Below are 70,045 nucleotides of genomic sequence, written 5' to 3'. Positions count from 1 at the left end.
ACCTTCTATTTATTCCGTCTTGCTGTCCCCACGTGACCTTTTGACAACCAATCTAAAGGCCCTTTTTACACGTACCTCTAAACAGGTGGTTCGAATAGAGAAGGTCACGAACAACGAAACAAAAAAAAAAAAAAAAAAAAAAAGAAAACCCGATACAATAATAAAAGTAACGCGAAGCTATATACAATGATATATACAATACATACACATACAAAACCGAACAACCAATAAGCGGCGGAGCACTACAAGATTGCTTAGTTGTTTTATTTATTTTTCTAGTATTATTGATTCAATATCAGTTGAAATGTTGAAAGCTGTTGATATCAAATGTAAGATATATCAACGTGGATCACATTTAAAGTCATTTGACATTAATATCGAAATTCCTCAGTGTAACTCTGTAAATTTTATTTTATTTTATACTGATGATCTCCTTAAACTATTGTCCCTTCTTATAATCAAGAATCAATCATGGCTATCAATAGAGATGACATTAACAGTCTTCATTTTGCAGATGATACAGCCATTTTCTTCTATACCCCCGCTGATTTACACAATACTTTAAATAAAGTGCAAGTTTATAGCGATTGTAATGATTTAAAAATAAATCTTATCGTAACAAAATTTCTCATATTCAGAATGATAGCTAAGCCGAAAAGATCATAAATGGTTCTTTCAACGTAATAAGTTGAAATAGTAAACGAAATTAAATATATGAATTGAACTGATGAGCTAAAACAATGTAACAAAAGGGACGGCCGGATGGCCGAGCGGTCAAGGTGGCAGCCTACTGTCCCGGGAGACCCGGCATCGAATCCGAACGGGTCGAATAATCCCCAGGAATTTTTCGGGGGGGTGGTCCGTTCGGATATGTCGGGCTCCGTCCCTCACCACCTGGTCGCCCCATTGTGGGCCTGGCCGAACCCATAATGGGCCTACTAAAAGAGGCCCTCTTAGTGCCCACAGGGCGCAGAGAGTTTAAAAAAAAGGGAACAAAAGGAATCCATATTTGTGTGTCAGATACGTGAAGAAACCCGAAAAATCCCACCCGACCAACCTCCAACGCTCACAGATTTTATCCACTCTCGTCCAATCCCTTTAGACTAGAGATAAACTGAACTGAGTAACTGGAGAACGTATTAATGACCTAACAGATTGTCTCGAAATTTAAATTTCCAACTAAGATCAGAATTATAATTTAAAATATATAATAAAATAATTTGTGTAATTAAAAAATTATATAACAATATTCGTACACACAAATTAATTAATATTTTTTTAAACCTGGTTTGAGTACTGGCAATTCAGAAATTTTTAAATAGATTGATCCGGAATGTGTCTCGTACCCCTCGAAGTGGCGAAAAATGTCCTCTTAGTAAAGAAAACAATAAAAAATAAACAAATGAATCTTAGCTTTTAAACTATTAGCTTGTATAGTATATTATACGCAGTGGTGATATTCAGCCGGTTCGCACAGGTTCGGCCGAACCCGTTGTTAAAAATTTCAGTTTTCCGAACCTTGTTAAACACACGGAACATTTCTTAGTGGTTTTGTTTTTTTTTAAAAATATATTAAAATATACGTATTATACTCTGTAATACTACTAAACTAGAGCCTTATACCCTGTTCGCACTGAGCATTTCAATCTACATTGTGAGCAAGGTCGGGGACTATGTCTTGGTGCGATCTCTCTCGACCGAAACGAGGTTTAATCGCGATCGATTCAAGAGAGTTCTCGAAACTAGATCCAGTCATAAAAGAGATCTCACAATTTCACGCGCGCGAGATAATACAAGATGGCTGTGGAACACGTGTCGGGCTATGGACAGCGAAATAAAAAGGATATTGTATTTCGAGAAGTGATGACATCTGAATATACTATTGTTACCTGGTCTTCGCCCAGGGCTCGTTATGTTCCAAATACGCCACTGATTATTAGATATATCGCAAGAAAAGGTATTGTATTTATTTCTAGCCAAAACTTCCATTTCGTTTGTTGGTGATTGTCAGGGAAAAATTTTCTGCTAGCGACCCCTTTGTTAACTATTTCGAATAACACCACTGATTATACGGATTTTCAATAAAGGATTTCGGAACGAACCATGTATACTCGTTTACGGTTACGGATGAAAGGAGAAGAAAAAAAAATCTAATTCAAGATGGGTAGAGGATGAATGACACGTACAGTACACGGATTCCGTGGATTCTTCGCCGTGGACCGTACTAAGTCATTGGATTAGACCAGCCCCACGGCTGTATTTTGGGTTGGCTTTAGCAGAAAAAAGTAAAGTCAGAGAGTGTCAGTAGCACCACACATACAAAAATAGAACGAATTTGTTATGATGGATGACACATCGGAATCGGAAATAAGGGCAGAACGGATCTATGCGTGAGGACAGGAAATAGCGCTAAAAAGAAAAAAAAAATGTAAGATTTGTTAAGGTGACCGTAGGAAACACGTTACATAAGTGTCGAGTCGGCGACACTTATATAACGTATAAAATTCCAATGTGTCTTTACTAGGGCGTCAATTACAAAATTCGTTTCTAGAGTAATCTTATTGAAAATAAGTACTAAGAAAATAATGTTGTTAATGGAAAAGTAGTTTTGAAAAATTATTCTCTCTTGAAGTCATACTCACAACTTTAATTTTGTTTTTATGGATTCGTCTTTGGTCTGTGTGATGGCGCATTGTCGTGGTGGTCTAAATTTCAACTCTACAACCTGATTTTAATACCCGCGCGGGCAGTTACAAATGATTTCACATATATAATTTGCATTCAAACAAGATTTAAATTTCATTTAATAATGTAAATCAGCAAGATATTTATTTTATTAATTCGGGCTGTCACTGCTACTGTCGAGAGTTTCGAGAAAAATAAACTCCGAATTACATTGTAACAACGTATTATCATCATTATTAATTCTATTATTATTTATTCATTATTTCTTAGCAAAATATAATTTAATTATCGACAAATAATTTATTGAAAATTGACATCGTTCGAAAAAACGAAAATCGAACAAATTCAAAATTCTTCTTCTCGAATTCAAATAAAGTTCAGAAAATCGTTATTTTGGGTTGAAGCAACGTTGTTTTCTAGCAATGATGTCAGAAACATTGCCCGAGATTACCCAGTGGGGTTATTTAAAAACAGAAAACTGGTGTTACGTCGGTATAGACACTCTTCAGGAACAAACTCTGAAGAAATCCCTGAAGAGAGGATACGAATTCAACATTCTCGTCGTTGGAAGGTCGGGTTTGGGTAAGTCTACGTTGCTTAACACACTTTTTAAAGCATTTGTTAGCCGTAAAAGCTGTTCGAAAGACGAGAGAGATAAAGGAGTCGATGGGTATCGCAAAACTACGGAAATTAAATCGGTCACCCATCTTCTGGAAGAGAAAGGTGTAAAGTTACACCTGACCATTACCGATACACCGGGTTTCGGTGATAATATAAATAACGAAAACTGCTGGCTTCCTATAGAAGAATACATATACGAACAATACGAGAAGTATTTGGAAGAAGAGGAATGCGTAGATCGTAAAAAGTTCATAAAAGATACCAGAGTTCATTGCTGCGTGTACTTCATCTCTCCGTCTGGTCGCTGGTTGACCCCTCTGGATATAGAATTTATGAAGAGACTGGGAAAAATCGTCAACCTCGTCCCCGTCATAGCGAAGAGCGACACCATGACAATAAACGAAAGATTAGCCTTCAAGCAAGTTATCAGAAATTGTTTAGAAGAAAACGGAATTGCCGTTTACCCCATGAAACAGATGGAAGAAAATCCAGACGATCAGGTGCTGAACGATAAAATAAGAGCTAAAATACCCTTTGCCGTAGTGGGAAGCGAGAAGCTGCACGAAGTCGGTAGTAAGAAACTCTACGGTCGGATGATTGGTTGGGGGTTCGTGGACCTCGAAAATAAAGAACATTGTGAATATTCGGACTTCAGAGACATGCTGATAAAGACTCATATGATCGATATGATCGAAGTTACGAGATCATACTTTTACGAACGATTTCGTCGCGACACCCTTAACGCCAGAAAAATGAAAGAAGTGGACGGACAACAGGCGGAAGAAAAGAAAACTTTGGATCGGAATCTTAGCGAAAAACCGAGTTATTTTAGTAAGAGATTGATTCGAACGAGCACCGATAAGAGCATCGAACTTAATCGAACGAGATCACACCGTGGAAGCGATTCTGTTGCAAATATTAACAAAGAAGAAAGCATCGCTAAACAACCAGAAGCCACGGAATCTTTAATTAAAGAATCGACCGTCGACACTACTGCTTCGGAAATTGGAAGCAAAGTTTCCGAAAATGTGATCGATGCAGCCAAAAACACTGCTGAAGAGGGAACTTCTGAGGAATATGAATTTTGAATTTTCTGAACAATTTGGATTTTGAACATTTCAAAATTTGATGTAATGTTTTGAGGGATAAAAATTATATAATTTGAACATTTATATAACGTTTGTTTTCTATGTATTCAACGACAATACTTAACTTTTCAAAATTGCTAATTGTCTTACGTTTCGCTATTTACGAAAAAATAAAATTAATATTTCAAATAAATTCAAAATTAAAGTAATTTATTGTTAAATAAGTAAATCTAAAAAATTCTAATAAGGTTTCCTATTTTTAAATTGAATTTTTATGCTGTTATGTTAGAAAAATCTATACAAAAGGAGATAAATTACATTAGTCTCAGAATCTTTAGTATTGTATTTGTGATAGAAGGCAATGTAAAACATTGGTAATTAGCCAAGGAGTTGTTTCGCAAGAGTACTTTTGTAGGAAACTAGTTTTTATCTAGATATTGCACAAGAAAACCATTAAACGTAATGTTTCTTCTTGCCAATTTAAACGGAGGAAAGCGAAAGGTTATCAATGACCCGAACCCTCGCCTACGGTCACCGTTCGATCAGGACCCTGCCTCCGGCACCCATGTCGCCTCCTCGCTGTTTTGCTCCCTAGATTTATTCACTAGCCTAATTGGCCGTACTGCCCACTTTCAGAACCACTGGACTAGACGGTTTCTCGAAATTGTCCAGATCAACAAGTCTAGGCAGTTCCGGAATGAAATCAACGAATATATAAGATTATTCCTTCGTATATGGAAACAAAATAGCTGAAATGAAACGTAAATTACTCCAAGAATGTAGTAATAAACTAAACGTTTTTGGCGCAATATAGTAAGCATCAAAATCTTCCCAAAGATCGCAGAAGACTATTTTAAAGAACTGGAAAATGTAAAACACATTTAGTACGATATAAGTATGCAAATAAACAAAGTTTATGTTTACGTATATAATTATAACATAATTATCTGAACAACGTAATTATTTTATTAATAGTAGTAACATACACAAGAATATATGCATTAGGGGATTTTGATGCAGACAAAAATCTATATCATATTTGTGGAAAATGTGCAAAGGAAGCACATCTACGAGACTGGGTGGGAAGACAGTGACCAGTATGCAGTATTGCCAACTTTTTCAAGTTACAATGCCACCTGTTATAACTCAGCCTCATACCGTATAAGCACACCCGTGTTTCGAAATCATTCGTTCATTCAAATTCAATGTCGGAAATTGTAATTGAAGCAGAATTTTATAAATCCTCGCTTGTTTTCTAAATTAATAGAAGGTTTATTATATATATATATATGCCAGTCGAGTCCGCATAAGTCGACACCATCGGTTAAGTAGTCACTTTTATGGCCGACTTACATAGGCGTTAATGTTGAAAAAACTCTGGTTTACGCGACACCACTGGATAAGTCGACACCCCCTCCCGAAAAAATGAATTCACTCCGCACGTGTGGTGCGAACTCATTTTTCTTTTTCAGGAGGGGAACTCAATTTATTTAATAATATAATAATATATTATTATTATTAATATACTAGCAGATAGGCCCGGCGTTGCTCGGGCAAAAGTAATGAGAGCGAAGATTAAGATTATTACGTTATAGTCACAAAAGAAAAAGAGTAATTTCATCAACAAACTAAATATTTCTAAAGAAAGGTCGAATTTGAAAATCGAATATTGTAATATTGTTCGATTTTCACGACGTGTTCTGATTATATCGTTCGATTTTCATCGAATGTTCTAAAGAAGAAAAGTCGAGAAAAACCGAATCAATCTGTTTAAATTTGAAAATCAAATATGTTCTAACATATTACTTTTTTTTTCTTCTTCCTCCAGCGCCCGTGAATCTTGCACGTCGCTTTCTCTTGTTCTCCATTGTTACTTAACACTTCTATTGATACTTAACACTTCCATCAACAATGGAAGTGTTAAGCCTTAATCCTGTCCCTCTCCCCGTGGGGAGAAATTTCGAAAAATCCCTTCTTAGTGTGCGTTTTCGTGACGTACCCTAACTGTGTACCAAATTTCAACTTTCAACTCCTAACCGTTTGGGCTCTGCGCTGATTATTATTATTATTATTATTATTATTATTATTATCAACTCGTCTCGATTATATATATAGATATACATAAAATGTTAAGGAATTTTTATTTATATGTATTTTCATGTATAAAATAATAACAGATAAACAAAAAGAAAATATACAGTCTACATCAACGTCCCACCAGAATCCAATTTTGCATTTTCTCGTGCCAGAGGCATTAAGAATCCTTAGACGCTACTTGCCAATAATTGACAATTGCGAAGACTATGTTTTTGAGGCGTTCGTGATCGTTGGAAAAGAAAGTCGAGACAGTTAAGTGCTCAAAAGAAAAACACTACTAAACGAATTTTTCAGTTTTTCATCTACAGAGTAATTGTAAATGGAAGACACAATGTATTGTAAGCTTATACTACTGTATAACGCACTACTGTATTTTCCTAATTGTACTTTTGCGGTTTTTTTTCCAACTTCGCTTTAGTAGTCACATCGGATAACTCGACACATTTCACTTCCCTTTGGGGTGACGACTTATGCGGAGTCGACTGTATATATATATAATTTTTTTTCATTCACGTCAGTTGGAAATTTTTTTTTTTTTTCGAAATAAAGGACATTTGGCATCTTTTCTAAACTCCAAAAAAGGACAAGGACAGGAGAGCTGAATAAAGGACGGTTGACAACCAGAACCGTAGACAATTCGAATTTGTAAATTCTAAACGATTCAAAATTTAAAATAAAACTGAATCTACGACACTATTGCATTAATTGTTGTTTATTCAAATCGATTTAGCAACTCTTTACCAATTAAAAAAAATGGGGGAGCTACGTAAAGAGCCGGTTGGTTACAAGATTACAAGAATTTAGCAACTCCATTTCCTTTCTGCTGCGACTTCTAAGAGATCCTGGATCTTCCTCTACTTTTATTCATTCCGCTTCTTCGATATTCTAAGAAAACGTAGAGGAAGCAGATTTCGTATCTTTTCATATCTTTCTGATAGAAGACATCCTTTAAACTCAGCAGCACCTTCCGATTAAAATTCGATTTTTTTCACTTGAGAGGAATCTTCTAGTAGAGGGACTAAGATGACGTTATTTTCCCTTTCTAGGTGATCGTTCATAACCTTCTTATTAGGAACAAGAGACAAAATAACAAAATTCGAACGATATTTAAAGAAACGATTCTGTACTACGTCAATCGAATTTCAAAATTCAAATTTTTTAAACGTATTTACAAATTGTTTTCCTTCTTCAAGAGGCTTATAATTCCATTATTATTTTCAATGTTTACCACAGTAGGTTTATTGAGATATTAAAAAATTAAGTTTTCATAGTTTACACATTAAAAGCACCGAGTAACACCAATGTGGTGTAATATTCTTATTTTGAATCAATAACAAATGCTTGTCCTACAGCCATTGTTTAACATCGTCACATTTTCTAACATGCTAATACTTCAGGCACGTCAATTCGTATCAAACAAGAGTTCGGCTTACTGTCGTTTTCTAACTTTATAATTGAAATTAATACGAAATTTAAGGCCATTCCCCTGAACGACTAAAATCTTCTACTAAAAAATCTTGTCGATGCAACACGATGGCAATTTGCCAAGGTTTTTCCGTCCTAGGGCACTAAGAGGGTGTCTTTTAGCAAGTCCGTTACGGATTCGGCCGGGCCCGCAATGGGGCAGCCGGGTGGGAAAGGACGGGGCCCGACATATTTGGTCGGACCGTCCCCCAATAAATTCCTGGGGATTTTTTTTGACCTGTCCGGATTCCCGGGTCCCCCGAAGCGGCAGACTGCCACTTTGATCGCTTGGCCGCCCGACCGTCGTTTGCCGACTTTGCGACCTCTCGGGATGACTTTCTCTAACAAATTAATCTCTGTTTGGGTGTGAGACACGCGAAGAAAACTCTAAGTAGCCATCTTGTTGGTCAGGCGCAAACCTACATCCAAGTAGTACATGTGATTTTATCCAATTTTCACTGGTGAGCTGTTTCGCTACTATACAGTCATTGTATGTATTAATATTTGACTAATTATGATCCACAATGATTCATTGTTTATGACTGTTCCTTTGACGTGCAATCTTATGTCCATTTGACATCTCCAATTTTACAAGATGTCAAATTTACATGTTTATGTATATCACAACTGATCCAACAAACTTTATCACTATCCAAAGATGCAGATACAACCATTAAATAGCCATATCCTAGAAATAAACTTGCCTATCATGGCTTTCTCCTGTCAACATGGGAAATGAAATTTGATGTATCATTTCAATGTTTAAATATTGATCCTTGTATCAAAAGACCTATTAGGAATATGCAATATAGCAATGCATTTTTAAAAAAAATTATAATCCTAAATAAGGATAACTTGTTAATAAACTAAATTTCAGTTGACTTTACAGGGTGATTTGAGTCTTCCAACATATGATTGCATTAAGTTAAAGCATTGACTAAGTCAAAGAATATCATATGAAGAGCATTTAGCAGTACTGTATTCTCTGAGATAAAGGCTCTTTGCTTGGCCCGTTTGTATGGCGACTTCAGAGGAAAGTAAGGCAAAAAATAATAAATATGCATAATTTTCCATTTAAATAAAACTGCAATTTGTAAGTGTTTAAAATAAAATGAAGGAAAATATAATTCTTGTGATAAAGCTTGATTTGTTACTAAAGAAAATTACTGATAAAATTGAGCTTCATTTGAAAATTTCTAAACAAGTTTAAAGAATTATAAATGTTAAACACCAATCACTCTTGAACCTTTACCAGAAAAAAAAAACTGTTTAATATCTAGGCTGAAAACTTTAAATTTAAAAGTTAAACAAGAATTTTTGTTGGTAAAAGTTTGAATGGTTAAAGTCAGAACAAGTTTATGTAATACACTAGCTTCCTATGTAAAATATACCTTTGTAATTAAATTCTAAGGTAAACTCCCTCCAAAATTAAAAACAATTTTTTTTGGGAGGGGGAGAGAAGAAACTTGATATCACAAATCACACATACCTAATGCCTCAGTATCTGAATCAACTTTTACACATAACCCCGTGAAGATGAGCATCTCTGCTTTATATTTTTGCACTATATTTTTTTTTTACCCTGTGAAGATGAGCATCTCTACTCATCTTCACAAGGTAAAAAATAAAAATATAGTGTTACACTTGCATAGATCTATTCAAAGAAGAGGGAGGAATGCACACCTCTTTAACCAAAAATTTAAAAAAAATGCATAAAATTGTAAATACCTAGTGATCATGTATTCCAAAAGTTGATCAAATGATCTATCTTTGTCTTAATTTTATAGACAAAGCTATTATTCTTAGTGCCCTCTTGCAATCAGATTTAGACACAGCTATATCCAATGATAATTAAATGTGTGTAAGTAAAATGATCTTTTTATAGATTACATCACAAGTCAGGAAACTCAGTATTTATTTGTTGAGTGAATCTTATTCTACAAAGAATATATGAGAGCATTTATAATCAAGTGTTACTAGAAGCATTAAGCATTGAAATCTAAAAAAAAATTATCTAACAAATTTGACTGCATTTAGAGTTAATTACTTTGCTCTACAGCAAAATTTTACTTTTCTGACTTAATGTATCTTTTCATAGATTCCATCATAAATACAACAAAAAATCAAATCTGGATTTGGCTGTCAAAGAATATCAACCCTTTCAATGGTAACTTTGTTGTAGATGTTCTAACATTCATTCAGAACTCCAAATTTTTTAATTAATTGAAATTATGATTACATAGTTTTTGTTTAAATATAGTAACTCTAAATTGTTTTGAATCTAAGTAGTATTCTTACATTTCTTGTGAAACATTGATTTGAACTTAGAATATCTAAACTTGAATTACAGTGTATCTGTAGTTTACAGCCTTAAAATGCTAATTTGTGTGTATATTTGAAAATCCAGTTGTGGTTAGTCCCAATTATTCTGGATTTTTCTTGCTTCACTGTATATACATACATCTGACAAGCTGAAATGCTCCAAATCCTTGTTTGTTGTGTATGATTTGTAATATTAATTTTAATTGTTTTATTTCAATCATTCTGTCAATTGACAGTAGAGGCAACAATGTCCTATTTACAGAATATTTTAAATATTTTGTTTAGAAACTGTTGTTGTTTTTCAGAAAATTACTCTAAAAGAGCAGCAAAGATCTGAAATTATTTTCAAATGCTATTTTAATATATTAATTGGCTTTAAATAAACACTTTTTAAACATATTTAGGTATCAATTAATAGTTTCAAATTTAAGTTTTGTGATTTTAATTTCTGAACATTTAAGTATCTTAAAACTTTTATTTAATTAGACTTTGTATTAATGTAATTTCAATTTATTCTATATGTATAATTACATATAGTAAATCAATTATAAAATCAAAATATCAAGAGGAAACGTACCACACATCTCGTTAATCAGAAACTTATACCTGAAAAATAAAATATTTGTACTCAATTCTCTTGGAAAACCTATTTTGAGGATGAAAAATATCTTTCTGGGGAAACCAAATTATAAACAACAACAACAACAACACAATTTTTCCAAGGTTCAGGTGGTTCTATTATATACATCAGGCAGATACAGTAATCAAAACTATTACTTATCATACACGTTACAGACTGTACTATTCACTAACCTTTGCATTTAACATTCACATAACTTATGAAAGCAAAAAAAAAAAAATCACAAACAAAAAAAAAAATCAAATTATTACTTACTGCAATCCATTTCCGGACGAATTACCTTTTAATTTTTTTTTTATCACCGTGTACAAATCATTAATTTATAATTTTGGATATCCAATCACAGACAAAACAAAAAAATAAAAAAAGGCACTTTTGCTGCATGTTGTGTGATTCGTATATAAATGTTTCTCCTCCTCTTTTTTTTCCTTTAAATTAAACAACAAAATCTGCCTCTAACTAAAACGAACAGTAACATGCTCGGTGTAAAATTAAGGTCCCAGAATATAACCCTATTCGTGTGTGAAATGCATGCTTATGAATTAAAGTTATATTAATTTACATTAAACAACAAGCTGAACTGAAATTCTAATTACAGAAATTAAAGGGAAAAAAACTTTGTAGTTAAAATACATGTTAGTATTTACAATATATATATATATATATATAGTTTGTTTTTTGCAACTGAGAATGATGCACTTGAATACATATGCAGTTTGACTTTTATCCTCTTTTTTAAATATTATATTGTAGCCCTTGACAATGAGAAATTCTATCTATCTTACAAGTTATGTAGGCGTTCAAACAAACTTTGTGTCACGTTTTCTCAAAAATCACAATACTATACTATTCACAGCAATCAGCTATACAAATGAGCTGTGGGTTTTTTTGTACAATTTCTTTATATATTTAGTTAAATACAAGAAAAGAAAATAAAACTGATAATCTATACAAGAGAATCCCTAGATTTAAGGATTAAGAATTCTTGTTTTGTCAAATTTTTAAAGCAGCAAAATTCTGCAAATATAGAAATTTATACGATTATTCTTTTATATATATATATATTTTTTCTTCTTTTGAAATTATAAAATTTTTGGGGTTTTTTACATAATCTTGTTTGTTTAAAATTAATATTAAATTTTTTTAAATAATATATATATATATATGTGTGTGGCAGATTAAAAATATGTTTTTCCCCTAAATTTCCACTGCCAAATTTCTCTCTCTCTCTCTTTTTTTTAAATTTATGACAATCATCGATCGAAATGACAATAGGATAATTTGTGCAATATACATAAAAATGGAATATGAACTGTGATGGCAAAGGCATCCAAACAGTAGACATCTTGCTAAAAAATTAAAGGTATGAGATCAAATAAAAGTTACAGTTTAATTATAGACGTAAACCTTTTGTTCATTTATATTGCCCTTTCTGCAGCCATTAAGGTTGTTAGCATGAACGATTTAAATCACTGATATAAATGAGCCTTCCTGCTTGATTAATGTAAATTCAATAGTGATGACAACTGCTGGAGACTTGCCAGAAACAATTTCTTTTTTTTTTTTCTTTTTTAAACAATAATGCCTTTTTTTTTGTTGTTGTTGTTGAAAGTATTATATTATAGACTTCTTGTTGATCACGCTACAGCCATTTCGCTACCTTCCCTAACCGAATTTTCTACCATTCCTTTACTGGATAAATGGGATCGAGATGACTTTTCATTGCAAAATAGTGCAGATGATTCGCTGGATTCATTAGATATGGTATCACTCATTTCCTGAGCTTGTTGAACCGACTTATCATCTTTTCCTTTTGTCTCTTTACTGTGTTCATCGTCATCTGCATCTTCTGTTTCTGAAGTCGAAGAGTCAGATCCATGTGGCGGAACCTCATCTATCGGATGTGGGAGTGGTGGACAAGCACACTTTGCAGCGAGTTCTTCGTAAGTCATTCCTTGCAGTAGACAAACCAGTACAACAGTCATGTTGTCACAACCTAGTCCTCCCATTTGACAATCTGGAGCTAAGCACAAATTCATCAATTCCTCACAGATCTATAATCAAAACAATTTTTTTTAAGTACAGCTGAACTTTTCATTTACAAATAATTATTAAAATATATGTAAGCTTGTATATAAGGAAAACTTATTAAAAATAATAAACAATAAAGCACCCAGTATGCCAATGAGTGAGCCCTAGTACAAATTTCAAGTTTATTTATGCAGACAGTGCAGTCTCAAAGGAAACATGTCTATGTTGTTCAAATATACAAGACATAAGAAACTAGCAAATATCTTATTCACCATGAAAGAACTACAACATGGTAAACAATTCTACAATTTTATCTTCAAGGAAGAGGAAAGCTAGATATTTGTAATCTGTTAAAAATCTGAAAATGTTACATGAAGTTTAATCTCTATCTACCACTTGTACTTCTGTGGAGAAAACAACAGCACTGAGGACCATCTAAAAAGTGCAAATCAGCAATAAAAGGACAGAGATGCTTACGACTTTAAAAAATTAAGTCATGAGGTATCCTCATCAGAGCCATGCTGACCAGGCTGATTCATTGTTGACATTTTTTGCAGTAGTGTAGACAAGAAGTGTAGAATGTTACCACCACCAATAAGAAAATTATAATAGAAAAAAATTTAACCAGCAAAACCATTCAGGTTTTATGATGGTTTGGATTGGTGTCAGTTGGCTAGGCAAGACAGAATTTTGTGTCTGAGATGTAAACACGCAAATCTATTTATTCTCTTGCATTATATAAAGGATCTTTGATTAGTTTTTTTTTTGTTGTAAACAGTTCGTGTAATGCCTTCAGCAAACTATTCAATGCAACTAATGGAATCAGACAGTTTTGCAGGTACATCTTGTTGAGAAAGTGAGGAGGTCCTCTCACTTTGGTTTGATTATTAAGTTACAGCAACTTCGGTGATCTGCCTAGGTGGAATGCCTTCTGGAAGGTCTTTTTAAGAGTAATTGGCATTATAGATGTGGAGAAAACCCAAAAAACTCCACATGGCCAGTCCATCCTGGCAAGGCGTGAACCCACAACCGAACTGCTAGTGTTCAGGGAACAGAACCACTCGGCCACTGATGGGCCTCCTCTTGCTTTACGCTGGAATGTTGTCTGCAAATAGGTGTTAGACAATAGATATAAGTAACTGTCTAAAATTATAAAAATACAATAATTAGAATCACTTTGGATAGAATACATATAAAAATTTGAGTCTGGAAAGTTGAAAGTAACAAATCAATGTCAGAAGACCATGAAATCCTTCAACTTGGAGAAAATTTGGAGTTGGAGATTCAAGTTGGAGATGTTAAATCTCTATATTATTCCATTGAGACTTACCAAATGCTCCATTTTCTTCAAGTTAAAGAAATATTCAAGTTAGAGATGATGTGAGTTTTATATATATATATACACAGAAAAACTTTTCTATCTTGTTGTAAAGGTGAAATTTAGATATTTTGAAAAAAAGAAAAACTTTATTGACAATTAACAACAATTACAGTTCAGTCTTGTAGGTAATTACCATCAATCACATCTCATTACTTTTTTTGCAAACTTTTAATCCCACAAAGCATAGAATAACTGAAGTGTGTAACAATGGTTGGACTTCACACCGATCATTGAATAAGCAAGAAACAACAAAATTATCACACGGGCGTTACACCACACGGGCGTTACACAACATACAAATATCGCTATAATTACTAGTGCTTTCGACAAAACTATTTCCGTCTTTGTCAGGCAAATAAAAACAGTTAAAATCCTTTAAAGTTTTTATCTGCCTGCTGAAGACAGAAATAGTTTTGTCGAAAGCGCTAGTGATTATAGCGATATTTGTATGTTGTGTAACGCCCCTGTGACAATTTTCTCGTTTCTTGCTAACTGAAGTTTTTCTTCAAAGAAAGTCTCAAGCATCTTTATCACATAAATTTTGTCCATGCCAGCCCAAACTGGCCAGCTTCTGTAAGGTTATCTTTGATCTATGTTATGTGCTGATGAATTGTGCGGTATCAGACTGTCAATTTTTGGAGTGTATGGGAACATTCAAGTGTTATGCTAATTCTCTGGAAGTCAACCATGGATTGTAATCTATCAGTTGAAGGAAAACATTGTTATCAATGGTGAAATCACTGCCTGAATAGGGTTCACCTTAAAACAAGAAATTTCCATCCTTGAATTTCTTGAATCAATTGTAGCAGGTCTGTCTGTTGATTGTGTCCTCGCCAAAATGCCTTGCAGATAAGATAATGAGTCTTTGTGGTATTGTAACCACTTTTGAAGTGACAGAGCAACAGCACACAAATGTGTTCTCAAATAGAACCAGGAAATTCCTGATTTCATAGTGGGCCAGTCAACCACTGACCTGAACTTACTGGCATACTGGGTAATGATTCTTTTGTATTTGCATTAAAACAAACCACATTTATACTCCATTATATGACAGCCATTAAATAAACAATAATGATTAAAAATTAACTGTTAAAATATACTTTTGTAAATTTTTTAAAATATGAGGTCAGATGGGATAAGTGCATTCTCAATTTTGAAATTCAAAAGGTTCCACTAGTCAGGCAGAACAAAGGCTACCTGACTTCAAAAACCACTTGCTGGAATAACTTGCTTGGTTCTATAGCAAGAGGAGATGAATATCACATCTCAAGTGAGTATTATTTGTTGAAAGAGAATATGTTTAAAATAATGCGAAAGGATGCACTTACCCTTATAATAAAGGTATGTGCACCCACTGCTATAATAGCTAAGAAGATTTAAAAAAATCAAATGCCAGCCTAAGTGTGGCAAAGCATTTATTTACAGATTTCAATATGCTCCATTGCAAGTATGACTATAGTAAACCAGTTAAATAATGCTGCATCAGCGTGTAGTCGAAACAAAGCTGCTCGCACCTTTATTTCTTAGATTATGAGGGAAAAAGAATCATTCGTTCTCAACAATAATTTGATTTCTATTGGATCATTTAAAGGTACAAATATAAGATCAAAATAAGCCATTAATTAATTGCTATACCAACATTTCACGAAATTCTGGCTATCACTATGGGCCTTGGACTTACAGATTGACTCATAACAATCTTTATTGTAACTCTTTAAAAATACTGAGTCAGTTATTTTTTCACTCGACTCAATGTAACATGGATGAGACCGATAGCTGTCTCTTTTTCTCCTATATCTATTTTGATATTTGGAAGAGATAATCCCTGTGATTTATGTATAGTTATCGAGTATGCTAAGGTAAGGGGAAACTGTCTACGAGACCGCAATATACTGCCATCGTTCAAAGAGCGTGTTATGGGGATTATTGGAAACAGACTACCATAGATGAATTCCACTAAAATAAACAGAGAAAGAGCTGGAGGGCAAGCATTAGGAGCATATATAATGTAGCGCATAGTTCCTAGTGAACCATTGACGAGACATCCTTGCACCCATAAGTTGACTCTCGGCATGATTCTGGCATTAACTGTGAGATTCAAATACTTGGAGAGACCAAGAGCTAAGTCATCTTTGGATGAAGGCGGGGCAATATCTGGAGTGTTTTCAGATGCTATATAAACAACAGGGTACCCAGTTCACTGCAAGTAGTCTTCGTTGCTTTGTTTAACTTGCTCGTTTGTTAGATATAGCCGTTTGAAACTGATCAAGTTCATCTCTGGATAAATAGGCTCCATTTCTTGTCGTCAGAGTGTTCAGATCTGTATCAGAGAAATCACCCGAAGCTAGATGTTGTAAAACACCTGTAAAGGAATTATCTGCGCTATTTTGTCTATAAGAATTACTAAGTTCAATGAACTTCTCAAAAGAATCAAATGCAAATGTAATGTAATGTCCCAACAAGGTAGGGACCTTGTTGGGACATTACATCGTAAAAAACACTCAAGGAGAGAGGAGTATCTTTAACAGGAGAAAGCTGACGAAAAATCACCAAACAAATAGACAAAGAATCCACCAAACGGCTCATCTTTCTCGGGGCTTATCTCCCTCAATCTTCTCTCGATCATGTAAAGCATTCTTGCACCAATCATTGACATTTCATGATGATGAATTTGAGCAACTTCATCTCAATCTGGAATTTCTATGCAGCTTCTTCATTTATAGATCGAAATTTTGTACTAACAATAGGAAGACGAAGGAGAGAATGGATCGTAAAGCCATCAATATTGATCACTGCTGCTCCATGTTATAGAATAATAAGTTAAAAAAAGTTTTCTTTTTTAACTTATTATTCTATAAAGATTCTTTATATTTGTTGTGTATCTAGTTCGTGATAACATTTATCTTTCAAAATTACCGTTTTAATGCTTGTCATATTTTCTGACCACTAGATGACGCTTCTACACGTGCGTGCAGGAAGCTACTAACACTTGACTTCGTGCATTCCTTGTTGACATTATAACTCTAGAATGAGTTGTCCGATCTTGATGAAATTTTCTACGATGACTCATCATCACTCAAGGATGAACTTATTAAAATTTCAACTCTCAAAAATGATCCATACTGAAGAAAAACCCCTATCTCCAGTTCTACAAAAACGGATCATTTTTGAAAGTTGAAATTTTAATAAGTTCATCCTTGAGTGATGATGAGTCGTCCCAGAAAATTTCATCAAGATCGGACAACTCATTCCAGAGTTATTTTGTTGACAAGGAATGCACAAAGTCAAGTGTTAGTCGTCACTACGTTCTGACAATGAAGCAATGATGGCACAGTAAAAAAAAAAAAGTAAAATTGATGTTATTTGTTTTTAATTTAGGTCCCTAATTACAATAGAAATGTAAAGTGATTTAAAAAACAAGATTAAATTGCTTGAGAATAACTCTTGAAAAGAACATTTTGTACAACTTTTGAAGCACCTTATTCCAAATAATAATGTAACTTCAAATTGCAAAAGAAACTAATTAATCATCATCTTCCAACATGTCATGTTTTGTCAAGAGACTTGACAATGTCTTGGAGAAGAATGCCTGCATAAGCTTCTACAAATAGCCAATGGAAAAGAAAAGTGTTCCATAAATTTCTTCTTGACAAGGTGCATAAACTTTACTGTGTTCATCAAAATTGATACTGAAAACTTGTCCAACAATGTCAAACACTTACTTTTTTGGAAACTTCATGATGATGAAATAATCAATCACTAATGTAGTGTTTTCTTCTGCCACACATTTATCTCAAGGAATGTGTGTATATATAGCATAATATTCCCCCACAACTGAACTATTGAAATTTTATGGAATAAATGCATCCAGACTTATCACAAGAAAACAAAACACAGGGACAAAAAACTTCACCAACAGTACTTGCACCTATCATTCTACAGTAGTGGTTCCCAACTTATTTTTATCACAGAACCTTTATCAACATAGTAAAAAATGTTGGAACCCTGACAATTTTTTATAGATAAAATGGCAAATAGAAACACCAAACGCAATATATTGAAAAAAAAAAAAAAAAAAAACAGATTAATAGAATAATGGAAAGCAAATATTACTTAATTTAAACTGGTCATTAATGTGAAGGGTTTTTCAATATTTTAAACAGCACTAACAACTGAATTTGTACTTTCATTTGTATCAACCTTTCCAGTCTCCTTGTCACTAGTAACATTTGAAGTATCAATACTTGCAAGTTTCCTTCAAAACTCTTCTCTCAGCCAATACTCCACGACTTTTAATTTGGGTATACGCAATACTAAAAGCACTATAAATTTACACAATTTCCACTACATTTTTATATGAAAAATACTTAAAATATCACAGAACAATTGCAGTGCAGAAGTAATCATCTTTGACTGATATGTCTGCTTGTAAGCTGTACTGTTGCACTACAACACACTATATATGATGGGACATTAACCCTTTGACTAGATGTGACACTAGTCTGACATGAGTGTCCCATCTAGTGTATATAGGGTAGATGTACCAGTTCTGGCCAGAAAACAAATTTAACTTAAAAATATAATCACAAATGAAACAAACTTTTCATTGGACAGATTTGAATATGTGGTGATTATATTTTTAAGTTAAATTTGTTTTCTGGCCAAAACTGGTACATCTACCCTACATACTAGTATTGTAGTGTGTACAGTACCATTGAGCATCTGACTGGCCATTCCCTTCATTAAATTCAATAGTCTTGTGCTGCTGATATTGATGAATTAATACAATTGTTAAATATGCATTATTATTTATAAGTTGGATACTTTTAAGGTTATTTTTTTAATGATTCCCTAGCTTTAGGTTAAGTTTTACTATTTTTATGATTTTAATTATCTTGTCAAATATTATATCATGATTTCAGTTTGTTCTGTTACGATAAATCAGTCCTGACTATTTATGAAGATATAAATACTTCTAGCATATGTATAGCATATCATAAAGGACTGGATCTGAGACTACAACAATTACACCTCACATCCCAAATCTGCATTGGCACATTCATACATCTGTATATTACTAGAAAACAGATTTTATTGTGGAACTCCAAATTTTATTGGCAGAACCCTAGGGTTCCATGGAACACAAGTTGGGAACTTGTTCTACAGTATTCATATAAATATTCTCTCTCAAAATTACAATTACTAGATTTTAAATTAAAAAAAATTATTACTTGACAGGTTGCAAGTAAATAAGATCAACCTTATCCAGACTTCTCACTGTTGCAACCATGGAAATAGCCATGTATAAAACCAGCTCAAATACTATCAATATTTGTACTTACAAGATACCATTGATGTATTGATAGCAGCTTAATTTTGACTGGCTGGTGAGATATTACAAAAAAGGTGCAGTTATTCAATGAGTACACTTATCCCACCTAGTCTTAATTTGTATAGTAAAATTAATTAATATATTAAATAAATCATATACTTGAGTAAAAATATTTTAGCAGCATTATGTAAACAACTTTTTATTAAAAGCAGCAATAATTTATTTTTAAAACTGGTATTACAGGTTTTAAATGAAAAAACAAAAGTAATGAAGACTAATAGTATTACAGTAACAAATACAATTAACTCAGTAATTACTTTAAATATCAAATGAACAACCAGATTCCTTTTTTGGGCTATTTAAGGCCTTATATAAATTAATTAGCTTTAAGCAGCCAAATAAAGGAATTCAGCTGTTCATTTAATATTATAGTGTAATATAAACACTTAATTTTTTAAATAATTATGAAAAACTGCAAATAATTCGTGTAAATAAATTATTTTGAAATAAATCCTAATATGTATAATTATAATCTAACAATTTAAAGCATTTACTTGTTCAGGTTCCATTTTAGCAGCTACTCTAGAACGGATGAAATCAACAACATCTTCATTTGATAGTACATCCCAAATACCATCACATGCAAGGACAATAAATTCATGGTCTGGAGTGACTTCTCTAACTACTACATCAGGATAAGCTAAAAAAAAATTATTTTAAATTAATTATTATTTAAACAAATGATGACAATTCTAACAAATTTTAAAATAATTCTAACCAGTGACTATCTGTTCTTCAGGAGGCTTTTTATCATTCTTCTTAAATACAAAATCTCCAAGTGCACGTGAAAGTGCTAGATTACCTATAAATAATTTAATATTTAAAAATATAAAACTATTATAAATATTATAACATTTGTATTAAAAAAGTAAAATCATTTTTAATATACAACACACTTTACTAAGGACTAAAAATGTTAGACTATGTAAATTTATGAGAAAAAAAAAAAAAATCATTTCTCTACTATTCAGTGCTTTTTTCATTAGAAATTTAGAACACTCCCAATAATGAGTATTTATCTCAGGAAGTAAATATTCATCATTGGGAGCATTGAATTGATCCAAAAAATTGTTTTATTCAATCCTTGTCATATTTTATTACTACCACCAATTATTATTATTATTGTTCTTGTTTTAGTTTCATTTCCACCTTTTATGTTTACCGAGGTGTTTTATATCTTTCACAAAAAATCTCTCATTAAATAATGTTTCAGATTTGTTTGAATAGATATTGACCAATAAAAACTTTACATACTCTAAAAATTTGCACTCCTGGAGCATTAATTTGAATGATGAGAAAGTAGAAAATTTGAATAATAAAGTACGGTTATTACATTATTGAAATATTAACTGTGCTTACTGCATCTGATATTGTAATGATGCAAACAAATATACACCTGACAAGGAAATGCAAACAAATGATTACCTAACTTTTAAGTATTCCATGTTTTTAATAAAAGTGTGTGTGAAATTAAACCTATACATAATACTCAAAAATCCTCAACTATAAGCATTTTTAAGAAAAAAAACCAATTTTAAGTTATTGAATTTATACGTTGTTGCACAAATATGTTTTTAACAATTGTACGAGTGCCTGGCATAGTAGTTACATTTACTATTTAATTATTGTTACAAAATACGAATAAAAAAACTCACCATTTACTCTATTAAATTCTACCCATCCTCCTGCTGCAATTATACGTTTTGTCTCACTTTCATTGCTTGGTTTATGGTCAAAAGAAAGTTGCTGTACCCTACCACCAACTGATGCTACTGCTCTGGAATCACCTACATTCCCCTAAAAGATACAGTAAAAAATTAAATTTATATGTTATAATTCAAATTATTGTATATTATGAAACAATTAAAATGATTAATATGTTCACTTTGATTTTCATTGTCAGAATTTGTCATCATTATAGTAATGTAAATGTGATATTTAATTGAAATCAGTACTAAGTTCTAAGCTAAGATAAACTCAAGAAGATAACTACTAATCAATTTTGTTTTACTGTGTTTGTGTGCCATTCGTGTATATACAGGTATACCTCACCTTACATTGGTAATTGGTTCCAGGAGAGGCGACGTAACTTGAATTTACTTGTGTAGTTATGACGTAAGTCGAAACTACGGTGGAAAACGCCAATAATGAGCACTTAAAGACCGCTAAATAAGACTACAACACAGAAACACAGATGTTTTCATGTTTTGTTCTCTAGGATTTATGATGATTATATTAACATTTGCTGTAAATGTACATATTTTAATATGATTTTGTGTGTTTTTAACACTTTTCTAGTGATATTACTACTTCAATATTTATGGTGGATGGATGTAAAGTCGAATAAAATGACTTAAACTTGATTTTTATTTTTTCATATACTTTTTTGACAAACGATGTATAATCGAGAACGACGTAACTCAAGGTATACCTGTAATTGTATTACAAGAAATACTATATGATATTTATTTAATATTGCTACATTCTGTAATGTGAGGTAAATGTTATTAAAAACTAATGATTCTAGTATTGTGTAATGCTGTGATCGTTTGTTTTAATTTGTATTTTGTCTTTGCAATAATTTTTCAGCATTTTTGAATAAATTAATTACATTACAAAAATGTTTATTATGGGTTAAGTTGTTATAGTTTAGTTACAAGGTTCAGTTAACAAAATCAAAGTATTCAACAAAATGTGTGTAGTATTCTAAGTATGTGTGTGTATTTTAATCAAATATATTTTAGTAAAGCAATATTTTAAAAAGGCAAATGAAAAAGTTGTGTTCAGTTTATTTGAAGACCAGTAATACTTGACAAAATACAATGATAAAAATATTTGGTAAACTGATTCAAATTTATACACAATTTAATGAGAATTGAAAATATATCAAATATTAAATTGAGATTATTTAATAGTAATACAAGTTTAAAATTTTATCTATAAATAAATTATAATTCTCTGTATTTATTTATAATAATTATTCAGGATTAATTTTCAGACAGAATGCACAAGTGGCAGATAGCACAGAAGTATCTATATCCAGTATGTAGTGCTAGCAGTTGTTAATTTAAAAAATTCTACATGTTCAGTCACCACATACATGAACTGTAGCAGCAATGATTTTTTTTAGGAAAGAAAAGCATTGGTTTCATTATTGATTATCTATATTCCTTCCAATTGTCAAAAATGAATAACAAAATTATTATTTAATAAAGTCATGAAAATATTTAATAACTTTTATTCACACACAAACATTTTATTACTGATCTGCTCAATGACAAGAAAATTCAAAGTTTAAAAGTTGAAATTTTCTTCCAACAAAGTAAAAAAAAAACTGCTTCTTTAGGTAACTATACCATTTATTTAACCAGAAACATTTTTGGGCTACCTTATAATCAACTTGGGATGCTTCTGTTGCAGGTGTCAGCCAATTTTCAGTTTGCACTGAAAATTGTCTGACACTTGCAACAGAAGCATCCCAAATGTGTTCTTAGATTCAACAACCATGCTAACAATATAAATATCAACAATGTATCTTACAGACCCATCAGATACTTTTTAAATAAATTGAAATGTAATAAATACTTTTATTATAAAAATTTTTTATAATTTCTAATTTATTATTCCAATATATTTCTAATAATATTTAAATTAACTTACACAAAATATCTTGTTATTTTTCAACAACACAACAACTGCTGTTGTTCCTGCAAGTTCATCTCTCATATTTTCATCTATAAAAATTTTAAAAATTTATTAGAATATAAAAATATTTTTCTTATAGATACAATAATCACATTTACATTTACTTATTTATGAACATTGATAAACAAGCAAGTTGGAGATTCTGTCAAATGTTAAAAAGTTCCCTACAAAAGTATTGGTGCATTGAATGAATTGTTTATGACTACGTACTGACCACTTTAAGCCCCAAAGAACTGCTAAATTTGAGAAAAACCAAGAGACTGCCTTTTGACTATTGTTAGTACAAACATTTATTTCCCACCAATTAGACCTAAGCCCAAAGTAAGATGCTTACTGAAGAAGATATTAGAGTGCTTACAATCACATAACTTAAAGAAAAGTGGCCCAAAATGTGAATTGTGATGTCTGTTAGAAGTGACTAGGATGGAAAGCATGACTGTTGAGGAAATCAAAACCAAGGAAGACATGTTGGCTTCTAACTTCACTATAAATACTAGCATTACTTGTGATCAATCCAAGCAAAGTCAAAGTGAAAGCAGAACAAATGCCAAGTAATAATAATACCAATTGTTCAATTCATGATGATAAAGAAGTTCAGACATATTCATCATTGGAAGTTGCCATGCACAGAATGTATAAATTAATAAAAATGATTATGCAGCAAAAAACAAAAAAGCAGCAGCAAACAAACAATACTGTTATAGAAATACAAACTGTAACAGATCTGACCCAATCATTATCAGAGTTTAATGATTATACGACAGAAAGTCAGGAAGACTGGATACAACATTTAGAAATTATGAAAAAAAACCAACAAAAGTTATTAGAGAGTCAAATATTGCTGTTGGCAATCAGTAAGCTGAAAGGATCTGCTTTAGATTGGCAATATGCAATGATTGAATGATCAAGGACTGGAAAAAATGGAAACACCGCCTTTGTCAAAAGTTTGGAAAGAGAATTACATTGCATTTATGGTGTAAGAGTCGAGGGCAAGAACACGGCAACTTAATGAATCACTCACTCACTTTTATTCAAAGTTAAGATTGTTAAGAATCAACTGCCCTGCAATGGTTTGTGAGGAAGATGAGATTGATTATTTTATACATGGCATAGAAAACAGGAAACATGTAATTGCCATGCATAAAGTATCAACAGTTGCAAAACTATAGGAACCTGCCAGAACAATTGATCAATAGGAAGCAAAGACAATAGGAATTCATTCATTCATTTTTATTAATCTCTAAAAAAATCTGTTTGATTCTGCATTAGCATTATCAAACATCTGAATATACTTATTACAACCATAGATACATCTCACTATTACATTGATAATCCCAAAAATGAAAATGTTATAAAAAGACTATGTTACAGTTGAACTTACATACTAAAATACAGAAAACAACAATAAAACACAATTACAGGCATAAGATTTGGCAATTTCTTGCCGCAACACGAAATGAAATGCGGCTAACATAAAATGCCAATGTAGCTGCAAGAATACAAAATAAATAAAATACACAAACAAACCAACCCTTATAGCCATTTGCTGCAAAAGTTCTTGATAACCTAAGTTATCCATAGGAACAGACCCGACATATCATTGTTAGCTAGAAAAACAGAACAAAATAAAAGTTTTCCCCAGAAAAGGATATTAACTCAGAAGGGAACTATTTTGAAGATCATACTTGATTTTCTCAACTTACTAAATAAAAAGAGAGATAGGCACAGTCTTCTTTGTGTGTGTCACACCTCAAAGAAATATCATTTGTGGTAAATAAAGTAATAAAAACAAATTTTTTAAATAATAAAAAATCAAAATTGAAGTTACAACTGAGCAGTTTATTAACCATAATGTAAATTAAAACAAGTTAGAAGCAAATGCATTGCATCATTTGTCCTTGTGTTGCATGCAACGGTTTCAATCAATAATACCATAACTTATGAATAACAAAATAAAAAGCAATAGTATCAATTTATAATTTTCAATTTGTTTTTTATATTCACAGCTGAATTATTCAAAGTTTGAGATACTAAAGAATAATCATAAAAATATATTTTTTAAACCAATTCATAATATATAGAATTGATATGCATGAATTTCACTTACAGTTTAAATTAATAGAAATAGAAAAAAAAATATGAACTAAGCAAATGTTTAAATTAAAAAATAAAGGATATTAATCACTTTAGATAAAAATGAGTTTGTGAGAATTTGAGCTAAAAGTAACATAAAATAGTAGTATATATGAAAAGAATTGTAGAAAATAATTGTTTCACTATTAAAGAAGCTTAAAACTGTTAAGAACTGTTCTAGAAAAACAGTTAAGGATATCAACTCAAAACTTCTCGACAGTTATAATAATGAGAGAGAGAGAGAGAGAGAACAATACATGCTTGCTTTATAGATCAATATTTTCTAATGATTTTCAAGGAGTACAATGCACTGTCTACCACTGTTGAAGTCAAATTATAGTAAGCTTGTAATTTCACATACTAATTTTTTCCAATCAAATAATGCCATGTATATTAAAAAATATTTTAAAAATTTATGTTTTCCAACAGTATTCAATCCATATATCCCAAAGTAAATAATTGTTATTGATATTTTTTACTCAATTCTTTTTATGTACCAGTACAGGTACTCCTCACTTTACGACCGAGTTCCGTTCCAACGACTACGCCGTTAAGCAAATTGGTCGATAAGCAAGGAGCTTGCGCCGGGAGTATAAGATCATTGTAAAATTATCCAAATTATGTAACAAACTTCAAATTTATTCATAAAAGGACTATTATAGTACACTATTAGCCTATAATAGTACTATAAGACTATTATAGTACACTTAGTGCGCATTACCATTCGCCACTGGCCGACACTCCAGCTGAGAAAGGGGATTCCCCGAATTGCAGGTCGAAACTCTATTGGTCATTAAGCAGATAGGTCGTAAAGTGAGGAGTACCTGTACTTACAAATTTAAAAAGTTCTCTCTCATTAGTTCTTGCAAACTTTATTTTTTTATTTTATTTGTGTGTGTGTGTGTGTGCAAATGCACATAAAATAATAAAGTTTACAAGAAAACTAACCAGAAATCACTACATCTGTCAATTGTAACACTACAAAACTTGGTCACATTACATAATATTTTGAGTAATTTACTTTCAAATATAGTAAGTGTATTAGTATTTATTATTCATGAAACTTTAAATGCACAGCATTAAGTGCTATACCCAAAACACAAACAAGTTTCTGGATTGTCTGAGATTTTGTTTATCCTAAAAACCCTCTTGGGTTCTACTAGCTTGGATAATCTATGTACAAACATACAATTTTTAATTAAATAAAACCAATCAGAGAGTTAATAAATTAGAGTTTTTTTTTATTTACTTTTATTAAACATTTATCAATAATCTAAAATCTATTCCAATTAAACAGCATCTTTTCATAGTGAAAAGATATTTCAAATATATGTATTCAGTCTAATTTATAAACCATCACTAGGAATCTTCATTAACAGAATTAGATTAATTAAATTATTCTATTAAGATTCCTGATAATGGTCTATAAGTTAGTTACCCACCTTATAACCAGCAAAAATTTAAGTAAAAATATTTTCGATCTAATTTAAACCAACTTCAGGTTCTTTGTCTTTCAAATAACGAACTCATTCCATCATGGAATAAATATTTGAAAGTGCTTTCTAACATACTAATGCATCAAATAATTAAATTAAATGCATTTTACATTTTTAAATTTTGTTTCTTACATATTGAAACACTTTCGAATATTCACTCCATGATGCAGCAAATTCTTCATTTGAGAGATTGAAAACCTGTAGATAGTCTAAAATACTTTTTAATAGATTTTTGCTAGATATAAAGTGGTTAGTATTTATTTGGTCATTTAAACCAGAAGATTAATTACATAACATCTTCAAACAGGATTAAATAAAAACTTTGTACCAATTCACTAGTTCAAGCTCCAACTTACATTAGTAAGGATAAATCATAAACTGACTATAGTGTTTTAAAGTTGTGCAAATTAAAAAGAAAATTTGTAAACTATGATTAAATACTATTAATTAAATTTTAAAAATGTCAATTACCTTTTAACATGTCAGAATCAATTTCCAAAAATCCTTGCTTGATGGCATCAACTACATCCCCTTTTTCTAAAAATTTGCAAATATAAAATTAATCATCAAATTTTTATATTCGTCTTTAATTTTCTGTTTTTCTCATCACTTAAGCTCCTAAAAATAAGCTGTTTATAACAGTTTAAAAAAGAAAAACACACATTATTTCAAAACTATCAAGACATTCATCATGTTTTATATCCTCATAGATTATCATCTTGGAAAAATATATATCTGAACAATAGTGTACTGTAGCTATTTGACTACTTGAAAATGGTAAGATTTTGATAAATTTAATATATACTGCAAAAAAATTACACAAAATTTGATCAAAAAGCTCTAAGACATAGCCAGCTTTTGTTAAAAGTAAAACACAACATGATTTTCCTCCTTGAAAAGTAATCTCTCTAGATATTAAGTAATAGTTGCAAGATTTCTACTACTACCAGAGGAAATGCTAGAAATCAACTGAAATATAATGCATTTATGCTTTCTTAAACATTAAAACCACAAACTTTATTACAAACTCTACTTTTTTTCTTCATAGAGAGAAAATGAAAGCTAAGTAAAAGTCAAATATTTCAATCTGTTGTATTCTAAATTGGCAAATTACAATCAAACAAATAGAAGTGGAAAAAATTAAACTTAGAAAGGTATAATTAATTCAAGATATTGAATTTAGGTGTATGTTGAGTTAACTGTAGTAGTACATCCAGTTTTTTGCAGTAATTAATGCTTATAAAGGTATTTATAATTTTTCTTAGTTTGTAATATTTCATTAACAAAAAGAATTACAATCCTTAAGGCAAAATTTTTTCCAAAAGCAATGATTATTAAAGTGAAACACTTACAAAAATAAGCAATTAATAGATTAACAGGAAAGAGACTTTTTTGAAGGTTATAGACTGGTCTACAAGCAAAAATTTACTATATGCTTACATATAATGGATTTTTGTTTATAGGCTATATCACTGAATAAAAACCATTTGAAAAAAGACTTAGCTTATAAAATAAAAATAAATTTGGGAAACAAAAGAATAGATTTATACAATTTCAGAAGAGCTGTGAACACTTGAAAATTACTTATATAAAATAACTATTATATAAAAACTTCCATAATATTTATTATTATATTCAAAAGAAAAAATACCACACCTTTATTTTTAATAATAATGTCAAATAATAATATAAAATTAATAAAATGCATAAAATTTGTTCTCTCACTATATGAAGGATGTCCAACTATCTTTTTGTGAACATGATTTCCAGCATATTGAGCAACTTTTGCTCCTCCATGACCATCATATACTGCAAAAAATGCTGCATCTTTATCTTCAGAAAGAGATAACAGATGAGTATGTGCATCTTCCATATCTAGTTGTTAGTTAAAGATTAAATTATCAAAATTTTCTTTTATATATATTGAGAGATTATTATAGATGATAAAATTTATTTAAAACACAAAAAAAAATTAATAAGCAATTATACCTGAATGCATAATGTTACTATAGAAAACAGTTTTTAACATAAAAAAAAATACAGCCATAAATTATAAGAACAATGCACCCTGTCACAAGCATGGAAGTACTTCTTAAAAAAACTTTTTATGTAATTTCAAATTGTAAACAGCTGAATTGATGCTCACTGATTGAATCAGATCTTTTTAAATGAATGTTCAAATTCTTGTTCTTTTTTTTTTTATATATGACATGCTGATAACTTAAAAACATTTGAAAACAGCTATTTGTTAAAATGTTCCCAAATCTTTTTGATTTTTGTGTGTGTTTACAAACAAATTTACATTTTTAATTTAACTGAGTATTATATCAATTTCACATTATAAGATATTCTGAAATGACAACTAAAACCTGTTTAACAATACAGGACTTCAGTTTTCAGTACCTTTGATAGTACTTAAAGATAGCAGATGATAAGCAGTATATATATCCATGCAACAGCATACTGTATGTTTAACGGTGCCCTTACGTTTAAATCATATGATATAATATACAAACATATCAAAATAGTTTAAAAAATGATTTATAAATTCCAGTGTAATTTGACAATACATAGGGAGAACTATTATAGTTTTAATTAAAACAGCACAAATTTATTATAATTTTATAATGATATCGTATTTATATAAATAGAGTTTGAAACAAACTTTAAATGGAGGTGTCTGAAATATGCATATCTTCAATTAGCAGGAAAACCATGTTTTACAACTAGTTCATGAAGTTCCTTGCTCAAACATGAAAATATGTAAATTAGCTTGTAAAACTTCATTACTACATTTTCTAATTACACACATTTTTATCAATGTTCTAATAATTTATATGAAAATTATCACCTTTAATTGTCCAGCACAAATGTTTTAACAAAAATAAAAACGTTTTCGATCGTTTTCAACGGTCATCTTCAGTTACAACTCAAATTAAAAAAAGAACGATAAAATAGAATTAAATACGAAAATAATATAAATGCGCATGCGCAACTATAAATATATCGCGCATGATGCCTAATATACAGAATAAATGAATAAAATTATGTAAACAAAAATACGTGGCCGCATCTCTTGTATGTTGTTATTGTTTATCTTTATAAAACGATTTCCATGCGGTTGATAAAGAATCCGCGTCTCTATGATTGATACATCCCGTTTTTTCTTGGGCTTTATATATTTCTAGCTTTTCTAGATGTTTGATTGTATGTCTATTGTTCGTCGGCTTGATGACAGAAGCTTGGTCCCACAATACCTCAATATCTTGTTGCTTGGCGTATGAAGCTAGAACCGTACTGTCCAGATTCTTATTAATCGAGTACTGGTGTTCTTTGATTCTTTGCTCTAAGTGCCGTAAAGTAGCTCCCACATAAACAATATCCGAATTAAATCGTTGGTCCTTTATTGGTATGGAGTAAACCCCCGTTAAAGAGTTCCGATCTTCTCTCTTCTTGTCATTCCTTAACAATTTGTAAACTGTCGGATTACGTCGGTAAACGATACGTATATTATTGGCCTTAGCAATTTCGTTTATCATTTTGTTCAAGAAGGGATAATAATTGATTACCATCTTCTGTTTACCGTTATCCGCGGGAGAGTGGTTACTTCGATTCTGGAACGTTGTGATAAGTTTTTCTACTATATTTCTCTGGTAACCTTGTTGTGTTGCTATTTCGAGTATGTAATCCAATTCTTTATAGGTATCACATATGTTTGTGCGATGAGTATAGGCACGCTTGATCCAAGATCGGAACGCCGCATACTTAATATGCCTGGGATCCACCGATTGATTCGGGATGATGATAGTATTTAGACCCGGTTTCCGGTAAATGTTCGTCTTGATTTCCCCTTCCCCGCAGGTGATATTAATATCGAGGAAATAAACATTATTATAGCTCTCCTGGTCCAGTTGTAAAGTTAAACCATAAGGGTTATCATTGATATCATTTAGGAATCATTGAGTGTTGTGCTTATTATTCCATAGAATGAATATATCGTCTATGTATCTAGTGTATAGAATAATAACATTTTGGAATCCGGGAAGAATAGTATTTTCGAGTTGTCGTAACACCAGATCGCATAGTATAGCCGACATCGGACTGCCCATTGGCACCCCTCTACCTTGCAGGAAAACTCTCCCTTCAAATTGAAAGAAGGATGTATAACATATTAAATCAGACAGCTCCAGGATGTGTTGATGGTATTTGTATGAATTCTCGATGTTTTTAAAAAGGAAATCCCTTAACGCACAGAAACACGGGGGTAATTTTATGGAGGGATATAACGATTCGTAATCCATAACAGTCATGTACTCATCATCTTTTAGAGCAATGTTTTTGAGCTTCTCTATCAATTGTAGCGAGTTGGTGATAGTAAAAGGGTGATTTAGTTCTTTAGAACGAATAAATCTTACTAATTGCTTTTCGATGCGAAACGTCGGAGAATTACATTTTTCTATAACTGGTCGTATTTGGCAACCCGGTTTATGAGTTTTCCCAAATGCAAATATTCTTGGTGCCTTTGGAGCAAGGACTGTGGCTTCTGCATATTCACGCCTGTTGAATATGCAGAAAGCCACAGTCCTTGCTCCAAAGGCACCAAGAATATTTGCATTTGGGAAAACTCATAAACCGGGTTGCCAAATACGACCAGTTATAGAAAAATGTAATTCTCCGACGTTTCGCATCGAAAAGCAATTAGTAAGATTTATTCGTTCTAAAGAACTAAATCACCCTTTTACTATCACCAACTCGCTACAATTGATAGAGAAGCTCAAAAACATTGCTCTAAAAGATGATGAGTACATGACTGTTATGGATTACGAATCGTTATATCCCTCCATAAAATTACCCCCGTGTTTCTGTGCGTTAAGGGATTTCCTTTTTAAAAACATCGAGAATTCATACAAATACCATCAACACATCCTGGAGCTGTCTGATTTAATATGTTATACATCCTTCTTTCAATTTGAAGGGAGAGTTTTCCTGCAAGGTAGAGGGGTGCCAATGGGCAGTCCGATGTCGGCTATACTATGCGATTTGGTGTTACGACAACTCGAAAATACTATTCTTCCCGGATTCCAAAATGATATTATTCTATACACTAGATACATAGACGATATATTCATTCTATGGAATAATAAGCACAACACTCAACGATTCCTAAATGATATCAATGATAACCCTTATGGTTTAACTTTACAACTGGACCAGGAGAGCTATAATAATGTTCATTTCCTCGATATTAATATCACCTGCGGGGAAGGGGAAATCAAGACGAACATTTACCGGAAACCGGGTCTAAATACTATCATCATCCCGAATCAATCGGTGGATCCCAGGCATATTAAGTATGCGGCGTTCCGATCTTGGATCAAGCGTGCCTATACTCATTGCACAAACATATGTGATACCTATAAAGAATTGGATTACATACTCGAAATAGCAACACAACAAGGTTACCAGAGAAATATAGTAGAAAAACTTATCACAACGTTCCAGAATCGAAGTAATCACTCTCCCGCGGATAACGGTAAACAGAAGATGGTAATCAATTATTATCCCTTCTTGAACAAAATGATAAACGAAATTGCTAAGGCCAATAATATACGTATCGTTTACCGACGTAATCCGACAGTTTACAAATTGTTAAGGAATGACAAGAAGAGAGAAGATCGGAACTCTTTAACGGGGGTTTACTCCATACCAATAAAGGACCAACGATTTAATTCGGATATTGTTTATGTGGGAGCTACTTTACGGCACTTAGAGCAAAGAATCAAAGAACACCAGTACTCGATTAATAAGAATCTGGACAGTACGGTTCTAGCTTCATACGCCAAGCAACAAGATATTGAGGTATTGTGGGACCAAGCTTCTGTCATCAAGCCGACGAACAATAGACATACAATCAAACATCTAGAAAAGCTAGAAATATATAAAGCCCAAGAAAAAACGGGATGTATCAATCATAGAGACGCGGATTCTTTATCAACCGCATGGAAATCGTTTTATAAAGATAAACAATAACAACATACAAGAGATGCGGCCACGTATTTTTGTTTACATAATTTTATTCATTTATTCTGTATATTAGGCATCATGCGCGATATATTTATAGTTGCGCATGCGCATTTATATTATTTTCGTATTTAATTCTATTTTATCGTTCTTTTTTTAATTTGAGTTGTAACTGAAGATGACCGTTGAAAACGATCGAAAACGTTTTTATTTTTGTTAAAACATTTGTGCTGGACAATTAAAGGTGATAATTTTCATATTAAGTCTAATTTCCAGTAATTTAAAGTTGGTTTCTAATAATTTATATATGGTGATTCTAATAATGATACAAATGATAAATCAGAGGTATGAAATGTTGCATGTGTAAACAGATGAGGAAAACAATTGTAAAAAAGAAAAAGAAAAAAAAACAGTTACATGGAGATGTTAGCTTGGCCACACCAGTGTAAACAAATGCTTGCAAATGTGCAACCAATGTTCTGGTAAGGTTATAGTGAAACTGACCAGCTGCAGTCTGTAAATAAAGAGTGACTACTGGAAAAAGATTTTATCCACATCTCTAGTAGAAAGTAAACATTGCACATCAATCCTAGACAGTCCTATAATGCTCAAGTAGGGTAAACCTGATGAGCTCAGTTATGAACTTGTTAGGGGCCGTCCCTAAATTACATAAGGTATTTTGGGGGTGGATGGGGATCAAGGATTTCTTACTCAGGGTTAGGGGGGGTAACAGATCTCATCTTATGTAATATTCTTATTTTTTGATCTTGTTGAGTGGTGGAGTTTTGAATTTGGCTTCAATTTGGTGGTTTCTATTAAGAATGCTCATTGTACCAATGCAGTCTCAGGTGACAAGCTAGAATAATAACGCTCGCAGACTCACGCTCTACACATTGTTTTTTTATTGTGGAAGAAAGGCCACTCTCTTGTTTTGTTTTGTATGACATTTCTGTTTACACGTGTACTTGCTAGTCGATCTGTCCTTTTTGCATCCTTTTGTGAAAATTAAAATTAATATAAAAATGAATATTATGACGTTGATTAATAATAATAATAATGAAAAGATTGTTAATAATTAAAAAATAAAGTTCTTAAAATAAATTGTTCATTCGAATTCATTAAATTTTTATATTTTTAAATATGTTCACATAAAGTCTTTTATAAATAACAGTACATATTAACTAATTAATAATTATATATTTTGGACCTAAGATTTTAGGGTTTCATAAAAAAAATTTTTTTGTTAAAATCTTTTTTTAAATTATGCCTAAATATTACATAAGATAGGGAAGGGGGATCAGAGAAAATATTACATTCAAACCTGTTTTTGTGCAGTATACCAATTTGATTGAAATTCATATACCGCACAAAAAAAATTACAAAACAAATTGCACAAATAAAAAATCGCACAAAAACAGATTTGAGTGTATGGTTTCTTACACAGGAATGGGTAGAGGTCTAGAATGACCAAAACACCCTTACATAATTTATGAACAGCCCCTTGTGGCTGATGGATGTTTTTATGTTCCTTCAAATGTGTTCCAAGAATTCTAGTAATGGCTCCTCATGACACATTATTTGATTATTTGACAGGTGCTTTAACAGGAACTGCATAGATTCATTTTGTCTGTGATAAGGAGTCTAAGGTAAACTGTGCCATGTTCTGCAGACAACTTCCAGCTTAACATGGCTAAATTCTTAACCCAAACAGATTGCACACTGTTTTAGTTAAGAACTCCATGCTGAAATAGTCTATCTTTGTGTCCAGTCTGGAAGGACACCTTTACAGTTCCTCTCCACCTCTCAAAAATATCTTCTATCCCTATCTATTTTTTGAAAGTACAACACAAAGCCAATTAGCTTTTCAGACTCTTGGTCAACAAGCAATCAAAACCTACAAAAACTGTTTACTATGGTTTCCATTAGTAATATTTCTTTAAAGCCAAAGTTATTTTCTTTCTTCAATTATTGTTTGTTCATCTTGCCCCCTCACTGCATCTTATTTTTTCCAACAAACAGGATTGCCTCATTACATACAAAAATCCAGGATCTATGCAATTCCTTTATGGCACCCATCAAATAATATGCTATGTGGGAATCATTACCAGAATGCTTAGAACATATTTCAAAGAACATGAAATTTCCATCAGCTGTAACAAGCTCATAACTGAGCTCACCATGCTTATATTTCTTGAGCATGATACACCTGTTTGGGATGATGCAATGTCCACTATCCACTAGAAATGAGGATAAAACCTTTTTCTGGGAATCATTCTTTAATTAGTCAGACTGCAGCTAGTCAACGGTCCCATTTTAGCCTTTCCAGAGCATTGGCTGCATGTTTGCAAGCATTTGTTTACACCGGCATGGCCCAGCCATCTACTATTTCCTAACATTCTCCTTAATTTTTTTACAATTGTTCTAATTACTAATATAAAAGGTGCTGTTTGTGTGCATGTGTGTGAATTCCTTATAACTGTTGAAAATTTTTTTCCAATCCAGATGAAATTTTGGTTATATTCATTTTATGTTCTGAAGGAAAGTATAGGCTATTTATTTTGCGAAAATATTAGCTATTGAATATATGTTTTATCAATTTTGGATTGTTGATTCCACTTAAGTTGCAGTGACATTAGTGACCACAAGTTAATGCTTGATGAGGGAATTTCCCTTAGCTTGCATTTTTAAATATTTTGGCAAATGGTGTATTTTAACAATACTTCATTAAATTTAAAATTTAAACTTAAAAAAAAAAGCCTCATCATGTCACTTCTATAACAAATTTCTAAAAAACTCTTATCTATAATGACCATGTAACGTTCTATTACCCAACCAACAGTAATGATCTAATTAGCCCATTATTTAGAAAGTATTATCACTCATCTAACTAATGTACCATACATACAATCTACCTTTTGTTTTATCAGTATGGAATTAAGAAATGGCTTTATCAAGGGCTGCAGAAACAGCAACACAATGTCAATCATCAAAATAATACGAAGATGTCTATTACTAAAGGAAGACAACAAGGAAATCTTTTAAAAGACAATAAAGTGTTTATTACAAATATAGTGGATAAAGTAATTTTATAAGGATAGATTTTACTTTAATATAAAGGCCTAGATCTGTATGTGTGTAAGTGAATTCTCTATAACTTCTACTTTTTTGTCCACTCCAGATAAAATTTTGTTCTGTTGCTCTTTATGTTACAACACACATTTTTACAAATTAGGGTAGTAGTTCATACTAACAAGTCTTGAATTTCTTGAAATCTCTACTCGTCTCAATTCTTCAATCTCTACTTTCTCATAAAAATTATTCTGTCATACTTGATGGGAAAATTTCTCTTTATATATATTCAATAATATTTCACTATAATATATTGAATATATAAATTTCACACTATCAAAAATATTTTAACACTCCTCCTTTAAAAAAAATATAACTTGTAGATTAAATAGTAACACCAGTTTCATTATCAGACTATAACACATTTTATTAAATCTATAAATATTATGTAATATGGATTAAAACTTAATTAAGTTGCCACTCTGTGTTAAAATTTAATAATTAGAATTAAATTAATTCATTTAGAACATTCTGGATGGAAAAATCAAACTGAAGAAGGATTTAAACCTACAACTACTGCCTACCATGAAAATGCATTGTTAATTACTCTATCAAACTTCTGTCCAATCATTGGCAAGTGGCCAGCATTGTTTAACAGAAATACCACAAGAGCATGTCATGGTTAAAGAGTGGGGGGCAATGTACCTATCTTCCAATATGATGCTATTGCTCCAATTTTAAAATATTCAAACTATCTTAATTTTATTCTAAAATTAATATTTTGAAAACAATTTATTTTATAAATTTAATCATATTAGCAAATAATTAAATATATAAATAGAAAAAAAATCATTTTATAAGGTTATTAAAATTTTGAATGTTTAATAAAGTATTTTATAATAGATTTTTCAAATAAATTTAAATTGTTATTTCTCTTTGATAGAATAAAATTTGTACAATTGACAAAATTTGCCAATTTGTCTACACTGTGTTATGCACACACAACAGTACATGGTCTTTTTTGCTTGGGCTTTTCCAGAACACCTGATTGTGACATCAAAAGAGCATCCATCGTTTTTAGACAGATTTCAGTGTAATTGAGTGACTCAGTCATTCACAGGAATAATTTTTAGAGGAATACAGCTTAGTCAGTCACTTGCAAACTGTAAGCATCTATTCTATACTCCATGTCATTGGTATGGATATACTGATTGGTTTGAGATTCAAAATATTAGTGATTCTATGAGAACAAAGTTGCAGAGTTCTTAATGTCAATGTTGCCAACTGGTAGCTTACTGATCAAATTCCATCATTCCTAGTTACTGAATGAACCAGTTCTTAGAGATATTCCATCCAATCTGTGTAGTCTTCAATGTCTCATTTGGGTCTCACATGCTAAATCATGTCAAATACAATGCAATTTCTCATATTGGTTCAAACTTGCTTGTTGTATCATGCATACCAACGTAGAGACTTATCTGAATATGCATTTAGGAACTCAGCAAGTATTAACAAACATCTACACATAATGTTCATACTTGTTGCATTAGCATGCTTATTAGAATCAGCCAATGTTCTACAATATTATACTGCAGTTTTGTTGAAAAATGCTCTAGTCATGGCAACAAAAATAACAGCATATTGGGAAGGTACACCTGTGGAGTTTCCAATACCAAACAACATATCCATGATAGTAAAAACAGTGTTCTGAAAAAGGCCTTCATGTAAGTAAAATCAACTGTAGGTAGCATCATTCAAAAGTCTAACTGGCTATTTCCAAAAGCTTGTGAGCATCTGGAGAAACAGCAAACATGTCATACCCAGCCATCCTGTTTGTTAGAGAAGATCCGACAAATTTGACACCAGTGTCTTCAAGGAGAATCCCATTTTGCACAGCTTATCCCAAATGCTGAAAATATCACATGCTACACTGGAGCAATCATTCATAAAAATCTTGGCCTTTAGCATAAGCACAAATCCAGTAGACACTATCTCAAGCCAAGACATGTCAAAGAGCACTTTATCAATGCAAGAGAACTGTACAATGGGTATCTGTAGTCAATAGGTGGCACTAGGCGGTCATCATGAATGAAGCTTGTGTTTACCTGAATTGCTATATCATACAAACAAGCCAAAATCAATTTACTACAGGAAAAGAACAGCAACAAGTACTGATTTACAAAAACTATATTTTAAATCTTATATGACTGAAAAAGAGCATAAGAACAAGTGTGTACTCTTTAAAAACAAACTAATAACATTTTAAATTTCATTTACTCTTATCAGCAAAGTATTGATATGTTTTTTTTATTATAAAAAACTTATCAAAAACTATTTCACAACCTTAAAAAATAAATCAATAAAATGAATTTACAGATAAATAAATAAAATACATCATTTATATGTTTAAAAGTAAAGTTGATTCAAGTCACACCACACAAATGTTTGTTATACAAAATTTAGCATGCTCATTTTGGTTTAAATATGAGTTCATTAAATTACATTGATATATATGTGTTACAGTCAAAACCTGTTTTTAGTTAAAACATGTTCTAACTAGTTAAAACTAGTTTATACTGGATGTCTTCGTTAAAACCCGTTTTGTCTAGCTAAAACTAGTTTTAACTCAAATTCATTTTTGACTAGCAGTCAATTCTAGTTATAACAAAGACATCCAGTATAAACTAGTTTCAACTAGTTAAAACGCATTCTAACTAAAAACTGGTTTTCACTGCAACATATAGTGTGATTCAGGGTAAGATGGTGAGCGGGGGAAGATGCCTACTTTTTGATATTTTCAAATGGTGACGTCAGACATTGTCATGTTTTTGTATGATGAATTGTTGGGCCAATATTGAGTGCGTAAAGCTGTAGTTGGCTACCGTTACCTCACTTTCTACATCTGAGAAGAATAAAAGCAAGATAAGAACAAAGTTTTTGTTGTAAAATGTTTCTAAAATCATTTTAAAACTAAAAGTTAAAATAGAATTTATTAAAAATTGCGAAAAACAATTAATGTGTGATGTAGTTAAGGTTCTAAAGTTTCCATTGTGAGCTACCGCTGATCCCGATCAGACACACTAAAACACGTGACTCCACTAGGCATCTTACCCCGACAAATGGGAAAGATGCCACATTTTTCTTGGGGTAACATGCCTATTTTTTTTTAATTGAATTCCAATATGCCTATTTTTAATAAATTTTTGTTTTTTCGTTTTATTGCAGGATACGCATAGAAATTATATAAGGACTTCTCAGGACTATATAAGGACTTCAGGATACGCATAGAAATTATCTAAGCTATAGAGCATGTTAGAACGGGCAGAAACTTAACAATACTTATACTGCACTGTTATACTTACTATGAAGTACTTTGTACTACATATGCAATAAATTAAATTTGGTTTAAGATATTTGAAAATTATTTTATGCAATTATATTTGTTATCTTACCCTAATGGCATTTGGTATCTCACCCAGATACTTGGGGTGAGGTGCCTAAAATGCCAGATAGTAAAAAAGTCGTCATTGCAAATACAATACACAATTATTTTTCATATACTCCAAAGTTTTATTTGAAAAACATGCTCAAGAATATGATATTTTCGTTAGATGCCTCCAAAACCCAAATTATCGCTATAATTTCCTTCATAAGCAAAATGTTAGGCATCTTCCCCCGAATCACTATACATAAATTTATTTATTTCCCCCAAACATATTTGTAGCTAAAATTAGTTTTAACTAATGTTAAAAGTTAAAACTAGTTTTATCTAAAATCAAAACATGTACAGCAGTAAATTAACTAGACAAAACAAGTTTTGTCTAGTTAATTTACTGCTAGTCAAAAATGAATTTGAGTTAAAACTAGTTTTAACTAGACAAAACGGGTTTTAACAAAGACATCCAGTATAAACTAGTTTCAACTAGTTAAAACACGTTCTAACTAAAAACGGGTTTTGACTAACATATATATATCTATATATACACACACACACAAATAAACAAAGTAGAAGTTGAAATCTCAATTAATAAAAATCAAATTTTATTCAATGAATCTTTTCTCTGCACAGTTTTCTTAAATATTTTAAAAAAATAAAATACTAAAAATTATAAAGTTTTGGAATATTTTTAAAACAAATCTTTAATGCCCTTTATTGATTATCAAAGTAAAAGAAATTATCTAAAATTTTTAATTCATTAATGTTACACAATTTCATAATTCATAATGATTCGGCTATTTTATTAAGAATTCTGTAAAACCATTTTAAATTAAACTTTGTAACAACTATACTTTTAAAACTGTATTTGGCAACTTTTTAATGCATTACAAATTATAAATTTGATTTACTATGGATAAATTAATTCTCAAAAATGATGATTTGAATCATTCATTTTTGAATTTTATATGATTTCAATTTAAAAGGATACTAATTCGCCATCCTTGCATACAAGAAGCTCCAACTTTAACATACTCATTACCACAACTTGATGTTTCTTTAGCTGTTACTGGTTCTGAAAGTGTCTGTCCCATCTTATCTATAACACAGAAAAATACAAATCCATCATAAGATTTATTATAAATAACTCAATAATATATAGGATATATATGGCAATCACAAAGTTATTTAACATGTTTGCTATAATTCATTTAATAACTTAGTTATGGTTAAATGATACAAATTTCTTTTTATCCTTATGAATGCAATTCTCATTTTATATACAATTACAGTAAAGCGTCGAAAATTGGAACCAATTGGGAACTGGGGTCGTTCCAAGTAGTGATTTTTTCCAATTTCCGATTATGTACGAAAAATTATATTAACCTGTCCGATGTTCAAATTTTTCTTTGTTGCATATCGCTTCCTGTTGAATTTTTCTCCGTTGCGTGTCGCTTCGTGTTGAATTTTCGTCGATTTTAAGCCTAACGAAAATTTTTATAATAATAATCGAGGCTATCGTATCGTTAAAAATTATTTCTTTATTTTGTACAAACAAAATAAATATATTGAAGAATATAAAAAACATGAAAATTATACTTTAGAAGTAAATTTAGTATCAAAAACGTTCGATTCAGCACGACACAGTCCGACTGAAAATCGTTCCAGTTTCCGGCCATTTCAATTACCGACGTTCCAATTTTCGACGCTCTACTGTATTGAATATGTTGTAAATACTCCTCTCCAAGTGTTAATGTTTCAATTTCTTTTTTCTACTTACTAAAATATGATCCATATCAATGTCAGCTGCAGCATAAATTTACAAAAGAATGTTAACACTCAAGCAAAATTAATAATATAAGTCATTCATTCAATGAATAATCAATACCAATCTCTCATAAAATGCCAATGGTTAACAGAGCATTTAAATTTAATAATACATAGGACACACCTTTGCACTTTATGCATTATTGAATCAGCATGTAAAATTTTCTTGCATGTCTCATAACAAACATGTTAAACAAAAACAATTAAATTTTATATTTAAGAAAAATACAAAATCTTAATATATATTGTGATTAATATTGTTTCGGGTGCAAAATTTCCAGTAATAATTTGACTTCTCAAAATATGAATTGTAATATAATTATACTGTATAATACCAAACTGGAAAGTTGATTGGTACAAAATGCCCAAACATTATAAAGCAGTAATACAAAACTTTAGACAAAAAAAGTTGGAAAAATTAAAAAATTATATAGCCATTCAGATCATTGTATATACCAGGGGTGGGCAAGCAAGAGTTCAGTGGGAACCGAAATGTAGGTTTTGCAAAATGCACGGGAGCCGCAGACAGTCGTGGCAGGTAGTATGGTAAGGCGCGCAATTTTATTATATAATATAAAACAAATATTGAATTTTTTTTAATAAACATATTTTCACAAAATTATAAAAATAAAATTGTAAAAATAATAATAAAAAACAAAAATTAACACTTTCAGCAAGAGCCGCATGTAACTCAAAAAGAGCCACATTTGCCCATGTCTGGTATATACTATATTTCTTCAATTCTAAGATATACTGTACTTTTCATTTTTACTTATCAAAGTAAAGATGCATCTTATAGTCAATGCTCTCTCTTACACTCATCCAGAACAACTGGCATCATTGCTAATATAATACATGGTATGTTAAGCATCAATAAGAATTTGTAACTTTAAATTTTCAATATCCATGTTGGTTTAAATAAGCATTTCCAGTAACAAGCATTTAATTCAAACTCTTTTTTTAATGTCTAAAAATCTTTTAAGACAATATTACAATGTAGCATTGAAACAGTTACTAAACATGCTGAAGAGCATGAAAATATAACTGCCAAATAATAACCATTTTGTGGCATTTTGTGTGTTTTTATTAGGTTAACATATTAGAATATAATAAAACTGGTTATTTTAAAATTTCCTCCATAATCTTAAAACTTAATTTCAAATTCAATGTATCTTACAATCTAGGAAATACAGTAGTTTTTTAAAATAAGACAAATCTTTGGAATAAAGATATTTAACTAACTCAGTGGGTCTCAACTTTTTTCTATTGCAAAACCCTTTTCATCTTAGTAAAAAAATGTTGAAATCCTAACAATTTTTAATGATTATAGATAAAACAGAAAAAATAGAAACACCAAAAACCAATTTATTGAAAAAATAAAAACGCAATTATTATTAGTCTATTTAATTCAAACTGATATTGTAAAGGGTTAAACTTCTTTTCTTTCAATATTTTAAATAGCACTAGTGCTTGGATTTGTACCTTTGTGGTATAAATCTGCCTTTTCGGTCACCTTATCACTAAACATTTGAAGTATTTGCTAGTTTTCTTCAATAACTCTCCCCCCCTCTCAGTCAACACTATATGATATTTTAATTTGGGGTATACACAATACTAAAAGCACTATAAATTTATGCTTCCCCCTATATTTTTATATGAAAAATACTCAAGATATCACAAAACAGATGAACAACACACTACAGATGATGGGACATTAACCCCTTCATCTGACGTGAATGTCCCATCACTAGTATTGAAGTACTGTGTACACAATACTATCAGACATCTGTCTGGCTGCTCCCATCATTAGATTCAATACACTTTTGTTGCAGATATTGACAAATTAAAGCATATTTAATGATTCTAATGTATAAATTATAATACACACATTCTAAGGTTATTTTTTTAATGATTTTCTAGCATCAATTTTAGCATTTTTATGGTTTTCATTACCTTGTCAAAACATTAGCTTATATCATGATTTCAATTCATTTTATTATCAATAAATCGGTTACCACGGTTTATAAAGCTATAATTAACTAGCATGTGTAGAGGATTCGATCCAAGACCAGAACAATTAGCATACACCTCATATCCCAAATCTGCATTGGTGCATTCATCACTAGACTCAACAGATTTCATTGTTAAATCCCAAATTTTATTGGCAGAACCCTAGGGTTCTGCAAACATAAGTTGGAAACCACTGAACTTATAACCAAATGTAATCAAATAATCTAATGCATCTCTAAATGTTAATTTAATAATAAATTTAGAGAAAAAAAAGTCATTCAATTTTTTTTTTTAATCATCAATTGAGCTGAAATTTCTTAAAATTAAGAAAAAAGTTTAGTTTTTACTTATTTCAGAAAAGTAGTCATTCCAAATTGTTATTAAACTGTTCATCATATTGAGATAAATTTTCAAAAATAACATTTCTAGTTTAGTTAATAACATTCTATAATATTTCTAAAATAGCCCAGTTAATTATGATGATGGTTTGATTTCATATTAATACATCACACTTTTGGATGCTTATATATAAATAATATTTCTATTTTGCCTAAAAGAAAATGCTAACAGTAATACAATGATACCTATTTTTAATATTTATTTAACCACTTATGTTTTATCCAAATAATCAAACCTTGATCAGTACACATCATTTCTAAGTAATCTGTGATAACTTAGAAGTACATATTGTGCAGTTGTAGCAGAAGTTCACTATCACAAGCAGTAAATGTATCATGATCAAAAGGCACATAAAAAAATGAATAAAGGATTTTGTAAGTTTTTTTCTAGTTTCATTTCATGTTATTATTCTAATAATAAAAATATTAAAATTATTACTTTGTTAAAAGAGCAATTCTTTTTCTAAAACTAGAAGTCAATTCTCTATTTATTGTGTGTGAAATGATAATTTTAAAATAAATACAGTATAACCTCTGAATGGCAAACACCATCAGGACAGAAGTTTGTCTGCTATTCAAAGGTACAGTACATGCCAGTGGCCATATTATATTTTAACATAGTCATTATAAAGTGAATAATATGATGAATTGCAAAAATGTCAAATTTGTGTTAGGAATGTGAAAATTAAATATAATTAACGTATACATACAGTATATTAGTTATCTTTTCAGCCGTAAAAATCACATTTTAATTGAATTCTAAATAGCAAACAGATTGTATAGGATACTTTAATTAAATGGAACATAAAAATTACAACAAACAAACATTGATTAATTATTAATTCATCAAAAATGACCTGAGCAAAAGTAACAAAAATGAAAAATGAAACTGTTATTATGAACAAAAGGGTGAACAAAGGTTGGTTTAGGCAGAGTTTGAATGCTGAGTTATGAAGGCAATTTGCTAATCACTTCAATGAGTAAGAAATGTATTTGGTATTCTTGCACGTTATTTATGATCTAAGCCAGTGATTCTCAAAGTGGGGGTCGTGAAAAATATTTGGGGGGGGGGGTCGCTGAAAAATTGATGCCAGATCAATTTTTTCAAATATTTTATAAATTTACTATGGATTCATGTTTAGAAATAATAGAAATAAAAAATATATAAAATAATTTTTACTTAAATAAATTGCACAAATAAATAATAAAAATAATATAAATACAGTCAAACCTGTTTTTATGCGGGGGATAGGGACCGCATTAAAAAAGACGCATTAAAAAAAAATCGCACGAAACTTCACGAATGGCTGTAAAAAATAGTTTTCGCGACACAATTAAAAAATATTTTTTTATGCGGTCAACAGGGACCGCATAAAAAAAGTCTCACATAGAAAATAACTCAAAACCGTACGAAATAGAATTTATTGACAACAGATGTCAGCACTTGACTGCATCGTCTGGTCTATCGTCTGTTTTACATATTTTTGTCCAGGTGGTGTTTTGTTGACTTAAAAAGTAAATTATTTCATTTTTCGCATATTCATGCAATAATATTACTATAATAAGTGCATTTATGCTATAATAAGTTTATTTAGCTATAATAAGTCAACGTGAGACATGACGAATCGCACGAAACTAGTCGCCAACTATACCGCACAAATATAAAATCGCACAAAAAAAACCGCATAAATTAAAAATTCGCATTAAAAAAAATCGCACATAAAAAGAGCGCATAAAAACAGGTTTGACTGTATTTAAATATGAGCCTAACCCCCTCCCTCCGGGATGTTTTTTGACACATACTTATTCTTCGGGGGTCCTTTGAAATTTTTAAGTGCAGAAGGGGGGAATGCGGTCCAAAAAGTTTGAAAAACACTGATCTAAGCTACTAATAAAAATGGATATAATGATTTGTCTACTTTGTAGGTATAATTTTTTGAACATTTTTGCTTTTTTCAATAAATGATTTATTAAAAATTACTTCGGCCACCATAAAGCTGTTAAGATCATAAATTATGTCATAAATGAAAAAACCAAATATCTTCCTACACTTTAAAATGGTCAGTAAATTGCTTTCGTAACATGAGCTTTGAACTTTCACCAAATAAATACTGTTGTCTTAACCTTAAAACTGTTTCTTTTTCATTACCACTGGTACTATGGTTCTTGTTGACTGAATGAATAACTTTGGAGAAGTTTATGGTGTCTTGGTACCATAAGCGTAATTCCAACAATAAGACATACATATTAATGTTATTGAACTTCTGACAATAAATGGTGATTGACAACATAACCCAGATTAATCTTCTCTAACAGATAAAGAATATTGTTTGACTTTTTCCAACCTGCCCTCCTCCCCTATTCCTATTCGGGCTATGCTGAAAAGCAAGGCCGTCACAACTGTCTATTCTATTCCCCTATTCCTATTTTAAGCCAGTCTTTATTCATTGCCATGGTCAAAATTCATTCTCTGAAAGACTATTTGAACTGATACAAAATATTTTAAAACTAAAACAAATTAATTAATTAGTTCTTTCAGAATATTGAAGGCAGACTGTGATTCTGTAAGGTAGGTTGTGGACATTGATGTCCATTATTTAGACAAATATTATAGATGTCCTATTTGAAGAGTCTGGGGATTGTAAAAATATCAGTCAAGCAAAGGTGTCCACTATTCAAGTGTCTGTTAATGGAGATTTCACTGTACTACTGAGAGTTAAAGTTATCAAATAAAGTTTATTATGTTTACAATTGATATATGAGCCATTCACAGGCCAAATTGATTAACTCCATTTGTAAATCCTTGATATAATCATTATTATTACATTTTTTGCATAACTAATTTTTTATATTGTTACATTAAAGCTATGCTTTAATATGATAGTATATGAGAATACATTCTACAATGTTCATTTAAATTTAAAGCTTAATATAAATTATTTTTAAAAATTCTTTCTTTCTATCAATTTTCCAACTTTGTTTTTTGGAGTTAATCAATTTGGCAAGTGAGCAGCTCATATAATAGATTGAAATTAGCTTAAGAAAAATGAATGACAGCTTTTAGAAACAACTTTCAATAATCTTATAACATTATTAGTCTTCTTGGTTATTTTAGCTCATATTTGTAATTACGTATTTGTTTTTATGTATACACTTGATTGTGTTTAAGTTTATATACACGATAAATTCCTACAAACTTGACTTAATGTGAGTCAAGATGACAACAAGTTACCAAAAATGACAAGTTTTATAGAATAGCAATGATGATAGTTTAAATAGTGAAATTTTCATCAAAGTATTATACATACATATTAACTATGTAACAATAGAGACTCTTTTTATTTGTAGTTAAATTTTAATTAAAAAAACTATTTACTAATTCAGTGGCTACTTTTGAGTTAATGACATTCATGTCAATGTTTTGCAGTGGCACCTCAGAAAAAGGGTTAATAGGTGGAAATGATTCTATTATCAAGTGTTTCCAGTAAAGAACAATAAATTATTTAATCCTAGTGTATAGAGGTAAAAATTGAATTACATGTATTTTTTAGTTTTTTTTTTTGAATGACACAACAAGTTTTATAGAATGTCAAGTTATCCAGAATCAAGTTTCTGTGACTATAATGTGTATAAGTTTAAATACAATCACACATGTATAAAATATAAAATCATTCATATATATAAAATTATAGTCTATATTAAAGTTAAAAAAGTTTAATAAACATAACTTATAAAATTGATTCATTTCAATTTAAAATAGAATAAAAAAGGACCACAATAAGAATTCTATATTAGTAATTGCTCATACTGCTTTTACACTAATACTCTTTCCACATAACTATTAGAATTTAAAATACTAGTTATTTGTTAATAATCTACCACTAATAAAATTGATTATTTTCTAAAATGCAAATAATATATGCTAATTCTTTAATAAAATATTTAATGTGTCTTTATGTAACAACAGTTCAAACAATTACACGTACAAAAATTTTTGTACTCATTTAATACAGTCTGTACAAGAATTTTCTAGGTTTTGATTTTCTGAACTTCTTAAACAATATATTTTAGTTCAGTTTCCAATGCTAAAAGAAGTACTTTACTTAATATTAAAATATACAGTAATACCTCAACTTACGTGAACCCGGAGTTACGCGATTTTCAAATCTCGACGATTTGTCTTTTGTTTGAACGCCATGCAACTCTTGCTTTCTCACTCCCCCCACACTATTGTTCAGCTTACATGTTCGGAAATGTCGCACAGAATCGACGCATAGCTACAATTTATTTTGTGTTATTTATTTCTGTTTGTTATATCTACGGAGACTTGAGACTCTACTATGTCATCCAAACGAAGTAGAACTAATTCTTCTGCATCGAACAAGAAAAAAAAAACTTTATCTTTGGAATGTAAAGTTAACATTATTAAAGACTTCGATACAAAAATGAAAATTTGTGAATTGGCAAAGAAGTTTGATCTACCAGAATTGACTGTCAGAACAATTATAAAAGGTAAAGAAAAAATTCTCGAAAAATTCTTCTGTGAAAACTTGACAGAAGGCCTCAGTTCAATTGAAAAGGGGTTACAAATTTTAGAAAATATAGACTCCAACAAAGAGCGCATTTCTTCTACAAAACGAGAAATAAAAAAATTATTAGTGCGCTACGAGGAAATTTTGCGGGAGAAAAAAAAATCTTTGAGCCATCAGACAAATGTTAGATTTTATGAAGCCTTCTACATCAAAATAACTTCGGTTTACAATTTTAATAATATAATTTGTTATCAATATGTATTATCTAAGATTTTATTAAACATTTTTTTTCTAAATTATTGTTTTCTTTAGTCTCCGGCCCCAATTAATTAAAAATAATTTGTATGTATTTATATGCGAAATTATACCAACTTACGAAATTCAACTTACGTGGTTATTGCTTGGTTGCACCTATCGCGTAAGTTTGGGTATTACTGTATATTAAAAGAATCATCATCTCAATTCTACAAATGATTATTATTGACAGAACAAGAAAAGTTTATTTAGAATATTTTAAATTCTGTAACTTTAATTCATCTTGTTTAATTAAACTGTTTAATCTTTTATCATATTATATATTTTTGTATTTTGATGCATATGCACTCTTCCATGTTTTTAAGCAATACAAAACTATATATTAATCAAACAAAATATGATTTAACCTACTCTTTATACATAACAAAGCTGCAAAGTTATATATATGTTTATATATATTAATTATATCCTATTATTATGTAACATGTTAAAAATGTATTAAGTTTATCTGCAATTTGATTATTTTAAAGTGTCAGTTACAAAATAGCTTAGCTGACTGTGCACTTTACTTTTTAACATTCATCTACTTAATATTTTATGACTGTAATGGCACATTTTAATTATGTTAAATTCTAAAATCAATTCATTGTGTTTGAAGAGAGAAAACAGATAATGCTAAGCCAAGCAATTTTTCTACTATTTACTGAATATAAATATCAAATATAAAAATTTCTTTTAATTTCATGAAAAATAACACAAAATTTAGAAACAGTTGTTTTTCAAATCATTGGATATAGTATAAAAGTCTTTTTTTCTGAAAATTTAGTTCTAAAAATATCAGTAATTTAGTGTTAATTTATAGATATATACACACACACACACACACACTAATTTTTTTAAAAATTACAGCTGTTATTAAAATTTTGTTTAAAACATACCTCTATTATAAATTAATATAGCTTTAAAAGAGAAATCAGTTTCTCCTTGCTGAAAGCTACTTTAGAATTCTGCATCATTCTTAGTCACTTCTAAGTAAATAGTGAAAGGAACGTGATGTAAGAGATGGTTAGTGTTGCAAAACAATTCAAACATTTCCTAAACAAAAGTGCCACACCTCCTTAAGTGTATAATATCACTTTCACATATAACTTTAGTTTCTATTTTAAATAGAATCTTCTAGTTTCTTTTGTTTATATTATATACATATATTTGAATTGATATATATAAAATTGTATCAAAAATTACAAAAAACAACAGACTTTTTTTTAACAAATGTTTACAAATGTCATTTACAATTCTCAGAAAAAGTAACTAATCTAACCTACAATCAACATATTTAACATTAATATTTATACTCCAAAAAGAAAATCAGATTTAGAAAGATATAAATTTAAGTGCAAAATGAAAACTAGAAATTAAACAAATATACCATTCAGTAGTTCTTTCTGTAATAATCTATAACACATCAATACATCAGCTTTTCTCTCTGCATGCCATATCAGAAATCCTGATGTCGGCAATCACCTGGCGCAGGTTAATAAGTGGTTAGTTAAGGCGCCAAGGTGTATCCTGGGGGAAGTTACAACCAGAGTGGTTCCCCGTTGCCTTCTCTGGTGCACGATGTTACTTGAGGGAAAATGTCTTCTGGGAGGTCTTGTAAGGGAAACTGGCCACTATTCAAGTGTTACAAACGTGGAGAAAACCCGGAAAATTTCACATAGCCAGCCCGTCCGAGCACAGTGCGAACCCACGACCGAACTCCCAGTGTTTAGCGACAGAACCGCTCAGCCACTGGTAGGCACATCAGCTTATTGGAAGGGATAGTCATGCCATGTGCCAGCACAAATTACTTAATGTTTGTTTGTTTGTTTTTTTTTTGTGAGAATGAATATCATCATCAGAAATTTTTAGAAAGTTATTATTTAAGGACTTCATAAAACAAACACACATTTATTATCGCAACCACAAACTGACAATTAATGATTAGAAAAAGCATTATTATTAGTACAATTTTATCTACTACTTTAAAAATATAATTATGCCAACAAATCATTTTTAGTAGTTTATATTATATATACAGTAATTTTATTAAAACAAATATTTAACTTTCACTTTAAGTACAGAAATCATACATACTGAAAAAAGATAATTCAGCATCAAAAAGTAAATAAAATATATTAGATTTTATCTTGTTTGAACATTCCTAATTACGATGCAAGCAAAATTTTATTATATCATCTGCAGCGAAAAAGATACCTGAAAAACACATCCAAAGTATAAAAATCTTTCTATATAATGTAACACAGCTTTGTTTAAATCAATACACTGCACAATTACTATTCTTAGGTTCCTATTGCTTAATACTTTGTTACATGTAGTGAAAGTTTTATATTATACATATCTCTTTAGACAGATACCAAAGAAACATTTTTATCTAAATTTTATACTTAATTCTCAATTTTAAATCTTTTTAAGCTAGAATAGATTTAACCTTGAAGCAAGGAATAACTAAATCAGTGTGGAGTTTAGTTGATGATAAACCAAATTAAAAATCCACAAATTTTAAACTGAATATATTTTCTTCATTATGATAAAAAATTAAATAATGATCTTTTTGTACAACAGTCATATGAAATTATATAATATTAGAAATTATTGTAAATTTATGGAAAATTCTTGAATAATTAATGTTCAAGATCTACATTCATAAAAGAGAAATATACGACAAAAGCTAATAATAGTTAATAGCATTTAATTAACAAATACAATCCAGTATCCAAGTTTGTGTATTGATCCAATAAATTTTAAAGTATAGAGTGCTGCTTTTTTGGTCCTGTAACAAACAGAACTGTCAGATTTAGTGATTTATCACAGAGTGACTATGTTAGTGTAATGGGCAACAAAAACATTGATGAATAGGAACTAAATGCAGTGATTTTTTAAGGCATTATATCTTTTTATTATTTATTATAAGCATTAAATCTTTAAACACATACAGAGAATAACTGCCTCTCATTATTGACTGCCAATGAATCTGAATGATTATTCATTTTATTATTATTACTCTCTTTTTTCTTGAATTATCACTTGTCTACTTAAACTACTATTTAATCAATTATAACCTTTATAGAAAAACTGTCAAAGTAAATATTTATGGATTAAGTTTATAGATCAAGCACTCTTATTTCTCCCATATGAAACTACTTTTTCATTGCAGATGCTCCTATCAAAACACTTTTAAGAACAATTCTAACAAATAGTAATCTCTTACAGTACTTATTTACTTCTATAACTGATAAAATAAAATATTTGTAGAAACCATGTTAAACTTTATATTTATCAGATTTAAAAACTAAAGTCAAACAATTTCCGGATTAAATCAGGCTATATACTACTGCTACTATTAATAATTAAATAGCTTGCTTTTATAGCCTGATCTAATCTAGCAATCTTTTGGCTTCAACTATCAAACTTAAAAAGATTTATATTTTTAAAAAACCAAAAGTAATATTTTTAGTTTAATCTTTCATTTTTATAACAATAACTTGAAGATTATTATTATATTATTTGCTTTTTGTCCTGTTTTATTATTAATATTCTTACTGGTAGTAGCTACTAATTTTCTATTACATCAAAAGACTTATCATATAAATCAAATGTTACATGAAATTTTGGAAATACAATTATACATAAAAAAATCAACTGGTGAAGGTTATTGGCAAACCTAAAACATATATACTGGTTTAATAAAAAATCTCTTAATCAACTTTCAAATTAAAGAACTGTGGTGTAATAAGTCTTTGAAGTAAAAGAAAATTAGTAGCTAGTTAGAAAATCAGCTATTTTCTACATTTTCCTATGTATATTATTGATAACTTTAAACTATATTTAAATTTACCTCTCTCCTACACTAAAGATGACAGTTAAATACATCATGCAAACCCTATAACTTTAGCAATTAAACATTGATAAAAACAGATGTTTTCAGCCTCCAAAGCCATCTTCAGGCATCATTCCAAATAAGATGAGTAATATTTGAAATCCCCAATGGTTTTTTCATCTAAGTCACTCTATAGAAGAAAGAAATTAAAGATAAACAGTGCACTGTTTGAAACTAGCAAAAACCATTGCTGGTCTTCATTTCTACAGTAGAACAATGCTTTGGAATTTTAAAGGTGATAGCTAACATTCGAAACATAATATTAAAAAAAAATTAAAAATAAAACAACAATAATAACAAATGCCAAATCAACCACTACTCAAAAACATGACTGTACAAAAATTAGGAAAGAAGAAAAGGGTTATGCACTATGGCACTTTACATATGCAACTTGACTTGGGGTAACTATGTACTATGGGGTAAAGCTTATATAATATGCCCCACAAGAGGAATCTGTTTAAAGCAAGTAATTTGAAATAACTTTCCACTTGCTCTAAGTAAGGTCATGAAGGACTCATATACGAAGGACAACTGTATTAATTTTAAAAATCATATCATTTGCACAACATGGGAAATATATTTTTAAGTGATAGTTATGGTTTGGCATTAATTGTTATGTTTATTTTATTTTTTGAACAGTGCCTTTTGAATTTGGTTTAATTCTTTTAAATTCCAAGGCACTGTTCAACTATGGAAATGGAAGATTCGTGAAATCTGCAATGGTTTTATTTTCTGGTTTTAAACATTGGGTATCTTTAATTGTTTTCTTCTGTGGAACAACTGATGTTTGAAATCAAACAGTTTTTTCATTTTATCATCTTACTAGCTGACCTGGCCATGCGTTGTTGTGGCTCAAAATGTATCTATCATAAATGTGTAACACTTCCTCCGTGGGGGGAATTTCAAAAAAATCCCTTCTTAGTGTACATTCTCTTGACGTACCCTATTAAAACGTAATTAAAAACCGCATGTAAAATAGTATAATAGAAGCAGAGTACTTCACAGTAAGCCTTAATCCTGTCCCTCTCCCCCAGTCGGGAGAATTTCAACATGTATATTATATAAACACACATGCGTATTCGAATGCAACATTGTGTCAAAATTTCAAAGGAATCGGTAGGAACAAACAAACGTTATATTTTATTTATATAGATAGATAGAAAATGATCTGCTTTAGTCCATTCTCACAGAAAAGCAAACTTAGGTCGTCGAAAGTTAGCGCCATCTGTTGGACATAAAAGCCTTAATCCATATATAAATATATTTTTGAAATGGGGGAAATGGTGGTCTTCACATATGCCAGAAACCTTCACGGGTGTGTATTAAACAATTTCCCAAAGTTTCATGGCAATTGGATAAATGGTGTGGTATAATGCATGAAGAACAAACACAAAAACAGACAGGCAGACACATTCGTTTTTATATATATAGATTTGAAACAATACCTGAATATAGCTTTTAAGAGGCTGAAAATAATTTGATTTTTATCAATGTTTAATTGCTAAATAAATAAGATTAATGTGATCCATTTATCCTTCTCCTTTGAATAACTAATAAATTAAACAAATATGATTATTAAAATCCAGAAATATATACGATTTAAAATATTTATTAATTAATTAAATCATATTTAATAAATAATGGATTTATTATTTAATAATAGACCTTATAAAGGTACAAATTATAAAGTTTTCTAAACAGTTTAATTATTAATCCTAACAACTATCAAGAGTATTTAAATTCATATATGTGTTTTTATTTTAAAATTAAGATTAATAGAAATTTTACAAAATTTCAATGTTGAGAGTTATCTGATAATATTCAAATATTGAAAAATCTTCAATGTAATCATCAATTGCTATTTATCAATCATGCTTAAGAATTAATTTATATTTGAATCTAAGTCAATTTTTAAGCACGACTTGTGGTTTCATATGAGATCCATTATAGTTACAATTTAATAATTTATGTTTCTAACCATATTGTTTTATTAACCAATACTTAAGAACAGTTATTGTGTAGTATATTGATTTTAAGCTGTGCATCATTATATAGAAAGATTTTATACTTTGGATATGTTTTTCAGGTATATTTTTCACTACAGATGATATAATAAAATTTTGCTTGCATCATAATTAAGAATGTTCAAACAAGATAAAATCTAATGTATTTTGTTTACTTGTTGTTAACATTTGTATATATCAGCATCTAAATAAAGATAGATTGTAATTCGTGCTTAATTATAAAGTACGATTCCAATTTTGGTAAATTCTAAAATAAAAATTTATCATCAAAACAAAATTAGAAAAAAGTTTCTTTGGTAATTTTTAAGAATTCTATCTGCTTAAAAACTTCCAGATAAAGACAAAATTATACTTATTTTGTAAGCTAGAATATAGTTTACAAAGATTAGAGTGCACCAATATAATTTAATTTTGATTACTGTAGAAATATGATAAATGCACTTTTTACAGAAGGCAGAAGTTCAACACAATCAGATTATAAACTAATTTACCAATTCATCAACATTATGTTAGTATTTTTTTATATTCTTCATTAATTCTTCAAAAGTAAATTGAGTATTTTTTGTGTTAATATTTAACAGCCATATATGATTATTGTTCAAAATTACATGTTCTGTTTAAAATTTTGAATGGTTTAACAACAAGATTACTGAATAAACAAAATTTGATATCATTTTAGATTATTTTATTTGTAGTAAATTTGTTTAGGATAATCACACTTTGCTGTAGTAATAATTTTAGATTCACTTAAAATGAAAAAAAAGGTGAAACTAAATAATAAATACTTTTGCTAAAATTTAAAAATGAAAAATTTCATATTTTTGTATTAATTGAAACTTACTTTTTTTTTAAACTTGGACCATTCCATGTCAAGTGATCAAATCACATCAACTGATCATCAGATTTTGCTCAAATTATGTGTAGCATCCTAGATAGTCAGGTGAGGTGACTTGATCACTTGACATGGAATGATCATTTACACAAAATAAAACTGTATATTGTTATATTTAAAGTATTTTGACTCTGAATGTAATAAGAAAGATGATTAAATAAACTGATTTCTACAACTTATTTTTGATTTTCCAATGTCAATTAGCATAAAACTTAATAAAAAAGATGGTCCTATTTAGTTTGTTCCGAATAAACATGTCAAGGTAGCTAAAACTAAAACAGTTTAAATGTTTCAAAAACATCATTGCAAATTAAAGAGGATTTCTTATTATATTAGTTGTATTCTATGTCAAAATTTACAACATTTTTTTTTTGTTTTATTCAACAAAAATTATAAACTAGTTATTTATATCAGATGTCAATGGAATTCTGTTATAACTATAGTCATCTCTATACAAAGAATGATTTTTCCCCTCTTGTAGAAAAACCGGGATTATAGAACACTACCAAATCTAGGAGTGATCTTTGATAAAATAGTCTGCTCTAAAATTTCCCTTATATGCATCTATAACCTTTCTCAGAAAACAAATGGAGTTAATGTTCATTAGTCTACATATGAATGTGGAATTATTTTCCCTTGCATTACAAATCAGAACATATATTTCTATATTTCTACCTGTATCTAATAATAATAATAATTATATATATATATATATATATATATATATATATTTAGTTATATATATATTATGTTTAAACTGTTATAATCTGCTTGAAATTTCAACACTTTTGCAAGAAATACAAGATGATAAAAAATAAAACAAAAAACAGCATATAATATCATATGATGTAATATATTTTCAAAACTTTTATTCTGTTCTATTTTACTGTATTTACTGCCACTACCTTTATTGCTTAGCTATGGCAATGGAGTGATATACATCTGCAATCCATCACATCAACTCCATTCTTATTCTGAAAAATACTATAGTTAAGTCAGACACACCTAAAACTTAGCCACATCATCTTAAAAGGTCCTCTCACTGTTCACCCAGAGAAATGTTAAAATTTATATATATTTAGTAAACAGTTTAGTTTTGCTGGAGTGAATCATGCAGCATTGATCATGTGCTGTAAATATACATCAGAGACTAACCTCCCGTTGGCAACATACCTCATACCATGTAAGCTTTTTTTAATTCCTTTTATAAAAAGAAAAACACTAATTTTAAACAGGTTTGAAATTTCAGTATTTTGATTTTAATTTTTTTTTATAGATTTTCACAAGTCATTCAACACAAACAAATTTCAGAAAAATATATCTCAAGGAATCTTTCTGTATCCTAGCTTCCTTTGGTCTTTTGCTTATATAGAGATAGCCTATAAACCTAACAAACTAACATGATGCCAAAGATATCTGAAAAAGTCTTTCAAAATATTTATAGCAATTTATGAAAATTATCAAAGTTCAGGATTTTAGTTAAACTGTTTTTTTTAGAAACTTTAAAAATTTTCATATATTTGATAAAAATAAAAATTTAAATGAAGGAGGGAGATTTATCAAAATATATAGATTTTAGTAATATAGTTTCAGTTATGGTTAGACAAGCTGATTTTTCTAATCTATTATCAACTAAAAAATTAGATCATTAATTATAAAATCAGAAAATGAAAATTTATCTAGTCATGTAAAAATCTTTACTGTTACACATTTATATAATAATAAATTATTATTATTATTATTATATATTAAGATATTTTGTTAAATTAATGAAATGTTTTTAAATAAGTGTAGCATAACTGGTAGATTATAATTTATTTGATCAAAAATAAAACTAATCTTAAAAGAAATTTATCATCATTAATGTCAAAAGTTCTTTAATATTCATGCATATACATGGTATTATAAGTTTACTGTACAGCAATCTGTGAAATATGAAAAATTGATAATAAAAATGCATTTTAAATTTAAGTTATCATTAACTCAAGTTTTATCTCATCTAGTTTTTTACATTTATCACTTAGAATAATGAAGTAGAGAAACAATCAATGCAATCAAACTTGCATAAAAATTCAAATAATTCTTTGTATATTGGACAGAATGTTTAAGATTTGGAACCAAAAAAATTATATTTGATTTTAAAATGTCAAGTACCCTTTGAAAGAAAACCAATTCAAGTTTGATTTTTCATTCTTAAAAATGAATTTCTTTTTAATACTAAACCTTTTATTTTTTAAAATTATTTTTATTATACATTATATGCATTAAGATTAGCATGTTATTACTTGCATTTTTTTTTATTCATAAATGTGTACAGGTATACCTCGAGTTACGTCGTTTCTGATTATACGTCGTTTGTCAAAAAAGTATATGGAAAAATAAAAATCAAGTTTAAGTCAGTTTATTTGACTTTAAATCCGTCCGCCACAAACACTGAAGTCGTAATATCACTAGAAAAGCATTGAAGCACACAAAATCATATTAAAATATGTACATTTATAATAAATGTTAATATAATCATCATAAATCCTAGAGAATGAAACATGAAAACATCCGTGTTTGTGTTGTCGTCTTATTTAGCAGTCTTTAAGTGCTCATTATTGGCGTTTCCTCCATTATTGGCATTTAGTTACAACAAAAGTTGAAACTATGACTTACGTCGTAACTACACAAGTAATTTCGACTTACGTCGCCTCTCCTGGAACCAATTACCGACGTAAGACGAGGTATACCTGTAACTTTGTGTCTTTCCTACTAGTTTCATTTAATAATTTATTAATCTCATTACTATGAATAATATATGTCTTCTTAATTTACATCACATGTCAAACATTTCAACATTTTTTAAAATGTTTTTTTCATATTTTTACTACCTTTATCACATATGCAAGTAAGAATCATAGCAAAATTCACACAAAAGAAGAGAGCACATTTCAATGATTAAATCAAGCCAAATGTTTTCTACTTGAAAGCATTAATGTAAGTTGCTAATTTTTGAAGTTTGAGAAATTGAAAATCAAATATAGCTATTTGCACATCATAGTTAAGTTAATTCAGCTTGTTTACAAATAAATTTCTAAGTGAATCTATCTGCATTTGTCCAGTAAGTGATACTCTCATAAATGCATCAATTTTTTTTACATAAAAGTAATAAAATTTAAAGATTGAATTGATAAACAACACTAACATTATCAATGATAGAAATATACTATTGTTTTCAGAACAGATCAGAATGAAATATATTTCACTTTAATATTGAGTTATTTAATGAACAGTTATCTAAAAAATTGATTTTCTTGAAATCTTTATTTTTGATGATAATAATATTATAGTAAAGGCTTATAATAATAATAATAAAAACATATTTTAAAATTTCAATGTATATACTTTACCTGATCAAAATCTGATACTTTGATACAAATTAATAAATCTTGGCACCATGTACAGTACCTTTTCATGTTTGATTAGAATAATGTAACTGAAATTGAATATGAATTATGAATAGTGGCTTATTAAGAACATATATCAAATGACAATATAATTTATACCATCTTATAGGCCTAATACATGTAATATGAGTTATTGACAAAAAACAGATTTTGTAGATCTCTGGTTATTATTAAATTCAATGGAAGATTATATGATCTATTCAAATTTATTTGGAACAAACATGAACAATTTTAAATGTATTGACTTGACTATAAAATACTTAAAAAACATCAATGTTCCCAATTCATTGATTTCAGAGAATTTTAAAGTTTTGAAATTCAAACTTAAAGAATTTAGTATTGTATATTCTGAGATGCCATGAAGTGTTGATACTAGACACTGGACTTTTTCACATTCACTTTATTAAAATATAATTTAAAGGATGACACAGTTTCAACAGAGAATAATTTAGTATTAATTAAAATTATATTTATGTGTTTCTTTAATGTAATGAATATAAAATAAATCTTAGTTGTATATAAATTAATTATTATGCCATTGTGTCCTTTCTATCTTAATTTAAAATTTATTCAGGTGAACTAAATAAAAAATGTTATTTATGATCTGTAAGACTAAATATCTGCATCCATACTTTCCAGTATAATAAGTCCTGTTGATATATAAAAAAGTACTAGTATACAAAATAAATTTTAAATTACTTAGTTGTATATAACATTTAGTATTTGCTATTAATTAATTAAATGTCTTCATGTATCTATACATTGATACTAAATACATCTCAATATCTCAACATGTAACACTCATTAATGTTTAAAAATTATTTCAAAAATTTTTGCAATAGTAATAACAACATCAATTTTATGAAATATTTTATTTTTAAGATGACTCACTTATTTCAAAAATTCTGGACTTTCCTTTTAATGAGATTATGTTTAGTAGTGTGACATACAATTACATGAATGAACTTGAATTGTTATAAATGTGATAAATTCATTTAAGGTTATTTTGGTATATTTAGTTGACAAATTTTGTGGTATTCAATTAAAACTGTTATTAAAATTTTTACACAAAAAAAACTTTACATACCTTAAACTTTAATTCTAAGATACTAGCAAAAATAAATATTTTAAAATGTACCGAAGTAAGCAAAAAATACAGTTGATTTTGATGGTGAAACGATTCTGATCATTAACATAATTTTGAAAATTCTGTATTTAACATTCCAAAATCCATAAAGCATAATATTTATATCATTAGGAATAGCAAAGTTATATAATGCACAGATTAGTTTATAATGGTAAAAATAAACAAGATAAAAAATGATATATATATAAATTTGGATTATTATTATTGTTTTTTTGATTAACTATTTCTAATTTAATAGTGTGTGTTTTGATTAACATACAACATAATAAGTAGTATATAAAATATAATGTAACACTAACTAGTAATGCAAATCATCCGAAAACACTAATTTAAATTCAAAAATAATTCATTGAAAAACAGATGAGAAAAAGACCATTAAAAGTTTTAAAATCATTTCTATTTAAAATCCATATACATTTGTTTCATTTATAATAAAAAGTATTCGGAACAAAAACAAAATTTATACAATGTAACAACAAGCTGGCAATGCTAATTATTTTTTTCTCACTTAATGAGAAAAAATTAATGAATCCAAGTTCAAATAATATTTTTTATTGTATTTTTTTGAAATGAATAATAAAATAAATATATTATGCATTATTGTTCACTATAACTACATCAATGCGAGGAAAAGCATTAAAAAAAATTTGATTAATGATTAATAATATATAATTTGATTAAAAAGTTTGCTTTATAATACCAAGAAGTTTAATTTAAAAATAAATTTTAAATTTCTTATTACTTCCTGTTAAAACATTTTTATTTTTGACATTGAAAATAATTTATAAGTAAACATTCTTTTGTTTTTTTTTAAATATTTAAAATTTTCATTCATAAATGTTTATACACATTTTAGGGATTAATTGTATTCTTTAAGCACCATCACTTTTTAAAAGGCAAGATAAAATCTTATTATAAAAATACATTTAACCATTTATTTTCATAATATTCTTCCAAAATTTCATATTATTTATCCAAAATCACAGATACAAAGTACAAGAAAATAATCACACCGAAATAATATTGTTTTGTCCCTTTGAAATCGCTGATGACGTTTCTACAAGTATAATCTTGTTTTTTTGTACAGTATACAGGATAAGCTTCATTAATAAGGTATCTTTTATTGTTAAAGCCATTATACCGAATTCATTAATTTATTAATATTCTAACAATCCTACATATTTAACACTGTACTAGAAAAAAAGGATTACAATTACGATTCATATCCATTTGAATACAGTCTGCCGAACTCAAATTATTTAGCGTGTAACACGTGTAGATTTATTCATAAATTTCGTACACACGTAAAGGAGGAAAATGCCTAACATATTATTACGTCAAATATTCTTAAATTTTTCTTAAAAATTCAGAAATACGAAAATGCAGAGTGTAATTTTAATATAGGCATATTTCCTTTCTCGTAGGTGTATTTAAGTTATATTTAAAGTTATATTTTTGATTTCAGAGGTAGACGATTCGGTTAACATTTTGAATAACCGTAAACGCGTATAAAGCACTTTTGTAACTCAGTTACGATTTCTAATTCCATTACATCTCATCTTCTCGTGTCACGAATACATAACCAGAAACTAAACTCAAAATTTAATTTAAAAATAAGCGGAAAAAAAAAAGCATTTCGAATTACTCAATTATTAAATTTAGAAATGGATTATGCTTGCCAACAGCTGATGGAAAAACATTTAGGAATGAATAAAAATAAACGAATAAAAAAAAACTAATTTGCTTGTAAATTTTTTTCTTGAATTATTGCAATTGGATACATTTGAATAATTCTAGATAAATTTTAATTCTATAATTGATGTTTGAAATAAGTGGTGGGGGGAGTTCTCCTCCTCCTCGTCGAGTTTATTCACGTTTTGTTTTAAGTAAATTAATTTTAAAAAAATGAAATTATCTGTTCGATATCAAATTTACTATCGAATTATCAGTAATTGTATTTATCGAAAAGATAGAAAAGGTCATATAATATGTTTTAAGTCCCGGTTTAAATAATTAACATAATTATACCCTTACACGGTTTAATTGTAATTAAACACGAAGAAATTCACACACGAAAATAATCTGTTTCGAGCAAAACAACAAACCTTATATTTCCGGAAGTCCTTTTTAATGAATGGAGTTGTTAGGCCTAAATCTAACTCTAGAACCGTTTCCTGATATTTAACCAAACGTATATTAAAACCGAATAGAACTTCTCACCTGTAATATATCGTATCGGATCCAACGAATTAAAGAAGAAAAAACCGAAAGACAATTCTAACGAAGGTCTTTCTCGTTCTTTTTCTTTTTTTTTTAACCAACGACGCAATCCACTTCTGTTAAGCCTAACCACATCGCGTCCGTTGCTTCGAACGTAGCCCAGCCCAGCGGAATAGCCTCGAACCCGTGCACCTTTCCAGATAAACGGCGTTTTAAGATGGAAATCTCATTTTAACGGGAAGGTATGCTTATGAAAGGTTGGAAGTATGGCGTATTCGTTGGGAGTGTTGTAAGTTTCATTGGTTTAGCAATTTATCCAATCATCATTTATCCGTATTTCCATATCGACGAATATAGTAAGTGTATTGTTTTTATTTTTTTTTATTTGTTGTGTTTTGTAATTGTGACGTCGTCTTGACGACTTTTTTTCTTGTTTATTTTCAGAGGAAATCCAGAAAAGAAACAGAAGGAATATTGATCAAGAAGCTGTTCAACCTGGCGGTATGTTGTGTTGAATTGTTTATTTATTATCTTTTTTTGCAAGTATCTGTTATTTTACAGGCTCGGTTTGTTATTCCTGTTTGAACATTGTGAGTGGTTTGCTGCAAAATCATCCTGTTACTTGAAATAGAAACAGAGTTTACAATGCTCTTAAGTAGTTGCATTTAATGGTGGTGTGGCTTTAGTTTAGAGAGTATCTTAAAATAGATGAGATGGTACGGTGGCGCGTAACTTTGTGGGGCACGGGCAAATCTGAATTAGGTGGCTCCGTGTACAGTGTCAATTTCAAATGTTTCCCCTGGTATTCTCATTCATTTTTTAACACTGTCTCTAGCGGGTTAAGTTCTGCACTGCACTCTGCACCACGCTGGCAATCTAAGGCCCGACTTTAAATTTCAATATTCTTACTACAGTAATGAGTTTTACGTGCAATTCTTCTATTTGAAGCGTAAGTATATAGTACTAAAACACTTTAAGAAGATTCTGTAAAGTGTTTTAGTACTATATAGTAATGAGTTTATAAAAGATTGATTTGGGGCCCCTTGTCGGTGGAGACTGGGTAATTGCACTTTTTGCTCGTAGGATAATGTGCCACTAAGATGGTAAGATTCTAGTTTTCAAAGAGGGGATGGCAAATCAATAGGACAATTATTGCAACTTATTTTGCAGTTTGATTATTATATGTTTCTTTATATGTAATAGATCGTACAGTAATTAATGTAAAAACAATGTGATTTGGAAAGAAGTTTAATTGCAGTTTTACTTTTATGTTAAGAATTTAAGAGTTTTTGCTTTAGGATTTTTGTAAACTGTGTAGTAATATATATATTTTTTTCTTATATTGCTACTACTGTTTAAATGAAATTTAGATTGCAACCAGGTGCTTGAGGACAGACTTGTACATAAGTTAAATAAACACTGTAGCTTAAGGTAAATGGCATTAATTTCAAGATACATATTATATGCACTATTTATGCCTTGTAAGGAAACCAAAACTTTACTTTTGGCAAACAAAATGAAAAAAACATTTTTGGCTACTACTTAGTAGTCCTCAGTTTCAATCAACAACACTTTAAAAACTTCTCTTTGGTGCAAGTTAACATTAGAACATTGAAAAGTATCAATGATTAAAACAGAATAGCTAACTATTAGCTGAAAATGTTTTTTCATCAGGAATTAAATTTTGGTCTCTTTGAAAAGCAGTTGTCTAAATGTATAAATAATAAATGTGGTGTCATGTTTTGTAAATTATGATGATATTGTGTTATAAGTGAAGCATTTCTACTGATTGGAATAATTCTTTATTGTGACTGACAAATTTATCATTGAGATTTTTAAAAATCATCATATGAAGAATAAAAACAATTTTTATCCTTCAATTTTAGGGGTATGGCAATACTTAAAATATTATTAGGGGCCAGAATTCTTTCACCCCTTTAGAGTTGATACCATAGGAATAAATCTATGAATTAAAGCATTGAATATATTTGTATTTTTAAGTAAATGTTGAAATATGTTATACTGTATTGTAACTTTTACATACAGTATATTAATACCTTGATCACATTAAGCAATAATTATACCAATGTTTACTTTGATTAAATTAAGTAATACAGCAAACAAGATGTGTAATTGATAACTATATTATCTAATTTAATCATGATAAGACTAATACAATTATTGAATAATGAAGTCAAGTATTAGAAAATGTAAAATATGTACAGTACATACAGTATGATTTAAGAACTAAACTTTTGGAAATCAGTTGGAAATGATTCCAATGTCTTTGATAGAAAACACACCTTGATATTTCAGCAAAAATAAATGTGATATAACAATGTTGTTCTATTTTTATCCTATGTTTCAGATACATTACCTGATGATGTCAATTTAATGATTGTCCAAAAAAACATTTGTTCAATTAAATTCACTTTTACTGAAATGTCAAGGTGTGTTTCTATTAATTAATTGTTTAAGTTTTGTTTATATAATGTAATTAAGTTTGAAAAGCAAATTATTAAAATAATTAATGTAATTGCTAAAATATTTTATACTAATGAAAATTGTGATTTATATAAAAATGTTTGTGGTTTTGCTTTACCAATTCAAGTAGTTGAACAAAATGTAAAATTTATAATCCTGTTATATTGAGTTTGCACCTAATAAATTGTCTAATAACACGTTTCCCTTAATTGTTTTACCACACTTTGTATAAATGTTGTCTTTTTTCTGTATAATTTGTTTCTGCTTTTAATTTATTTATTCATCCAAACAAGTCTCTTTAATTCACTATCATTTATATACCACAATTATCATTACATATCTTACTAAATAGAATACTTTTAAATGTTTACAATACATTTATTTGGATTATCATAATTTTACCTCACAAAAAATTATTTTTAAAATAAAATTACTTTGTTCTATATAAGTTATTTCATAATTGTAGTTGACATTATAGGATTAGAAGATACATCCACTAAAGGAGCTATTAGACATTATGATTAATATCTTTCTCTCTCTCTGCATGCCATATCAGAAATCCTGATGTCGGCGATCACCTGGCACAGGTTAATAAGTGGTTAGTTAAGGTGCCAAGGTGTATCCCAATAAGGGGAAGTTACAACCAGAGTGGTTCCCCGTTGCCTTCTCTGGTGCACGATGTTACTTGAGGGGAAATGTCTTCTGGGAGGTCTTGTAAGGGAAACTGGCCCCTATTCAGGTGTTACAAACGTGGAGAAAACCTGGAAAACTTCACATGGCCAGCCCGTCCGAGCACAGTGCGAACCCGCGACCGAACTCCCAGTGTTTAGCGACAGAACTACTTGGCCACTGGTGGACATAATATCTTTAATTTGATTGAATTAATATTTTAAGAGTAAACTCGGAGAATAAATTCCAAATTTTTAGTGTAATAAAGCAGAGAATAAATATTTGTTTAATACAGAAAATTTTTAAGGAAAATTACAGAATGTTGATTTTAATTTCCTTGGAAAGTTTGAATAAATTATTTTAAGTTATAATTACCAATTAACATTTATTTATTATATGAATTCTATTATATATATTTATCATATTATATTTTTAAATATTCTGCTTTGAAGCTTACATAGACAATCTGGAATTTGAACATCTTTCATTAAACAAAATTTTATTTATTTAATTAAACAATTATTCCATAATTTTGAGAGATTTTTTATATATTTATTCTTTTTATTTTGATATATAGGAGAAAATAATAAATGTATTAAATGCTTTTTAATAAGTATTTGAAGAATTGCCAATTTATTATCTTGCATCTTAGTTTTTCCTTAATTCTTTTTCATTGTTGTTATAATCTATATATTAATATATTTTTTCCTGTATGTATTGTTTTGTAAATCATATGACTAGTTGTCATACTGTTAAGAAATGTAATGCTAAGTAATTGTGTAAGATGATGATGTTATAAACTCTGTTAAAATGAAACTATAAATAATAATCATAAGTACTGGTTCTAAATTAAGAATTTTAAATGGCATATGATTCTTTTGATTACTTATGGTGAAATTTTCATTTTCATATTCTCTTTTTATTCTTGTTGTTGTATTCTTGAGAATTCTGCTTAATTAGTAGACAGTTTCTAAAATATTGCTGTTATATTATAAGTATTTAATAAATTGTTTTTATATATTTACTCTTCTTTTGTTAAAATGATATTCAAATATCCAGTATTCTGATTTTAAAGGTGCGAACATTTGAAACATTTTAAGTTATTAAGAAAAAGTATCTTGAATAAGATTTATGTCTTAGTATGTGTCTTTGAAGATTTAATGTCCCTTTTCTACTGTGTTTATATTTAATATATTGAATATTTTTTAATCTCAAAGATTTTTTCTTAAACAGTTGTATTTTATGTCAAATTTAAAAGAAATTAGCAATAAACTATAAAATTTCTTATAGATTGATTATTTTAATATGAAAAATGGTCACTATTGTAATGTAACATACTGTACCGTAATATAAACAATCATAAATTATCAAATTATGTAATCAATGATTACTAAAAATTACCTTCTTTGAAGAATATTTATACCATTTATTATTTATTTTTAACTTAATGAACATGATATATCAGCATAACATGTATTTGGGGCAACACATTTCTGAAGATAGCATTTTAGGTTAGAGTGATGATATTTCCAGAAATGTGTGACGAATAAGCTGGTAGCCTGCCTATTTACTTGTAATATTTCTTCTTGATCATTATAATCAATTTTGGATTATTGATTTTGCCCTTCAATTGCATTGATTTTTTTTATAAGTGATTGAATAATTTCTGATGATGGAATCTTACAATGGAAATTATCCCATTTTAAACAAAAGGCTTCCAAGTTGATCTTTTTTTTCTTTATATTTTTCAGATTTTTTCGTTCTGTTAAATATTATAACAATCTTTTATTATTGCATTATACTGTTACACAAATAATGTGATAAGAAAATTAATCATCAAAAGGCTAAATTAAGCATTAAGCACCATCTCTTGTTAAAACAAGAGATGGCACCTTGCTCTAGTACCAAATTTATTTCTGTAATCAGTTATCCAAAATTCAACCTGATCATTTATGGCAGTTGTTGGTATATGTAACCAGAAATTTGACATCCACATTTGATGCTGACGGCTTGCATAGACTTAGCATATATAGGTGTGGACTACCATGAAAACACAATAGTCCAATATTGCTAGCAACACATCATTGTGCAAGGAACTGCCATACTAATAAGGTAGCACCTTGCATTTCATATGTAAACCAATGATTAACATGATGATGCTCAATAAAAAAAAAAACAAATATTAAATTTTATTTTTCTCTACTTTATGGCTGTTCATGTAGTCTAATACTTTGATGTACCTTTTTTATTGTTTCATCTAGTGGTCAACTGCTTGTGACTTTTTACATAGTTTACTTTTAAACTCAGGAGGGGTAGAAGAGTATTAGTGTGGGAAATACTGCCATGTGGCTACCTATATCCCTAGCTGATACTATTGTAATTTGTAATTTTTTATCAAAATAGGAATGTTTTTATAATAAACAAGATAATAGTCCTTTTAGAAAAATCAAAAATAATTTTTATTCATAAATTATATTCAAATTTTAATAGAAATTGGTAAATATTAAGATAAATATTAATATGGATTCTCCCAAACATAATGTACAGTATATGTATAATCTGATCCTTAATATAATAGCAGCCAAAGTTTAATTTAATATGCAATGCAGTATTTTCAGTCATATACTACTAAATAATTAAAGAATAAACTGTTACCTCAGAAATTTAAAATTTTCATTGTTTTAGATGTTTTGATGTAGTTTGATGATAGATATAGCATTTCCTGAAAATGGTAGATGAAAAATTCTTCTATTCTTTAAAGCAATGTTTTTGAAAACAGAAAAAACTCTAAAATCATAAAAAGTAAGAAAAAATAAAAAATATTTACTTTTTCATAGCATAATTTCTAAATTTTTCAGAATGACTTAATACAGGATGTTTTGTTTAGATGTATAATAAAAAAAAAACTTGTAACATACAATGTACTAGTTCTAATGGCAGAAGTTGGGTGCAAGTGTAAAGAGCAGTTCCAAAATTAATAAAAATTCAGTGTCTTATTTTAAGAAAAAATTTTAATTTAAATTTCTTGCTTTTCATTTGAATATTTAGCACAGAAGTCACTTCTAATTTGTGTCCCGTACAAGAAATTTTTTTTTGTGGTATCTAAATTTTGTGTTTGTATTTTTAAAATTTAAAATAAAAACTACTGTTAAATTCTTGTACTGTCATTCAGTCTACCATTGAAATGTATATAGGTTGACAGTATTATGTTTATCATTTGTCTATCACTTTTTTACCAATTTTGAAAAAAATTAACTTTATATATACAGTCAAACCCCCATTATTATATTACATTATTGATTCATATACAAAGTCATGGCTAATGCAAAATGATTTACTGTATATAATAATGGGGGTTTGACTGTATATATAAAGTTAATTTTTTTCAAAATTGGTAAAAAAGTGATAGACAAATGATAAATGTAATACTGTCATCCTATATACATTTCAATGGTAGACTGAATGACAGTACAAGAATTTAACAGTAGTTTTTATTTTAAATTTTAAAAATACAAACACAAAATTTAGATACCACAAAAAAAATTTCCTGTACTGGACACAAATTAGAAGTGACTTCTGTGCTAAATATTCAAATGAAAAGCAAGAAATTTAAACTAAAAATTTTTCTTAAAATAGGCAAGAACAGGCATTTCAATGTTAACAAGTTTGATTAATACAGTGTCTTGGTTCCATGAATTCAATGGTAAGCAAACCTAATAAGCCAGCATGTTGAGCTTGTCATTGGGTAGTCTGGAGTTAAGATTTTCATGTAAAGGCACTCAAAACATACAGTTTTTGGAAAGGGGTGCAGATTCTCTTTTTAGAGATGGCAAATGCCAAGATGACATGATTTTGTGCTAATTAAAACCAGTTAGCTTATTCGTGATTTTCTTAGACTTTTCAAAGACATTAGTGCATGGGTTTGATATGAGAAGAAGAAATATTTAGCGCACTTGGAATCAACAGAATTATCACAGAAACAGCTACAGTACATTATTGTTCGTGTACTTTGATAATTAAAGTATTCTGTATTTAAATGTAATAAACGTGTACAAAGCACAAAATAAGAATAATGTATTCTTGTTTCAAGCCAACCAAGGGTAGGAATAGCCAGGAAAAATTTAAATGGCATGTTAAACAGACAAATTAAAAGACAAATTTGTACAGTTACATATTTTTACATATGAAGATATGTAAAATCATGTCTAGGGAACTTTCACTGTCCAATCAGGTGGCATATTCGATAACACAGCACTGTGTTGCTGCATTAACAGAATGTCACTTTACTTTCTTTAAGCCTCTGTAGAAAATCTCCATGCATACTTCTACAATGATTACAGTGATTTCTTTTCAAATCATTGTATCTCAATAAAATGTGTTATGTTTAAAGAAACATATAAATTTATTTATTTATTTTAACATATCCAAATAAAAAAAACATAGTGAAAATAACTTTAAAAAAATGGTTTTTTCCATTTAATGATTAATTTTTGAAATTTTTATAAAATTTTGAAAAATCAATCATCAAATGGCAAAAAACACACCAAAATAGTTTTCAAAGTGGCTCCTAATTTATACAGTATTTTGAGAAATGATAAAGATAAGCTCAAAAAGAAA

General features: G+C 29.5%; 1 protein-coding gene and 1 pseudogene across 2 annotated transcripts; one reads left to right on the top strand and one right to left on the bottom strand.

Moving 5' to 3' along the window:
- The first annotated feature begins 3,004 nt into the window (after positions 1-3,004).
- On the top strand, positions 3,005-4,394 carry LOC136973393 (neuronal-specific septin-3 pseudogene; annotated as a pseudogene).
- Positions 4,395-10,990: 6,596 nt separating this feature from the next.
- Positions 10,991-62,646, bottom strand: LOC136973392 (probable protein phosphatase 2C T23F11.1). 2 transcript variants are annotated; one of them, XM_067268115.1, is made up of 10 exons: positions 62,276-62,646; positions 58,852-58,937; positions 40,573-40,680; positions 28,781-28,930; positions 27,527-27,592; positions 23,382-23,455; positions 21,377-21,518; positions 20,440-20,523; positions 20,216-20,361; positions 10,991-12,971 (listed from the first exon to the last, which is right to left on the bottom strand). In XM_067268115.1, the coding sequence occupies exons 3-10, from the start codon at positions 40,673-40,675 to the stop codon at positions 12,555-12,557; spliced, it is 1,182 nt and encodes a 393-aa protein (XP_067124216.1). In that variant the 5' UTR covers positions 40,676-40,680; positions 58,852-58,937; positions 62,276-62,646; the 3' UTR covers positions 10,991-12,554. The 2 variants fall into 2 exon arrangements, with proteins under 2 accessions (XP_067124216.1, XP_067124215.1); XM_067268114.1 differs by lacking the exon at positions 58,852-58,937.
- Between the last annotated feature and the right edge of the window lie 7,399 nt (positions 62,647-70,045).

This window comes from Centruroides vittatus, unplaced genomic scaffold (assembly GCF_030686945.1).
Source record: "Centruroides vittatus isolate TY-2023 unplaced genomic scaffold, ASM3068694v2 contig_3167, whole genome shotgun sequence".
NCBI lineage: Eukaryota > Metazoa > Arthropoda > Arachnida > Scorpiones > Buthidae > Centruroides > Centruroides vittatus.
This window is presented reverse-complemented; position numbering and strand designations above follow the sequence as displayed.

What these genes read in the sequence shown, in the direction of transcription:
- LOC136973392 (XM_067268115.1), bottom strand. Translation starts at nt 40,675, where the DNA reads ATGGGACAGACACTTTCAGAACCAGTAACAGCTAAAGAAACATCAAGT. An exon ending in TGATTCTGACATGTTAAAAG is followed by an intron (nt 23,456 to 27,526) that starts GTAATTGACATT and finishes AAATTTTTATAG; the next exon opens with ATGAAAATATGAGAGATGAA. An exon ending in AGAATTTAATAGAGTAAATG is followed by an intron (nt 20,524 to 21,376) that starts GTGAGTTTTTTT and finishes AATTATTTATAG; the next exon opens with GTAATCTAGCACTTTCACGT.